Source organism: Barbatula barbatula, assembly GCF_947034865.1.
Source record: "Barbatula barbatula genome assembly, chromosome: 17".
NCBI lineage: Eukaryota > Metazoa > Chordata > Actinopteri > Cypriniformes > Nemacheilidae > Barbatula > Barbatula barbatula.
This window is the reverse complement of record NC_136780.1, coordinates 2,627,819-2,688,766: the sequence shown is the minus strand read 5'-3', so window position 1 is coordinate 2,688,766 and position 60,948 is coordinate 2,627,819. Positions and strand designations below refer to the sequence as shown.

Here is a 60,948-nt window from a genome sequence, read left to right as displayed (position 1 = left end):
CCAACAACAGTTTAACATTAAACTCTAACACCGAAATATCGCATATCCAAACCAAATGACTGTTTGGTTAAAATGCTTGAGGATTGAATGAATGACTTTTCTTAATATTAAAGAACCGAGACCACTGGGGTCTTTTGCGTAGCGGAAAGCATACAGGAGACTCAATTCAACGTCTCCATTCACTTTCTGTCTTATCTCGATTCTGTCCCGGAGAACGGAGAATGCTGTTTTGTTGAACGAATTATTGTTGTAATTACAAATTTCTGTGAAGGAGAAACAGCTGTTGGTCTCATGGAGATCACAAAGCCACTTGAGCTTCCTCTGTGCGTGTGAAATGAAAAGATGAAGACGCTGAGGTTGAGGTTAGACGATGCATGTCACCGACTTTCCATCATAAACACTCAGTCATCGCTGACACAGACGTGCTGTTTAAAGAATAAAACACGTAGATTGGGTTTGGCTGCCCTTGAAGGTAAAAATCTATAAAACCAATTATTCAATTGCACTGACATTGTTTGTGATATTTTGTATTTAAAAAGTTAAGTGATTAACAAAACTTCCCTGTTTTTCCCTTTGGTAACATCTTCAGGATGTCATCTAGAATCTGATCTCGTCTGAGTGAAGCGATTCAAACACCATGACTGATGAAAATGCATCTGGTGCTTATGAATATGACACTGATTATCCAGACGAGATCTGCGATAAAGAAGATGTGCTGAAGGTGGGATCCATTCTCATACCCGTCTTTTTCACACTAGTGGTTGTGTTGAGTTGTATCGGTAACATTCTGGTTCTCATCGTCCTGGCGCTTTACGAGAGCCTCAGATCCCTCACCAACGTCCTCATTCTCAACTTAGCTCTCTCAGATCTGCTCTTCACTTTTGGACTTCCGTTCTGGGCCTCATACTACATCTGGGGTTGGACGTTTGGAGACGTCGGCTGCAAAGCCGTGAAGTTTGTGTTCTACGCTGGATTTTATAGCAGCGTGTTGTTCTTAACTCTAATGACCGTTCAGCGTTATATGGCAGTGGTCCATCCTCTCTCGGACTGGGAGAGATGCAGAGGATTTTCAATCGCTCCCATCATCATCGTATGGATGCTGAGCGGAGCCGGCGCGCTGTTAGGGTCACATCGAAGCACAGTTATAAAAGAATCACCTACAAACACATATTGTGAATACGACAGCATTCAAGTGAAGCTTTGCATTGTTTATCTTCAAAACGGCATTTTCTTCATTGCATTTCTCATCATAGGCTTTAGCTATATAAACATGCGTCAGATGATGATCAATCTACAGACCAAAAGGAAACACAAGACCGTAAGACTAATATTCTATATTTCGTCAGTGTTTTTTATCGGTTGGGCTCCGTACAACATTGTTATGTTTCTAAGATCTTTGACTGATCTTGGTTTATACCCGTTTACAGATTGTAACGTAAGCATTAACCTGGAGTATGCGTTTTATGTTTGCAGACTGTTAGCTTTCTCACACTGTTGCATAAACCCGGCGTTTTATATTTTTGTAGATCGTAAGTTTCAGAATCATTCAAGAGAAATGCTGAAAAGAATTATTCGCTAAATCATGCGTGCTTTTCTCATTACTGTACACATGAACCTATCCAGAAATATGAATATGTTTATATATCAAAGGGTTGTATGGTAACTTGTAAGGTGCTGTGTGTATTTTTATGGAGGATCTTTTGACAAAAATGCAATGTAATATACATAACTATGTCTACATTAATATGTTTATAAAGACTTAATGAAGTTTTGGTTTTTTCATCTTAGAATGAGCTATTTCTATCAACATACACTGCGGGTACTCTTGCATGGAATTCGCCATGTTGTTTCTACAGTACCCCCAAACGGACAAAAAGAGCGCGTATCTTAAACGTACACCATGTTCTTCAGAATATCACAGTTTTGTTCAAACACTCTAAAAACAGCAAGGTAGTTTCAAGTTCAGATACTTTCTAGGTTAATTTAACCCAACCTTTAGGTTGAAATAATGGATTTGCTGAAACAGCCCTCAAACAAGCGCAATTCCCACCTACTGTACATTTACTGTAAAACAACCACATTGACTTTAGATGGAATATTCAAGCTATGCTTTTATGCTACAGCGGAAAATGCAAGTGTGCTCATTTTGAAACTGAGGAAAGTGAGATTTTCGTTCATGTGATCAATGTCTTTCTATGTGGTCTCTGTGGACGGATGCATGACATCACTGACCTACATAAACAGGAAAACAGATGTTAAAACCAATTTACATTTCAGGTAACAAAGTATGCAACGTTTTGAATAAAAATAATATTATAAACCCAGTTACAGAGAGTTGTGGAAGTACTAACTGGCAACTAGAATGTGTCATAAGTCCCTTCATTGTGAAAGTGACGCTTTCATTTCAGTTTATTTGTATGTGCGTATTAGGAAAAGAGGAATGCATGATGCATTAATAATACAAAACAGACACACCTCATTCTTAAAGGTGTGCCAAGAGTTTTATCTCTGGAAAAAGACCAAATTCAGTTTATGATATTTAATCAACATGTTTAATCATTTAACAACCTAATAGCTAAATTAGTTACATTTAAGGAATTTAAAGAATAAATACACAATAATGTATATTATACTTTTTCTAGATTTTATTTGTTAACATACATTACTCAGCATTAAACAATACTTAATACTTATTAATCTTTAAACTACTGCAACATTAAACCAATGTAAAGTTGTATTAATTGAGCACAATGACGTGCTATTTCATTGTATTACCTAAAGTATATTGAGTGTTTTACCTAACATTGACAAAAAGACTGATAAAAGCTCGAATGGCTCATGCATTAATAATAAAACCTGTAAAAATGTATTCATTAAAAAAGGAGACGTCGGTTGCAAAGCCGTAAAGTTTGTGTTCTACGCTGGATGGCAGCATGTTGTTCTTAATTCTAATGACCGTTCAGCGAAACATGGCAGTGGTTCATCCTCTGTCTGACCGGGAGAGATGCAGAGGCTGTTCAATAGCTCCCATCATCACCTTATGGATGCTGAGCGCAGCTACTGCACAGCCAGGCTTTTTTCATAGGCTGGACTCCACATAACATGCTCATGAGAACTCTAATGGAATATTATTTAATTACAGCAAACCGTAATATTTCAATTAATCTTGACTACATGTTTTATGAAAGCCGAACGCTGGCTTTCTCACATTGCTGTTTAAATCCAGTGCTTTATGTTCTTGTGGCTGAAAAAATTCTCAATCATTTAAGTGCAATTCGGGAAAAAGTATTATGTTAAAACACAAGAAAGCAAATCCAGGGCTCAGTTAAAAGAAACAAATTAAGCTACTAACCCCAAACAGGAAGGAATTCATTTTGAAGCACTTTTATATGTTTCTAAACAACATTTTTTATTGCCTTTTATCAACTGTACATGCAACAGAGATCATCTTGGATCGGTAATATTTGCAGTGGTCCTCAGAGCTGTCGACTGGATGACTACTACATGTTAAAAGAGCTTGTAAATAAACCATCAGACTTCTTCATCTTCAACCACCGATGTCTTATCAAAAACGTTGTGCTGATGCAAACCCTCATCACACCGCAAAATTGTGTGTAACTTTAGTTTATGCAGCTGAAACCAATTACACGATGTTTTATGACAAAACTGACCATTAATTATACAGACTGGAACAAAAACATACTCAAACACATGTTGTTTACAAGATCAATCCGTTAAGGTACCGTTTCCTATCTAGGATACTTGGTATTCACACAGAGTGTTATATCATCTTTTGGAATCTCTGTATTTTACTGAATAAAGACAGCAGCATCAATAGGGCTACAGACAGTGTTTGTTGAAAGGTGGATTTCCACAAAACAAAAACAAAGTAAACAGATAAACTAACAAATCCTAAAACTTCATCGGGTAAGGCAAAGAAATGACAAAGGTAGTAGCAGCATTAAACATTCTGCTCATATTTATTATAAATAGAAAGCTTTCATTATTTGTATAGATTTCAAATGATTGGATTAGATTACATGGATTCTCCTGATGAAGTAGACATGTTCAAGTCTACGTTACAGACAGGCTCCCCTCGGACGGAAATCTGTGATTTAAGTTGCATTAACAGCACGGCTAGCAAACGACGAAACATGTCAATATCATGTCACCCCACGACATAAAAAATACAATTGTATTTTGTTTAAAGTAAATTACGCCTATTTAACAGACACGCTTTTTTTTGCACGACACATTTTTTTTATTCTCCTCATCAAATTGCATACGGATAGTTGTAGGGAATTAATATTATTTGAATGGTTAATGTTTAAATGAAAAGTACACATAGTAACTCAAATAGCACTCTAATATATAAATACTTTACACTTCAGATAACATTGCTACTTTTAAGGTGACATCATGCTTAATGTATTAAAGTAAGAAGAACTGGAGAGAAAAATATGTCTAGTTGTAACAAAATACACTTTGTAGATTGAGTCTTCAATTTTTTTATATTCAAAATATAACTTCTGTTGTTTTTCTATTTGGGTGACCTACAACCAGATATAATCTTGAGAGGTTCCAACTTCATGAGGGAAAAAGCATGTCATCTTTTTTAACACAGCAGGATGGGTCCAGGCTTGTCAAGACTGCAAAAAAGCTGTTTATGTTGGGGTGACATGAGACATCTTCGCAGCTTTGAAGCTGAATCTGTTCGAGCTTCAAAAAAAGGAAAGAAAATATGTTCTCTGCATTCTTGAACAATAATTACAAAACTAAGGAGAAACGTCCAGCCACTTGATCGCTGGCATAAATGAGTGCAAAACTAGGATTTGCCATAAATCTACACAAATGCAACCAACCAGCATATTCACATTCCTTAAGTTTAGCACTTCACAGGAACGAAACAATTCTTCAAGTATTGGATCCGACTTCACAGTCACCACAACAGAGGTGCCCCCCATGTGACAGTAGATCATTGGTTTAATCCATTTCTGGTTATTCGTCCTACGTTTGAGGAGAAAGGAGCTGAATCCATCAGATCTGTCCCATCTGTGAGGAGATGCTCTTCATTTCTCTTGTTGTGTAAACATCCAGTTTGCAGAACCCTATCTGCAATGAAAAAGGAATTGAAATCACAAAATGACTATGTAACAAGCATTAAAACAACACTTCGCGTGATGTCAATGGCCCCATGTAACCACAGATTTCACTTTTAATCAAACCAAACCGTGATTTAGGGAAGTGAAATAGATTAGCAGAATTGGTGGGAGAGAGATAGCAGCGACTTGAATGACTGCCTGTCTGAATGTACTGAAATCAAAGAGCGATCCACTAAGAAATAAAAACAAATGTCATCACACCCACAGACCTGGCAAGCAGATCCACCACACCAGAATCATCCAGCTATGTACAGCATATCTTTCAGATTTGTTTTTTCGTTTTCTGTGTGGGCTGATTAACGGACATGTCAGCGTCCCCTTGTGTCAGTTCCATTATGTACAGATCGTCTTCTCAATAAATAATACACTCAAAAATGTTTGAACACAGAAAATAAATGTGCTTTAAGCTTATTAGTCAATGTGTTTATATATTTCATACATTTTCATGAAAGCCACCCCGTGCTGCTCCACCACAATTCATCCAAATTCAAATGTATTAGGATTCCTTCACCATCACTTCTTTGTATTGTTGGGCTATACTGTGTAATGAGGCTTATGTGTTTTCCACAGGTCAGTAAAGAAGCTGAGATTTTGAAGTCAGACTCACCTGCTCTTTACTGTGTCGGGTTCTCCAGCTCAATCATACTGTGTGCGCTTCCATTCTCTGTGAAGGCCAAGAGGGGAACCTTCCTCTTCCCTTCCTCCATGTTTTCCATCTCCTCCCCGTCTCCATCTTGACGAGACAGTTTGGTCGCCATGGGAACCTCTATGACCTCCTCAAAGGCCTCTTTCTCTGGCGCAATACCATTTTCTCTAAGCTGGGCAGACAGAACTGTACTGTGGAGAGAAAAGTGCTACATTTATACATTTTGCATCCTTTATTTTGTGATATAACAGTTCTAATCATATGTCTAATTATAAAACTAAAGAAAAATATCTAATAATTACTAAACGATTTAGGGGGAAGACTGTGGACAAAAAAAACAAGCAATTGAGCTGGAAAACAATGGCAAACGACCAGCAGAGGGCAGTAAAGATACAGATCCTTTAAACATTTTTTCTACATTGCATGAAGTCCAAAGTCTATTTTAGTAGCCAACAGCATACGCATAATTGTGTTAAGCACAAAATAATGAGCACAAACACTTTTTTGTTACTAATGACACCATAAAACCACCAGCTGTGATGTTGGGGAGTGAACCAAGAATCATAAAATGGTAAATGTTTAAACTATTTAAACTAAAGTTGTGTCGTAGCATGTGCATTGACCAATGGGCCACTACTCTTGACTTGTTTATGACGATGACTGATCCGGAAACAGAATCATTTAATTGGACTGACCTGTGACCTGCAGTGGGCAGTATGGGTGTGATGAAGCTGGGGCCTGTGTGTCCATTACTGTCATTGCGATCTGTCTCAGGAGTCTGGGGTATGGACACACTCACTGAGGGGCTACCCGACATTGAACTTGCTAAAAAAAGAGAATTAGAGGAAATGAATGCTGTCTGAATATTTTAAATACATCTAGAATTCATTCACAAATAAATTAAATCTACACCATTTCTCAAAAGACAATTCCTTTAAAGGTCCAAAGTGTAAAATGCAATATAATATACATCACTATGTCTTCAGATGTGTATAAAGACCTCACATAAGTGAGCATTATGTTTGTATTATCTTAGAATGAGCTATTTCGATCTACATTCACCGTGGGACCCCTTGCAAGGAATTCATCATGTTGTTTCTACAGTAGCCCTAAACGGACAAATTGCTCTACAGAACGCGTTTTGTAAATATGTTATCTCATTCGGCAAAAAAAATTAAACCTGACGGCATCTTAGTCCTGTGTCAGTTCAAAATCAGCTGCTCAATTTCAAAAAGCAGAACTCACTTGAATCCTGTCCTCCCTGCTGGCTGACGTCACCGTTTCTCTGAGGGGTTGTCTTCTTCAGGACAAATGAAAATGTGTTGGTGAGACAAACAAGCATCTTTATTAAAAGAACATTATTTCCAAGTATCAAATCTCACCTGATCAGATCGCCGTGTGCGTTTCATGATTTCCTCAAGGCGCTGTGACACACATGTCACAAACATCAACTAATACAGCAGCTTTCACAAAAATGATCTTTAATCAAAATGTATAATCCGAATGAACTGAAAAACCTTCTTTCTCTCGAGTCTCTCTGCCTCCTCTTTTTGAAAGTGCTTCTCTCTCTCCAGACGCAAGCGCTCAGTCTCCTCTCTCTGCCGAACCTCCTCCTCTTCTTTCTGTTTAATAAGAGAGATAGCCCCGTCCACGTTCTAGACTCATCATAATCATAATTATTATAAAACCGCTCTTTTAGTTGTTAATCTATATGCCGACGGACCTGGCTGTTGAGCCAAAGCTTAACTTTGACAATAGAAAAGTTTTTACTTCTTGTAAGGAATTACAAGAATAATACAGCATCAACTTTGTGTAAACATGACTTGGATAAGTGTGTGTTTTCGTGAATGAGATAAGTGCAGCGTATGTATGTGTAATGTTTTGTTTGTGTACCTGTTTCTGCAGGCGTTCAGCTTCCTCTCTCTCTTTTTGAGCCCTCTCCTCCTCTAAACGCTTCTCCTCCTCCTCCCGTCTCCTCCTCTCCTCTGCCTGCCGCTGCTCCTCCTCCTCTCTCTTCGCTCTCTCTTCTGCCTTCCTGCGGGCCATCTCCTCCCTGCTGCGCCTACACATACACACACACACACACACACACGTATGAGTACAGGACTAGAAGAGCGGCAACTCCTAGACTCTTAAAATATGCAACTAACAAAACAAAACGCCTCATTATCTCTAATTGCTAACAGCAGTGCTTGTGAAAACCTGTCCCACACCTTTCAGCCTCTTCCTGTTGTCTCCTTTCTTCCTCTTCTCGTTCTCTCTGCTCTCTGGCCTGCCGACGTTTCTCAGCCAGCAGGCGAGATGCCTCCTCTGGATCTGTGGTGCCTGCATAGGGTCGTACTGATGGAGGACTTCTGGCACTTTCTAAAAGGATTTATATAGGTTATTTTGGTTCAATCATGCTGACGAATTTATGACGTGCAGTATTACTCACCTGCGGAAGGTTCAGGTTTGGTCGCAGGAGTTTCTGGTTTAGTTTTGGGAGGGTCAGCCCTTGTCAACGTGTCCCCTTTTTTGCCCCCCTCTCCCTCTGGACTGACTCTCGGGCTCTCCGGTGTCACCCTGTTTGGCCTGAGGTTTCCCAGCGATAAGGAGGGGTTGCTAGCAGACAGATGCATTGATGCTGTTGGGGGTGGAGACCTGGACTTTTTAGGGTTAGGAGACTTTTGAGATGGTTTAGAAGTGGTGCTCCTGAAATGCAGACAAATAAAAACAACAGATGAGTAAAAAGTAGTTCAGAAACCTGCATGTTTATCTTTCCCCTAAGAAACTAAAATAATTACTGAAAACATACAGTTGACAGCAAGAATCATTCATTGAGGACTTATATTTCAGTCTGTCTCTCTCAAAAAGATTCACATCGCTTTTTACGTACCGGAATATTCACTGATGCTATTATTGATGTAAGGAGTTTTTTTGAAGTTGGGTATATTGTTACATAAAGACAAAGATTTGATGTCACATGAAACATGTCATTTATTCAATTTAATGTGTACAGAAGGTCTGTATATGTATACCTGTTGGGTGATGGATTGCTGCGGTTCCCGCCGGGTGAAGGAGCTCTCTTGGGCGTGAAGAGGCTCAGAGAGGTTGTGGGATATGACAAGTTACTCCATGACTTTCTGACGTTGTCCTTATCCTTTCTGTCGACCTGCATACAGAGATACAAGATAAGATATTGTAGGTAGAGACGTCATCTTACATTACCAGAGTATCGTTCCTCATCAATCACAATTATATTCAGAAACACAATGACAACACATGCAGACAGATGTCACATCAGACTTTTAGCAGAGGTTATATCCGAAGCAATTTACTCAAAAATACCTCAACCTTTAAAGTCTGGGTGAAGAGATTTCTGAGAACAGTTTCTAAACACATAATAGATGTTGGAAATGTATTGCTGAAACACATTACAAAGACACAGAAGTACGTAGTACTGAATTGTGGAGTTAAATCGTTTTTCACTCATTCTCTGTTTAGGATTTTTTGGGCGTGGCTAAAACGGGGGATCGATGACGCAATGGAGCGTCTGAGCATGAGCTCCCCTATCACTAGAGCGCCTAGCATCAGTAACGCTTTCAGGCTCTCTCACGCTATCACTCTGCCAAGCTAAACAAATCTCACACACCAAATAACAAGCAAACGGTAACGCAGACACAAATGGATGGATGGGAATAACACAGACGGAAGGAGGATCACTTTCCTTGGATTTTAACTGATGTAGATCACTCAGGGTCTGTTAAGGTCTAGCACGACATAAGCAGTAGGTTGGGTACAGCTGACAGCTGTAGTGTTGGCACCAGATTGGTGGAGGTTATTGGTTTAAGGCGTAAGTCCATAATGACATAAGCACCTCGGAACATCACATATAAACAACGGACTTTGCGTGTGTGGCCACAGGTTTGACTATACTTGGGAGGCCCAAATGTCAAAGTAAAGAAATTTAAAGTAATTAAATGCATAAATCCGGCTGTAAGAAAAATCCATAAAAGGAAGGAAGAAGACGGGAACCGGCAAACATAAAACAACTTTTAATAAATAAATGTAAACTTAAATAGACAGCCGGCAGCCCCCTCACGGTCGACTGCCGGCGACACACACAAACCATAACTCAAAGCCAGGCCTGGTCCTCTCTCACTGACGGTCCGGTCAACTCAACGTGCACACAAGCACAACCACACAAATACATTCGTACATGATACATTAACAAAACCGATTATTTGGACATATATGTAATGTTTTACCTGGATTATCTGGGTGGTCCTTCTGCGAGTGTCTAAAGCAACATTTGCTCTGGTTGGTTTCTCAAAATTAAGGCTTGTTCTGATTGGTCGCTCGGTGCTGCGTGACTGGAGGGACTTGAAGGACGTTGCGCTCATTGGGTGACAGGAGGCTGAGCGAGGACAAATGGGGGTCACTGTACACCAGTCAAGTTTAACCAACCGACCAAGAAGTATTGCATCAATTATTCAATTTGGAAATAAGCAGCGATAGGAAGGGAGGGAGGTGTTGAAAAGGGTTAAAAGGTGAAAATGAGTAACATAAAAAATTTGGAAGGAGAAGAGAAAGAAAGAAAGTGTATTAGTGTCAAAGAACTAGTAAGAAATCTGGCAACTTCATCACTGAAGTGAGAACAAGCTACAACAAAGGCTATGTTTCAAATTTTATTTGAAACATAGCCTTACTGTATAAACGTTTAGGGCTGTATTGTCCTAAAGAATTTGAGTGTGCAATAAAAAATATCTTCAAGTTTGCAACTTTAAATTTACGCGCGCTCACAGGCTCCCAGTTTTTTTGCACCAGAAATACATTCATAGTCATTTTCAAGTTCAATACCTCAGTGCATTTACAGTACAGTAAAAGCATATCATCTAATAATAACCAACAGAATAACCCATCAGAAAACCCATAGTACCCATTGAAAAGAAACAGACAAGCCAGTTTCAGAGATTAGTTAGATTTGCATGCACACATACGGTTCACACATTTTTGTCAGATTAAGTGGGCAGTAACCAGGCAAAGCTTTAACAGTGGTTTCAAAGAGCTCTTTCTAAAATAAATGTTTTCTTTTATTACAGAGGCTTTGCCGAAACAAGCTTACACAGTTCAACATGTACAACCTTCTGTTCCTGCTCTTTCTCTGAACATTTGTTCATAAAGAAAACATCTGAACGTGTAATTCTTTCCGATACGGTTTCAAAATTACGTTTTGGTAAACTACAGTCAAGCTAACCTTCTGAAAAGGTAGTCTCAACTGTTTTGGTACTAACAGAAGACATATTTTTAATGTTTAGTCACAGACACAACTTCAGAATGCTTTCCTATGTAGAAAACTTTAATGAAAGCTCAAATATAATATAAGCTATAGATTTATTTCACTCAAAATAAAGTGTGTATTAATGCACTGTGTGATACCTGCATCACCAGACAAAGACATGGCGCTACGACTCCTGGCCAGATACGAGTGTGTTGGTGTCTGAAGTCGATTGACCATCGAATTCTCCCATGGGGTCAGAGGCAAGCGACGTAAACCTGAACACAGACAAACGCGCACACACACACACACACACATTAGTCTCTTTTATATTAATAATGTCACTAATAAGATTTGAAAATATCCAAAGAAAGAGTAAAAATAAGACATCACATGCATCTTTCCACAGCATGTTCATCACAAACATCATCTGACATATATTCTAGCTGTTTATCAAAATTTGCCAAGATTAGTAATGTTAACTAGTCAAAGAAAAGCAGGGTTAGTTAACAGCATTAGTTAAAGACAACCTGACAACATGCATAAATCCCATTATAAATTCTATAATGTGACATATTTCCAATAGAAAAAACATCACGAAACACTAGTATTCATTGTCTTCGACACCAACTTTGTTGTCTTTAACAAAAATCATTTCCACATGCGGTAGAAAAAAACATGCAAGAACTAAACATGATGTTAAAATGGTCAAATAACAGCACAGCCGCCAATATGAATCAGGCAGCATGCACTCATCATTTCCCCACTAATGAAAATGCAAATATGCTAAATATATTTTCAAAGGCCAGTTCATACCAAGAACAATAACTATTTAAAATTTGGTGAATCTTTTATAATAACGGCATACAGAAGGGATATTCTTCACTTTCAGGGGGATCCCTTACAAAGAGTTTGTTTTTTAACAATAAAACATTGACATTCACATGTTTTTGTGGATCTTTATTGTTCTAGGTGTCTGAACAGGCCTTAAAGGAAAAGTTCACATCAAAATCTAAATTTTTAAATCAATATTTTTTCTAAATATTAAAAAATAAGTCCATTTTGATTTTGAGGTCAACTTTTCCTTTAAACCCCCACACATTGCAATAGCACAGACTATAACATGCCATACTTTAAATGCTCGAACAGATCATGTGACTTAAAGATATATGTAGTCAGGGCTCAAGATCTGGGAGACGTTTCAGTTCATTGAGCGTATAAGCTAGTGTCACTTATCTAACTTCTACCGCTAGGTGCAGCTAACTAATGCCACATAGATGAAGACCAGTTTTTCCCTTCAAACCTTTGTATCTGATGCTGATTTTAATGTAATGCTCTATGTGTAACTTCGTCACAGTCTGGAGCCCTGTGTGGCAACCACTAGAGGAGCTTAAGAAAGTTTCCTTAAATTCTTAAAAGTCCACCTGCTGATTTGTCCTGAGGGATCTTCACTCTGGAGATTTGGGATTTAGACAGGGTTTTTTTTAACAAGCAAGAAGATGACAGAGACGTCTGCTTCTGTAAGGCTTGGACCAACAACACAACAACACACACGTTACAAAACGTCACAGTCTGAAGTAGTTTATGGATAGGCTGATCTTGACTGCTAATCTTTATTGAATTATGTAAGTGAATTTTAACGCAATATCAAAAATCTGTCTGGGAGCAAGAGGCAACATATAATTGTGTGAGCAAACTTTGACCCAACCACACAAAAAGAGTTTGAAAGTGCGTTTGTGTTTACCTCTATCTGCTGAATTCAGCAGCGTTGCTGAAGAGGAGGAGAGACGTTTGGAAATGACTGGGTCCATGTGTTTGGACAGATTCATGGTGGATACTGACCTTCTCTCCGCATCTACAAACACAAATACATTATTCAGCTCTGTATATCCAAAGAGAAGTGTTAGAGAGCATGGAATCGGGGAAACTCTTCTACTTTGTAATCATGTAGCCGTTAAAGGAGTGGTTGCTTATTTTTAGGTTAGTTTGGAGGAAAGTCTTCACATCGAATACTATTGCGTGACGAAACTTATCTGCTTAAAGATCAACATCTGCTTAACATCTGTGTGTCCCAGAACAGGTAGATACAATGACGTCCTAAAGCTCCAAAGACATACGTGATGTCTAACATCCCCAACAGCTACTATATTGTTATTTTAAAGGTGCCATATCTTGCAAAACAATGTTTTTGTTACTTGTTTTTAAATGCAAATTTAATGTACGTGAGTATTTAAACATTTAACACAATCTGTGAGTTTAGACAGCCATAGCAGATGTATATAAAGTAGTTTTAAAGATACAAAAAGTAAGGTTTAAGGCTGGCTCCTCTAAAATATAAAGCATAACCACACCCCATTTTTTACTAATACATGAGTTCTGAAAACAAATACTACATCTACAAGTCTTTCATCTAACATACTATTGGTTAAGTGATTCCATGTTTCCAAGTCTCCATTCATAACAGAAACGTGAAAACTGTTACAAGCTACGGACTGATGCTACGAGCTCTAGCTAAAGCTGTTAGTCTGCTCCTCTGCACTGAGCATCATATTCACATTTAGAGCGAAACTGCTGCTGACGCTCCACACTAAAAACACCATGATAGTGTTCCAGCCCAGATAGATCCAACGGTAAGAGAGCAGATATATCAAAACCTGATATTAAGAGAGTAAGAGAGAGCAGAAGAATCACACACAGAGAGAGAGAGAGAGAGAGAGAGAGAGAGAGAGAGAGACAGAGAGAAAGAGAGAGAAGTATTGATGGAGGAGAATGGAAAGGGGATGAGCAGTGAGCATGTGGATGATTCAGCAAACACAAGCAGAGAATAAACAGATATGCTGCAGTGCAAACACATCATTAAAAGACATTTACAAGGCCGCTCCCCCCACATGACTAATTCATACTGATCCAACATTCTGAAAATAAACTCAACATGTCTGATGGACCAGTACTACATTTTATTCTTGTTTATTGTGAATATCTGAGCAGACAAAAAAACTGATAATGATATATATGTATATATATATATATTCACAAATTGATTTTCACTGTATGTGTGTATTGAGATTTGTGGGAGTGTTTACCGCTATTGTGTGAGGTGCTTGCCGGGAGTGTTCCGCCCCAGCTCCAGCGGTTTGATTTCGGCCTGACTCTCTGACTCTTCTCCATGGTCCTCCTGATAACAGCTTCATACCGTACCTAAAACACACACGTGTACTAGACCGATCAGATAGTTTAAAAGGTCAAACAGGACAATATATGACGCCTACATGTGTGTAGAGCACCACAATTTCATTAATTTCAAATGTCTACAAAGGTGAATTTTCACATTCACAACAAACAACGATCAGTTTCCAAAGCGAATAAACCACAGCTAAAGTGTCCAATCGGGATGAAGGACTGTTTCATAACATTATACAAACAGGAACACAGTATAAAGATAAATATGGGGTCAACATAAAAAGGTAATGGTGTGCTCACCTGCTCCTCCTCTAGTCTCTGTCGACGTTTTTCCTCCACAGCGACCCGTCTCCTCTCCTCTCTTAGCCGCTGCTCCTCCAGCTTCTTTCTCCGCTCCTCCAACTGTTTCTCGTAAAACTGTCGTGCTCTCTCCTCTCGCTCCAGCCACTTCGAATCTCGTGCAGCTGAACACACAGAAAAAAACATTTAAGGGGTCAAATGCGATTCAATGGAAATTATGACAAATGGAAAGTATGAAAAAAAATTCATTGGAAAACTTTCTAAGGTGTAAATCTATTTTTATTGTTTAGTAGATCGTAGCAAAAGCAACACATGCCATGAGTTGGTTTCCCTGTGAACACATAAACCGATCCAAAATGTACAGGACCTCAAATTCACTGTGAGTCACTTTGCATAAAAGCATTTGGTAAATGCATATTGTTCCAGTGCTATGGGAACACATCTCATCCGATTCGAGGACCAGAACTATTGTTTAACAGTCTGTAAACAGGTAATGTCGCATTAAAATAAAATACAGTAATAACCAAATTACTCCTTCAATCTCTCTCTGGATTCTTGCTCTTACATAGAACTGGATGTCATGGTAATGACTTTGCCAACAGTTTACACAACTTCAGCTTGCCACAGCAACCTGCGCCATCAAGCTAGTCATGTGCTCGTGAAACAAATCGGATGAACAGACACAGACAAAGAGCAAAATAGGTAAAAGAAATACAAAAACAGGAAAGCCAAAGAAAGGCAGTGTAAGCCAGTGTTTAACATGGGGAAGGCGGCTTGTTCTGAAAGTGATTAGAGGTCAAAAGCCAAGCGCTAAAAAACTATGCACACCATTTACTCACACCAACAGCCCACAGGAATAACATGATGAATTTAGACAACATGTGATTCATACGAAATAAAAACTGTCATCTTGAACATATGCCATCTCCAACCTGTATGACTTCATATGTGGAACACAACAGGTAAATATCCACAGCCAACAAAGGAAAGATCGCCATGAGGGACCAGATGTTAGATTTTGGACAATGTAATCTCCGATCACAAGTCAGTACCGTATCGAAAGTCAAGCTAAAAAAAAGTTAAGAAAATGAATGTGTTTACCATTCTGTTTGTCCAGCTCCTCCCTTCTCTCACGAGCGAGTCTCTGTCTTTCCTCGTTCTTCAGCATCAGAGGTTCTGCACACACACGCGCTACATGAGCTCTACCTGTACAGGTGAAACGTATGTGTGTGTAAACATGTCAGTGGTTATTCGTGTGTTTTTGACCTGGTCTGGTAACAGTGTGGATCTCTGTGGGACTGCGAACAGTGTAGGTGTTCTGTCCTGAGGCAGATGACTCGGGTCGACTCCATGATGACTTGTCATCTGCTCTGAGGTGGTAGTCAGAGCCTAAATGACAGAAAGACAGCGAGGACACGATTATTCTGAGGAAAATCAGATGACAAAGAGAATATGTAAACTAAAAATGTGCAGCTGTCACTATTGATTATTCTCTGCATATTCTTTTGACAATACAAATGACTCAATGAGCAATAACAAACCAGTTTAAAAGAAATTATTTGTAATAGATAATATCAAAGCTTTTCAAAAGGTAGAAAAATATTGACTCCCAGTTGCCTCCCTGATGCTATACTGCGCATTCATAAAAGATGTTAACAAAGAATGTTCATTTACAAAAGAGAGCACTCTAGTTTAATATTCAATAAATGTGACAATGCTTAAGAGATTCTATATTTACACAGGTGTGAACAAAATGTTATTTGTAATCTCGATGCTGGTATAATCTGAATGTAACCACAATTTCAGTGCTATTTGACACTTCTTATTTGAAACTTACTTGACGTAAGATCTAGGGCTGTGTATTGGCAAGGGCCCCACGATACGATACATATCACGATAGATGGGTCCCGATACAATATATCACAATACATTCGATACGATACAAACGTTCGATTTATTGCAATAATTTGTTTTAAATAAATACAAATTAAGAGTGAGCTAAAAATACATGTTGGTGTGTACAATCTATGGTATTCTGGTATGTTCATCACATTATAGTGATAACTCTGCAGACACAAAAGATTCCATTCAATTTTATTAACAAAGCTATTTATAAGAGGTATTTGTCATCTTGCTTACACAGTGTTACTGAACAGCGAACATATAATGTTTAAAGTGCATATTTAGTCATTAAACATTTAAATGCAAATGCCACAAAAAACATATTTTTTTCAGAATGTTGTTAATAAAAAACAAAGAACATTCAAATCTATTCATAAAACTGAAATTGTCAGTATGACTCTCTTTTATATCCCACTCCACCAGTGCAGTTTTCAGTAACTCCGCAATGTTTATGCCAGTATGGCTCGTCTCATGCATTGCGAGTGTCTGTGGTTATGATGTAATCCTAACATACGATGCATTGCAAGTCAGGGTCACTCGCTCTACCGAGCTAAGGGATTTTTTTTCCTCTTCGTAAATCCCGGGTACTTCTACGTCTGTTATGTGCCTGCGAATCGGAATCACATAACACAGCCAGTGTTCACCATATGCACGAAGCCGGGGTTTTCAACCACAATGTCGCAAATCCTTACAAATAAAATACACCACCGACTCTGTTATTTTCTTTGCACGAGCTAAGATATACGGAAGCTTGTTGGTGATATTATATGAATGAATCTACTTTACGCCATTTGCTTTCTCGCACCCGCTTACTTTTGAGACGTTGTCCGTATGACAGCGAATCACAGCGACATCAACAGGAACGGAAAAAATGAATCATTTTGAATCCATTCAAAACATGACTTATTTAAGGTATCGATACTATAGGTTGGACTATCGATACACTATCGTGAAAAAAATTATCGCAATAGTTAGCTGTATCGATAATTTTGCACAGCCCTAGTAAGATCACACTCCCTCACACACACGCTTTTGAGAAGTGACTGTAAAGGAGATGTTAAATATTCTCCAGACAAACAATGTGTTGTAGCATGGGTAATTTGGAATAGTAACAAATGCTATTGTCAAATCGAACACTGCCAAAAATGCCAGGATATTTCGGCAGACATCTGCACATTTTAAACACTTGATTTTTTCACATTTTAGCATTGTTATAATAACAGCAGATCAATACGACTCATTGGATAAGTATTTATGTCTAGCCCATCGCCACACTGCCACGTGACATCATGTTTGCGCAATGTAGAGACAAAACAGAAATCAACTCAAACGTAGAGATTGTCTGCGATTTTACCCTTGAAAATGAGGATTGAGAGGGTTTGACGTTATAGCAATGGCATGTATTATGATGTCTCCCACAAACACGGGTCTTTTAAAGATCACGTCCCTTAATAGAGATGAGGAGGAGAGGAATAAACATGTGGGCAGATGCTGTGTCTAGACAAGACAGGAATGGATAAAAAAAATTCCAATCCATTTTAATGACCCAAAGACCATTTGAGCAAAAGTCATTGAGACTGGTGTCGGAAAATAATCTTACTCTAACAATACTTTAAATTGTCTAGCGATTATTTGAACAACATTGAATACCAGTGCATGTATATGTGCTTCTGTGGCCTCTAAGGAGAAACGACCATTCTTGCTCTAGATTTCTGCTCTTTTTTCCAGGACAATGTTGCTCTAGATATATCCCTGGATCAAACTCTGCCTGACCCATTTGAACAGGTGCCAAAAACTCTGGATATCACTTTTCTAAGATAAACAATAGGCAATGTTTCAATTGGTTACTGAGCGCAATTTCCGAAATGATAACATGGTAGCATACGGGATGAAGGTTTTTATTGTATTTTTACCAGCCCTTCAAAGAAAAGACACTCACACATAGACCTTTTTATTTCAGTAATACAATCTAACCTGGACTTTTCAGTCCTACACAGAGTTATTAAAACAAAGCGTTCACGTTCATCAATCCCTGAGAGAATGTAAAGGCTTAAAATGGGTCTGTGTGTGTGCTTCGCAGGTTTAGCTCATTATTTGATGGTGAGGGAGCCACAGTCGCATTTAACCCACAAATTGGAAAGCACAAGTATTAAAAGCACAGAGACAAGTTAGATCACATTTATTTAGCTTTGTTCCTCCGCTGAGTCTGCTGGTCAACAAAACATATAACTTTGCCAAAACAAACAGATTGGTGTTTACGCTTGCTTCTGTAAACACCACTACATATCCACATTTCACATCAGGATCAGTGTGCTCACTTCCGGTTTCATCTTTTTTGCATCAAAACATTAAAAAAAGCCAGAGAGGAGTGCTATTATAAAAACAATACTAAAACATTATCTTAACTTCCACACCACAAATGAATTAGCTATTCCTCAACGTTGTCGAATTCTTGTTTTGAAACCTTTTATAACGTTCAAAAGGCAAATATGCTTTGTCAAAAAATCCAAAGCCAGCTGATGTCTTCGCTATCTAAACAAACCACTCGGCCATTGTTGCTATGATCCTATGACATGACACCCGCGGGGCGGGTTTGTGTAAGCACCTGATTTTGCTTTACTGTTGCTCAGTACTAAAGCCACATTGGCAAGACATTTATTTAAAAGCCCAAGGGTACAAATACAAGCAAAGCTCGGAATGCAGTCAACATCAGATAGTCAACGATACAAACATATACAAACAAAGTGTGAAACTAATACCAGCTAAATACAGGTTCTTGTATTAGGAGTTTTGTCAACCAGCAGTTATGGTAACTTTTTGTTAAATATTGGTAAAAATTCAAGTTGTTGGAAATCTTTAAGGATTTTAAGGAGACTGACAGGCCCGGGTCAACATTTCACTGCATAGTAAACACTGGAAGTGTCAATACTCTGCCTGCAATCATTGTTTGTTTTCAACCACAAGAGGGTAAGAAACAATTACGTCATTCCCATGTTTGGGTGAACTACTCAAATTTTCACGCGTTTTTAAACTTTTACTCCATAAGTTTTGCCTCTATATTACCATCTCTGTTTGAAACATATAATTGCAGGTTACAGTACACACTAATGTTTATGTAGCCGTTAAAGCAAAATTGCATAAAATCAGACATTTCCCAATAAATCGTACCAGACAGCGCAAATTGTAAATTTTCTTTTTTATTATGCGTTTATTGTAGAGAATCGTGGTAAGGTAAGGAGTTTTCAACACAGATTTATGAACTTGGACAAAAACTAATTTTGGTTTATTTTGAAATCCAGAAAGTTCACTGCTTTATAATTAACTAAGTATGATCAACTTCCATAGTTTTGATTTCATAAAAATAAAGCACAAAAACTGTAATTGCTAGCGTTTGATTGTTAAACTTGTGATACTTGGAAACAAGCCACTTCAAGCAAACTGTAGTCTTGGGGGGAACTTTTCCTTTTTCTCTCTATTTCGGCACTAAACATACAATGGCACAAGCTCTCAAACTAAGCATGAACCTGCTTAGCTTACTAATCTGCGTCCTGAATGTTGGACTGGGTTACTTTTTAATACCCACACAACCACACTAACAGGAACAGTCCTCATAAGCAAACAACATTCATTTAACTCGACCAGAGTAGCTACACAACAGGCCGAAAACGTGACAATATGCAGTCATTTATTTGCTAACCATACTTGCAAAAATAATATCATTTTTTAAAACACACTCAGATGGGCAATAAGAATGTCGGGCTTCATTCTGGATATTTTTGTAGGGGTTTGATACAGAAGATAATATATATATACATACGAGAGAGAGAAAGAGAGAGAGAGAGAGAGAGAGAAACTCCAAATTAGGATTTCTGCACCACAAATCATATTATCTTAAAAACATGTGCCAAATGTGTTGAATGGGGTAATGTTATGTACAGTAGGATTTCAGAATGTGCATCTCTGCACGATTTGTAGGTTAAAATAGGGAGGAAGCAGATCAGTAACAGTATGCTGCTTTGGATGATGTTAAATCCAATTTCAAGGGCAAATGTGAAATGTCAAAGTTGAGTACTGCGTCAGCGTCGCTCACCCTCAAGATTCCACTTTTGTGTGCAAAACATGCAAAAGTTTAACAAAATCTATGAATATTACCACCCCCTGGAGTAAACACATCTTTAATCCCACAAACATCCATACTGTTAGAAACGCAGCTTCCGTTTGACTTATGGTAAATTCAACATTTAAGCATTTAAGCCACTGATTCGTTCAAATAGATTTTAACAATTCGTACAAACTTCACCCACCAATCTTACCTTGACTTTCACTCATATTTTTGGGGAATCTTGGATTTCACACCTCTTGCCTACATTTCCAAGTACGCGATCCCTCCTCAATGTGCCAATCCACAAACTCACAGTCCACACAAGTTAACATCCATTACAAGATCAGGATAATGTGTTTGCTCTTTCATTGGCAAAGACATTAATGTCTGGTTGTTTCCAACAGGAGAGACTCTTAGCCCACCCCTTTCAATCTGAGTGAGAATGATCAAAAGGATACAGTATTTCCCACAGTCAATCTCTTTACACATAAGATTATAAATCCAAACCGTGTGTGTGATTGTGGTGTGTGTAGTACAGTAGAAATGCAGGCGAAGAAGATTAAACTCGGAATAGAGAGAGATCAGCGATTAAAGTACAACTCTCCACATGGCACCGGGATGTGTGTGCGACTGTGTGTTTCTGCTGGTGTGTATTAGGGCGGAGAGTCTCCGAAATCGGAGCGGCTTAACGGAGGCTAATGCTAAGCTTACGGAGAGAGAGGGCTTTATCCTCAACATCCAGTCCCAGGCAAATCAGAAAGGACACGTCTGAACTCTATATGTTTGTGCAGGGCGTGTATGACAACACTAGCAGTGTTGTTTAAAACCACCAATCAGAGGGCTTTCAGTCAGCAATGACTCATCAAAACAATGGGAAATGAGCAGCGAGCAATTCAGTTTCTCTCAAGTACAGCAGGATGAAAGTAAATACACGAAACGTTATCTGCTTATCAAGACATCTAATCTATTTCACACGAACTCGTTCTGTTTGGACTGATAAATAACACATAATGAGAGACAACAACTTTCCCTAGACCAATGAGCAGCGTTTAGACATTTAGTGCACCGTCTGGATTTACTGCCCTGCCTCCCCGGCAAACCAACAGTGCATGTTAATCCATTGAGTATCCTGGGAATTGTACAAGAAAGAATCTGAGTGCAGAGTTAAGGCACGCTCACATACAGTGCTTTCTTATGTTCAATCGGTGTCATTCTTACATACACGTGTGCTAGGAGGACATGTTAAGGCGTTACAATGTGTCTCGCACAACATTCGACCTTAAGACACCATATCAAGTTCAATATTTTTGCTAAGCAAATTCACATCTTTGAACAAGTACACATACCTCAATCAATACACCCGGGGTGGAACAAGCATATTTACAAATCAATAAAACACTGAACTGGAACTGAAAGGGATGGTTCACTCAAAAATTGAAATGTCGTCATCAAAACCTGTATATAATAGATATTTTGAAAAACGTCCCATTGGTTTTGTGCTCCATACAATAGTCAACAGGGGTCAAAATATACTTTCTTTTGTTCCACAGAAGTCGGTTATACAGTAAACTGACGAAAGAATCTGTGCAAATGCAATTCGTGGAATTAGTACAAGTGAAACAGTTGTGTTTTAAGTTTTTGACTCTCTCCTGCATAGTATTATGTCCCAAATCTGTGCAAAAAAAGTAAAAGTGATAGTGAGACCTTATTTATAAACAACAAGAATTTCTTTGCAAAGCCCCTTTTCAGAAACCAAATATATAATAATGTATAATTATTATCTAACCTTAAAAAACGGTATACTTTACATGCTAATATAACATGCGCACATCCTTTAGCTTTAGTGTAAATGCTTTAGCTTCGGAGCAACAGGAGCGTTCGTATTCATATCCACCTCTGTGTGTTGAGCCACCCAGACATCTAACAGAACTGCTGTACTGTTTGCTTTCCAGTTCTATGTGGTCATGTGACCCACCCACAGTCCTGGCCATCCTGTCCAACTTGTCAGTCATCTGCCATTACAGTAGAGACGATGGGTTGGGTAAAATGGCCACACCCAACAACAAAAGAGAGCAAAGATCCTTTCCTGCTCTAGCAAAGTGGAGCTGAAACACCATATACTCAAAAAATATATTATTTTCAACCCAGCACTGGCTCCAAAAGGGTGTTAGGTTGTTAAACAACATGTTTGGTTGTTTTAACCCATGGTTGGGTCAAATATTAACCTTTTCTGGGTTAATTTGACCCAACTGAGTTTGTCTATTTTTGTTCCAATGCTGGGTTACAAATAAAAATTTGCATAGCATGCAAACAATAGCATGCATTACTGTGTTTCTATAAGATTTGAGTTGTGCATTAAGCTTTTTCAACATATTCAAATATGAATAAATGAGAAAGTTTGTATTATAGGTGTTGTTGGGCACAGTTTCTTTTAGCTTTGATGCTGGTCTTTAAACAGTCTCGTGGAAATATTTCATGCAGTCACGAAGGTACAAGGTCATAAAAACTGCCTGAGTTCAAGATAGTAATGTTACTTAAAATAGATTTTAATGAAGTAGGCCACAGCACATCACATTGCTGTGAGTCTAAACTCGGTCAACTCACTTCATAACAATATCACAAACACAGGTAATGCCATACTTATATGCTCGAAACCAGCTCAGACCAAAAAGACAACAGCAACACACTTCAACAACCAAAGCATGAATAAAATTAACGTTTGCACTTTATTTTACAATACATGTACCTACTTACATTGTACTTACCTAAGAAAGTACTAGGTAGTATATGGTAACTACTTGGTATAAGTTTAAGTTTAGGGGTGGGTTCAGGGTAAGTACAAAGTTATTACCCAGTTATTATATTTACTGTAATACGTACACAGCATACACATTGGAAACAAGACTGTAAAATAAAGTGCTACCAAACGCTAGATCTTTAACAGGCCAAGTATTAGGTTAGTGTCTTAAAACCCCAGAGAGATTTAAATCTCTCTCGCACTTCCTGTTTCTGACCTCCTGCGTACCTCCGCCTCTCCTCGGTCTTTTGCGGCTCAGCTGACCCTCCTCTTCCTCAGCGATGGTGGAGAGGGATGGGATAGCTGACCTGCAGGCCCCCCTCCTCATCCTGAGGGGGGCCGGCATGCTCCCTTCTCCTCTTTTAGTAACCTTTGTGGCTAACAGCTAGCATCCTGCTCATCTCATCACCTGAATGCTCTCAGAGAGAGAGGACAGACGACACAGGAACAGTAAGAGCGACAGACGGAGCTAAAAGACACAGCAGATTGAAAGGAAAGAGATTTGAAGTTTAAAGCTCAGATGTGCCGAGATGAGCCCAAACTCCCTCCAGTCCAGCCAGGCTTTACTGAAGAAGCCAAGCTCCTGTAATCCACAGAAACACACAGTGCACTTCCTCCTTAAGCCTGAAAGAGAGACTGCTGCTCCAGTTGCTGATGCTGTCACTGACTCTCTTAAGGTCTGCCCTACTCTTCCTCTCTCTCTCTCTCTCTCTCACACACACTAGCATGTACGCACACACAGTGCTGACAGGCCTTCATAGAGGAATCCCACATTAAAGACAGTCTGATAAATGCCCACACCCAGTCCTCCAATGCACAGTCAATGAAATAGTCTCTCTCTCTGTCACACACGCATACCTGCACACACAGTCCTTCTTTCCTACTGAAATATTCAGTATGAAACAGCAAGGTGAGTGGCATGCCAGCAAATAAACAGAAACCATGACATCAACGGAACACAGAGAGTGGGGTCGGAGAAATAAGACCCTCAGCACAGAGAATGCGAGCGACACAGCCCCTCCTTTAATGCAAAATGCAGTACTTTACAGAGACAGTCATCTCACCAAAGCCATTTCAAGTTAGTAAGCAAATTCACTCCCACTCACAATACCTCACAAGTGCATAATAAGGTACTTGTACAAAAGCACTTATGCTTCGAAGCATATACACAAAATAATTGTAAAATTATATACTGATGTATTACCCAGGCGGTTTAAAGTTGCAATGTGGAGATTTTAGTGGCATCTATTGGTGAGGTTGCCAATTGCAACCAACAGCTCATTCTACCCCTCCCTTTCAAAGCACTGTCATCACATCTTTTCTTCTTTGCCAAAAAAGATAACGTATTGACGTTTGTCCGTTTAGGGCTACTGTAGAAACAGCATGGCGAATTCCATGTAAGGGGACATGCGGTGTATGACTGATGTCTATATAGCTCGTTTTAAGGAAATAAAAATATAACGCTTCATTATGTGAATTCTTTATATTGCATTTCTTTCGATAGATCCTCCAAAATTACACAGTGTATCTTTAAGATAACCTGATATTTTGCTATTTTTTACATCATCAGCATCCCTGAAGTCAGAGGATGTGAACACGTGTCTTTGTGATCTAAAAGGTGGTCTCAACCATCACTGTCAGAGTGTTTTTGGACAATTCTCTCTGAATGAGAACCACAGGCTTGTAGTTACACCAACAATATGACCTACTGTACACTTTACCAAAAACTATCATCTATACACACAAACACACAATGCTGACACACAATAATGAATGACTCTTATCGGATCCCCACCACCCAATAACACACATAAAAACACTAATTAATAAATAAACAAGAGAAGATTATATCAACCGTAACTCCTTCACTGACTGCAATCCACATACAAATATAAGATCTTTGTTTATGCACAAAGTCCCATACAGTACATCGTTAATTCCATATATAATTTTTACAGTCTAACAACGCGGTCTTTATATGCATTGAATTACTACAGACTGAAATTTGTAATTGTTGTTATCCTCAAAAGGAAAGATCACTGAAAGTGTGTCAGCGTGTAATGCCATGATCTAAATGCTTCATGCCACAGAAATTCTCCACAATCATATTCTAAAGATAACTGAACATACGTTTGTGTGTTTATGAGCAGACTAATATTAATTTGACTCAGTACGTGCAAGAACACACACAAACACACTTGAACGTTGTACCTTCTGTCACACATTTCTAACTTCACAGAAGCAAAATTACAGGAAATCGATCTTTGCCCCTGCAGGACAGGGAATATCAGTTACCTTACACGTTAAACAGTCACGGTAATGTTGTTGTTACCCTTATCTTTTTCCTATTCTATTCACCAAGAACACAAACTAGTCTGGTATAGGCAACAGTTAACAAATGCATTACGTTACGAACTAGTTTCACTATAGCGAAGACAGCATAACCCGACTAACATCTACTGTGGCAGACGTTTAGTCACTATAATTAAGAATAAAACGGTGATATAAGTGGCTAATAAGAAAGGTATGAAGATAAATGTCACCGAATGACAGTGATTCACAAACCTGCGTTTATCTATCAAACAAAACACAAAAAGGCAGGATAACGACGAAGAATTCCGGCTTCACAAGACTATGTATCTACCTGCACAAATAAAACAACACGAACGCAATAGGAACCATTAAACAAATCACGTCAGATAAGCAGGAGCAGCACGGCTGGGAATCGATTCCGAAAAGAATAGATTCCTCGATTCCAAGGCGTCGGGAGTCGATTCCAAAGGTTGGAAACGACTCCATGAATCGACTCCTCTTTAAGAGCCTTCGTAAGCACAAGCCCCCCCCCCCCCCCCCCCCCTTCGCTGGTTTCATCTGTCATATCAGTTACTTTACTTAAATAGTTCTGACTTCAGAAAAAACGTATAGATGAAGTCTATAGATTGGCTTTCCTGTAGCATTGCGTTAACAGATACCTATGTATAAATGTATAGGATAATGCAATGTAAGTCGCTTTGGATAGCGTCTCCCAAATGCATACATTTAAGTCTAGAGCTGTGGAATCGCGATGCTGAAAATATTCTGCATTGATGGATAAAAGCAAAAGGTTTGTTTGCACACAATATACAGATATAATATATAAATCCACACATTTAACAAATCATATTATTGTAAAACCGACCGTCCTCTCTTTCTCTCAACCGATGAGCTCAGTGTGCGCGTGCATGTATAAAGCACAGTCTCGTAACATATGTTAACATATTAACATATTGAACATATTTCTGTTTAAAAATATGAACATATTGAACATATTTCTGTTTAAACATATTAACATATTGAACATATTTCTGTTTAAACATATTAACATATTGAACATATTTCTGTTTAAACATATTAACATATTGAACATATTTCTGTTTAAACATATTAACATATTTAACATGTTAAATATGTTATGTAAGAGATAGTAGACAGCACTATTATAGCACATGTCGGCATTATAGCACTTGCATTATACATTAAATGGGAAAACGAGAAAATGCAGCAAGAATAAAACGTGCGAGTAGACTATATTAGAAAGTAAAGAAAAAAAAGAGTTAGCTCTCTAGAGATTAACACTCACAGTATTCTTTATAAATACTCAGATGTTTAATACCAAATGTAATCTGTAGTAAAACTGGGAATCGATTCTTTCGTTTTCAAAACCAGGAATTGGACTCGGAATCGATGGCGAACACGGACGCGCGCAAAACAGGTGTCTGAGGGAAAACTGCTTCAACGCCATTTAACCGAATCTAAACAAATTGAACACAGTCAAAGTCACATAAACCCACAAAGTAAAAGGGTTGTCATCCTAAAAGACCTCTAAAAATCCGCTGGCAGTCCTTTGGTTCGGCGTTGAGGCTTATTTACCGAATTAATCCCTTTCCCACAGACCGGCTCGAGCTGCCTGTGGTGTGAAGTGTTTTATTCCGTGACAACTTTAACGGATCTGTTTTTCGAGTCATGTTAAATTTGACAGATGGATTTAAGAAGCGTAATAGGGATTTGCACGAACTAAACGCAAAATAAACAAACTCTTACCTTGGCTGAAACTCAGACAGGCGTCGCTTCCATCTCGCTCCGCCATTTCACCGACGTCACATGAGAGGATTAGACAGGACGCGCTTAGTACAAAACTAGGGAGTGCGCGCCTCTAGCGGACAGGTGCAGAATAATAGACGGATGGATGGATGGATAGATAGATAGATAGACAGACAGACAGACAGACAGACAGACAGACAGACAGACAGACAGACAGACAGAGAGAGAGAGACAGAGAGAGAGAGACAGAGAGAGAGAGAGAGACCGAGAGAGAGAGAGAGAGAGAGAGAGAGAGACCGAGACCGAGAGAGAGAGAGAGAGAGAGAGAGAGAGAGACCGACAGAGAGAGAGAGAGAGAGAGAGAGAGAGAGAGAGAGAGAGAGAGGGAGACAGAGAGAGAGAGAGAAAGAGAGAGATAGAGAGATAGAGAGAGAGATAGACATAGAGACAGATAGAGAGATAGACATAGAGACAGACAGACAGACAGACAGACAGACAGACAGATAGACAGATAGACAGACAGACAGACGGACGGACGGACGGACGGACGGACAGACAGACAGATAGAAAGATAGGAGGGTTGTTTCCCATGTAATAATATGACATATCCAGAAGATGGCACCAAAACACTTCCAGCATATTAAAGCATGTAATTGGTAGAACCCATTGGCTGTGCTTTTTAGGACTAAATGCTTAAAAATCTCAAAATACATTCTTGGTAAGAGCCTTTAAGGTCACTTAAAAAACGTTGTGCTTTAATTTTTTTTGAGGAGATCTAATCGGATTCTTAGTTGTTGCAAATATTGGGTTGATGCAAATAATTCCTCAACAAAAATAAATCTTACAGTGTTTTGACTTAAGTAAAAGAATGCAAACAGACAGATGGACAGATGGAACCACCATGTTAAAAACAAACAAACGTGCGTATGTTGTGTGCTGAGCCGGATGTTATTCTTAGGAGTCTTAACCCTTAAGCAGAATGTAGGTTAAACACAGGACAGTCTACCATAACTGACCTATATCACACAAAAATGGATTAAATATCCTAACAACAAAATACTTCTAAGAATTTTTTGGGGGTGGTTTTAATATAAAATGTGGTGACTGAAATATCCCTGGATAACCTCAGTCTGCTTTAATCCACCAGCCATCATTCCTTTCTGTTGATCAATCCATCATCCTTGGCTGCTCACATACATCCCACATATAAATTAAGAAGTATTAAGAAGTCTCTCATACTCTTTCTAGAACTGCGCTGGTGTTTTGGGATAGAGCCATCTCATTAGTGGGATTTTCATCATGTTACATAAGCACTGAACATGTTCTAACCCCCCAATCGAATCCCACCCTGCTCCGCTCAGCTGCCATTTATGACACAGCTCTGTATGATGTCACATCAGCAGATGTTTTTGGCATACCTGTTCTTTTTTATGTAGTGCCTTTATGCAGCCTTTATGCAAAGTTGCTTTGCTACTATACTCCACCTGCATGTGCATTGTGCTGAGGAAAAACACTAGAAACCATAGCAGAAATTCTAATGGATTTAACGTTCATAATGGGAATTGCAATGGTTTAAATGGCATCAACAGCTGATGAATGGCATTTGTAAAAAAACATAGGCATGATCCTTGTATTGAATGTATTGAATTGCTCAATTTATTTACTTAACTTTATTATGGAATGCATTCTTTGTAGTGCACTTAATTGTGTAATGCATTCTTTGTAGTGCATTTCAGTACAAACCGTATAAAAACTGAAACAGTCCATATGATTATCAATAATTTCAATGGTAAACATAAACAAAATGAGAGAAAGAGAGAAATAGAGGGAGACAGAGACATAGAGACAGATAGAGAGATAGACATAGAGACAGAGAGAGAGAGAGAGAGAGAGAAGGAGAGAGAGACAGAGAGAGAGAGAGAGAGAGAGAGAGAGAGAGAGAGAGAGAGAGGATAGACATAGAGACAGATAGAGAGATAGACATAGAGACAGATAGAGAGATAGAAATAGAGACAGATAGAGAGATAGACAGACAGACAACATTGGCATGATCCTTCGTAATAATGTATTGAATTGCTCAATTTATTTACTTAACTTTATTATGTAATGCATTCTTTTTAGTGCACTTAATTATGTAATGCATTCTTTGAAGTGCATTTCAGTACAAACCGTATAAAAACTATGAAACAGTCCATATGATTATCAATAATTGCAATGGTAAACATAAACAAAATACCACGGTATAACCCCTTGTTTATATCATTGGACAACGGTTCTTCTTCTGTCCAATGGGCGCGGAGGGAATCCCAGATCACCAATACCTGCGCGATCTGGCGCGCTCTGCGTTAACACGAACGCGCACATTGGCTTGCCAGCCCCCTCCCACGCGCCGACTGTCCTTTAAATGCTCGCGATGTGCTTTAAATAGCAGGTGCTCGAACCCGTCTCCCTTAGACGCGCATCATCAATATCATCCTCATCACCGCCGCAATGTCCACCGCAAGCGCCGAGACGACCGCGCAGCTGCCCCCGGTGGCGGGTCGGGTGTTCTTTCAGCCCGGTGGCGGCTGCGCCGGGTCCGGTCCGCTGCAGCGAGATGAACCGGTGCCGAAGAAGCAAGGCAAAGTGACCGTGAAGTACGACCGCAAGGAGCTGCGCAAGAGACTCATTCTGGAGGAATGGATTATTGAACAGCTGAGCGAACTGTACGACTGCGAGGTAAGACCTTGTAACCTTGAACACCCGGATACCTCAATTTTGATTACATTTCTAAATATTATTGCTGTGGGAAACAATAGAAATGTGAATGGGTTTCATTGGGAATAGCAGTATATGAACCATCCGTTTACCATTAAAACCACTGCAAAATTCCTTTATGTTGTGTGTTTAGTGTCTTCTTTTCTTATGGTTACACTATCGTGTTCTTTTGGTTACCATCGTCCACATTGGTTTCCATTAAAATCAATACAATTGCTATTATAACCATAAAGTCCATTAGAATTTCTCTGAGGGTTTCTGTTGTTTCTTTATAATAATTTTCATTATACGCTAAATCCTGGATTGTGCCTTTACCTTAAATGTATATATTAAAAAACACAATAGCCATAGCAAAAATATCACACACATCAGTATCAGATATACCATTTCTATATCCAGAGGGTCTTTGTTCAGGCCAGGCACATCGGTCATATTTATAAGATTGCGCTTTTAGTGGTCTGAACCTGGCCTCAGGGTCACCATCATACATCTTTAACCTTAAGGTTGATGAATGGTGGTCTCCTTTGTGTGACCTACATTTGGTTTCCCAAACAGGGCTTGGACACGGGCGCCGCGGTTAGGAACCCTTTTCTATCGATCTTCATTTAAAGATGATGTCTTTTTGCTGTTCCGTGAGGCGTTTTATTGCTCTGGCTCTTTTGTTCTGTATCTATCTGTCTCTCCCAGTATTTCTGTTCTGCAGCTGCGTTCGCGTATTTTCTGCTGATGCTGTGTCGACCCTAGAGAGATGAGAACGAGGAAAAACTTGTGCACTTGTGAAGCGGAATAACATGAGCTTATTAAAACGACTTGGTGGGCTTTCTAAATTCTGAACGAACAGATAATTGATATGTGTGTGACGTTAAAGACGTGTTTGAAATTGAAGTCAATGGAAAAAGAACCATGTTGGTATTGCATGTCGTCTTCCATCTAAGTAAATATGAGCGTACGGTGAATGAACCTTTAACACAGTCTCTCTGGACTTGCGTTTTGCCCAATCAGCCTTTACCACCCGAGCATCACATATGTGCCTGGTGATAGGAATCTGATGGACACCGTAGTCAAAGTCATTCTGTATGATGAAAAGCGAGTGAGAGAGAAGCGAGGATTTGCGTTAGAATAGAAGTGTTTTATACACTTTTTCACATCTAACGTCTAAGGCATTTGATGTTTGAGACACTGACTTTCAGACTCTCAGACATTTGGTTTTTATTTAACACCCAGCTAATTTCTACCCCAATGAAATCATGTGCCCAATCATCTTTTGGAATTGAATATGCTCAATTGAAATACTCTTTACAAATCAAGTTTTATAATCTAGGTTAGTCAGATTAACACCAAGTCTTGTAAACCGATGTTTACCCAGGTGTGTTTTAATGACCTGTCACCATTAGACCAGAAAACAGGAGAAAGTCACACGTAGCCAATAAGTGTTGCTAAATTGGCCCTCATCAAGCTGTTAACAATTTATAGCCGGTTAAAGGAATGTTTCACCCAAAACGTTTGTCATGAATTACTCATCCTCTAGTTGTTCCAAACCGGTTTCAATTTCTTTGTTTCGTTGAAGAACGTTAGCAACTGACATTCTACCAAATATCTTTCTTGATGTTGAACAGAACAAAGAAATTCATACAGATTTGGAACAACTTGAGGGTGAGTAATCCATGACAGAAATTTTATATTTGGGTGAACTATCCCTTTAAGGACTTAAATATAAACTGCAAGGTCCTGTATTGGAGCCAGCTGGGACAATAAACGGCAATATGTGAGATAAATACATTTCACTAATGCAATTAAACATTTAATAAAAATCCTTTTAGTGATGAAGATATTGCATTTTGTCCAGTTGAGTTAGAAAAACCAATGCAGCTCTTAACGTTTTGATTTTCTAAATGCAATTCCGTGGTGTTCTCAGTTTTTAGTCCTTACTAATAAATGTGCTTGACAGCATATTTCCCAGGTTTGTGTGGAAGCAGACAGCTGCTGATTGGATTTGCTAACATCACCATTCTGAGACGGGTTTAATGTGAGGTGAAGTTGAGTTTAAGAACGAGTAGGTCAGACTGGGATTATGTGCTTCTGATAGAGTACAACTACATTCTGCATTTTCCAAACTCAAGTATCAATGTAATATTAATTGTGTATCTCTTAACATGTTATGATTAGCTTTGTTATAAAATTATAGGCTGTGAGTCACTAAACTAAACTCTTACCCCCGCCAATAAACTTTAGCGAAACCACAACGTGGATTAGACAAACTTGTCGGTCATGAAGCAGCAGAGTATTTTACCTAAAAGAAAAAAGATGAGAAGTGTGGAACAAACAAGGATGTTTGGAGGTTAATAGGGAACATCACATGACCAAACCGGAAAGCGGTCTTGTTACATCGGCTCTTTTGGAACATGAAATAACGGCAATATCTATAGTTAATTTTTTCTAGCCCAATCTGCTAATCCATCTTTCTGTGTCCATTTTTAGCATTTTATTCTACAAGACTGTCATTTATTTTTCAAATATCAATCTGCATGTATTGTGTACATAATCTCATATTTTGTATCTAAGTAAAACCGCTCTATAGGCAACAAAAGACCTTAGTTTCTGCATGGGACGTTCTGTGAGCAGAGCATTGTGGGAGGAAACATAAAAAAGTAGAAGAGAAGATAATAGAAAGGAGGAGAAAAATAGGTTAGCAGACAATAAAACAAGTCAATTTAATGGCATCAGACTACAAAGAGATTTTTGGCTTTGTGGAGAATTGAATCAATTTTTGCCTCGAGTAAAACAGCATGTCCCCTAATCCACACACAAATAAACCTTGAAGAGACGTGTGTGTGTTGTATTCTTTATGATGTTATTATATTTGTATATTTTCCTGTGCCAGAGCTCTGATGGATTGTGCCTGAGTTAAACCGGTCTGTCAGGAGTTTATTAGAGTATTGAATGTAAGAGAGGATGTCGAGTTAATGATGGAGACCTCAGAATCAATGATGGTCACAAACGGCTGCAGCAGCTGTTTCCAGAGGATTTGCTCTATTTTGGGTACAGTGCAGTAGTTTGCGAGCATGCAGATTTCCTCTCTCTCTTTCCTTCTGTGTGTGTGGTGAAAGCCGATCGCTGCTATGATGGGATGTAAAAGCTAATTACAATAAACGCTGTCATATAAAGAACACTGCTAGTCTAAAATGCGAGACGTTTTCTTCCGCAAGCAATAGTCTTGTTTTACATGATGTATCCGGGTCATGCTAGGACAAATGTGCTGTTTCTGCTAATGCATATTGAATAAATTGTATCAGCATTCGATTCATGTGACAGTCTTCAGCATCCTGATTAAATGTTGCATCACTAAGATAAAATTTTTTGATGAATGACAAACCACAAAACCATTGCATACCCTACAATTCCGAAATAAGAACAGAGATCTGCCCTTCACATTCTGCCCGCTAGATTTCTGCTAAAAATGCCCCTGTGTGCAGAAGATACCCACAACCCCCTCTCCTCTTCGTCTTCCTGTTCAAACTGGGGGGAGGGGGTCTTCTTTGAGGTTTAACGCTGCAGGGGTCTGCATCTCTATCACAGAAAATGCGTTTCAGTTTGACTGTTTGTATTGATGCTGCATATGTGTTTGCATTGTTTGTCCTTAAGGGTTTCTCGTATCTTAATGCATCCGTTCTAATCCTGACCGTAAATCATCAGTGACACACAGGCTATGCGTGCATATGGTATATTATGAGCACATATGTGCACCGTACAGTACAGTCTGCTGGAGAATGTGAGGTGCACACTGTGGATTGTGTGTGTGGGAGTGTGTTTTTATTGCCGACGGCGTTTTGTGTACACTTTCTAGCAAGACGTTTCTGTCTCTTGACCGATATTCTGACGTGAATCCTAGTGATCTGACCTGTCTGCCATGAGAGAGAGAGCGAGAGACAGACAGACTGAGAGAGACAGATCCGTTTCCTTTGTGTTTGCCGATGAAACGCCAGTCGACTGCACAATGAGTCACGCTGCACAAACGGGTGAAATGAAGGTGACTGGTTAAAGGGTTGAAAGATCTCTGTCAGACACACACACACACACACACACACTGCAGGGCATTTAATTCACAACAGAGGGACATTATTTACCTCCGCAAGCACATTTGCACAGCTGGAACATGAATACTGTGTTAAAATGATAATTGCTTCATGATGAAATTTTGGTTTTATGCAAATTAAATTCACAATGTGAAACCGACAGACAAGCTATATGTAGGCATCATCATTCATGTCTGTTGCTCGAATGATAATTGATGACATCTGCGGGTTTATTTTGGCTCTGTGTGAAATGATAGCGATGCTTACCTTATCAGATACCACCAAAACCCGTCAGACGGTTCAGAATGTAAGCTGTGTATTGTGTAAATAAAAAGAAAAGTCTATAAAAAATTGAGCAATGTTGTATATTAAATTGATTAGCTCTTCATAATTTGTGTATATCATCTACAGTCTTAAATGATCATTTCTGTCTGCGTGCATCAGTGTACAGTAAACGCAGCCATGATGAAGTGGTGTGAGGTCTCTGATAGTCTCTCTGTCGTTATCTTGATGGATGATTGATCAGGGATGTCTTTTCGGTTAGCTTGACTGATCGACTCAACGTATAGCTTTATTGGGTTTAGTATTTTTGGCTGGTTTCGTTTTTAGCCTGTTTTGGGATGCCTGGGGCAACACATTTACTCAAAAGGAGTTATCAGAGTATTCAATCTTTTAGTTGTGAATGTATTAGCATATCTAGACAAGGAAACCAGACTATATTTTAACAAACCGATGTAATTTGTTTCAAAAGTCCAGGCTAATGTCTCCGTAGGAGTCTGTTTGTGTGATATAGTAGATTTAGTGTGCTAATACTTATCATTCTAAAGACAGTTTACAAGGACAGGCATGAATATGTCTGGAATGACATGATATAATTGTTGACCTGACAATTACATCATTAAATGTACATATTTTTTCGTTTGCCAGACACTTTTACCCAAACCCACTTACAACATTTTGTCAATATAAACACTTTGTTTGTTTTTGACAGAATTTGATGAAGAATATTCAAGCTTATACTACTATTCCTTGTTGGCTGATTGATCTTGGCAAGTCAGAGCACCGTTTAATTAGTTTTTGAGATCTCTTCTGAAACTCAAGATTACAAGAATCTCATTTGAGGAAATGTGCTATTTACTCCATCTAACATTAACAACTGAGATATTAAAGATATCTTTATATATTACTCCTACGGGCGCTTGGACACACCCAGCCTGATTGAGACACTCGGCAGGCTTTGATTTCATTATGTTGTGGCTGAAAATCCATCACTGTCAGCAGACCATATTTTCAATAAAATCACAAGAGATCAAAATTCATTATTTTCTGTTTCTTCCTCACTTTATGAAACCGAGTTTTGAGCCACCCACACTTTTAGCACACAATCACACACACACTTATCCTTATTAACTCTGCAGAAAGGTTCTAATCATTTTTGACATGCTTCTCTTTAAGTCTCAATCTCAAAATCCCTTTCTCTCCTGAAAGGAAGTGCTGTTTATTAAACTGATACTTGGTGTTTCTAGGCTTTTGTTATAGTCACACAATATCACACACCTTCACATTCTAGGCATCCTGGCTTGAGTGAGGACATGTTCACTTTAAGACAGTCAAATCTGATCTGCTGTTGGTTGAGAAAGCCTAAAACGGGTGCAGAAGGTCTGCAATGTATATAGTATTAACTGTCCTTAATATTATTATGATGTACTTTATTCTATTATATTGTAGGTTTAGTTGGCCGTGGCAGCTCTGCTGTAACCACCGTGGCTATGTAAGACTGCCTGACCCGTTTAACTAATGCATACAATGTGTGAACTGATCTGGTATAATGCTTTGTGTGTATTGTACCACATCCACAACCCGTCAACGGAATAGACCCTTTCATAATTATGTGCATGGACAATGGGGATGAGCATATTATAATATTTCATTGCTCTAACTCTCATTTATCAAACAAGTCATTCCAAAGCCATTGCTACATGGAAAATACCCCACTTTCTCTTTCACCTTTAAAGAGGGGAGTGTATTTTTAGATCTGTGGCTGTCATCGCAGTGGTACAGTTCTTTGATAAATGACCGTACAGATTAACCTCAATATAACCTTAGAGGTTTTACTGAAGCTAGAAACACAAGTGTCTCGCTTTCTGTAAATCCTGTTATTAAAAAACGAACTGATAAATAATTAAATATTCATCTGCTTTTACATGAATCCATACAGTAAGTAAGGACATCTGCACTGAAGATACAATATAATTGAAGAACAGTTTCGAGGTGGCTCTTTTACAGCTCATGAGACTTTAATCTGAGACATAATTGATAAGTAAAATACATTTTTTATATACGACTGTAAAGCCAAGATGACCTTGGAAAAACTGTGTTCCCATTGAGATCTCTGGTTTGTAATTTATAGATTTGGAAAAATCTGAGCACAATTGACATTGACTATTTGCATATGAAAAATGTGATTACTATAAATATAGTAGTGTAGTATAATTAATATTTATTATAAAATAATCTTTAATGTTTTATTTTGAGACTTCAAAATCTCGCTCTTCTATAGGCACATTCACGGTTTGATGTCCCTCCACAAAATGTGTGTGATCTCTGTTTCTACAGGAAGAAGAAATGCCAGAGGTGGAGATAGACATCGATGACCTGCTGGAGGTCAACAGTGAAGATGAGAGAGCCGTAAAGCTGCAGGTAAACCCTGATGTTTATCAATTATTTTATGATTCTGTAAATGTTTAAGTGTTATCTGACATTTTTATCTGTTTTTTTTTTCAGGGATCGCTGTCGGATTGCTTCAAACCAACTGATGTAAGTTAATATACAGTCAACATATACTGTAGCTATGGTCCATCTGTATATGTCTTGCACACACGTGACTAACCAAATGAGATAATGACATACATTTATTAACCATCCACATAATTTTCAAACAGTCTTACAATTTCAGATATTTTATATATATATTTATATATAATTGGGACTTCATGTCCGTCTGTCTCACTCTCTCCCATTCTCACTTCCCCAGGAGTTTGTGCGTGAGCTGCTCGGTCGGATAAGAGGAATGAGAAAACTCAGCGCTCCTCAGAAGAAAAGCTTTTAAGTGCTTAAAAAATGCCTATGACAATCCAGCTACCTGGACTACATGTCCCACAATCCATCGCTCCGCCTCACAGCATACAACACGCTATGAGGCGCGTCACCCTCACAGACTCCATATCCCATGATGCATACAACAAAATTCAGTGTCAGCCATGTCTATATTTCCCAATAAGGTAATAAATCTTCGAGTTCAAAGTTAATCCACTAGGCAATCTAACACTTAAACTCAGAGAAAACATCTCAGTAGCATGATGTTTATAACCACAACCTCTCTATCGGTCTTATTACATGCTTTGTTTTCAGATACAGTATTACAGTACAGTACGAGGTACTCCCGTGTTTTTGAGACCACAGGAAAAGGCAAAGCTGCTTTCTATATTATTAGTTTTTTTACTACCAGTCACAGTTTGACTTGCATAAAAAAATATGCTATTAACGGCACTAGGGGCCTACATTCATCAAACTTAGTCTACTTGGACTTTTTCGCTAATCTTGCATCAAAAGTAATTTCTTTGACTTTCATTTGCTTTCTTTTCCCCGCACTAAACATGAGCGGAGCATGATGGGATATGTAGTCTTCATTAAGGGCCAGGATGAAATATATGGTGCACATTGTTTGTCATGTTTAGTTATAATTTATCGGTCAGAGTACATATCAGTCATTCATATAACCATCACATTTGTTTTGTTGTACGCGTTGATTCTTTTAAGATTCCTTCAAGAAGAAAACAATATGCGGATAAATTAACTGTACTTTCATAAACTGGATTTATTATTGTTAAAAACAGACTGCATACACAAAAGGCTATGTTCAGAATGGAATACTTGCATACTACCTAGTGCGCAGTATACTGTTAGTGCATATACGTTTTATAATGTTTTAAAGATGCATGCAGAAATGGGTTAAACGCACTGCATTGTGGGATACAGTGTACCATGCAGTCATCTATACTGTTTATTTGACAGAAAATGTGCATACTGTAAAAGTATGCTTGTGTGCTCTTTTAAAAATAGCCTCAAATTAGATTCAAGAAGACACCAAGGGCTGCTTGACGATTTATGGGTCTGTTTTGAACAGATGTACTGTAATGATCATTTGTGATCATGACTCGAATCATTTTTGAAACCGTGTAAAACATTACAATCTGGGCTTTCAATCGCTGTCCTCGGGCTGCCAAAGAATCGAGAACAGTTGAATATAACCTCATTATGAAATGCTAACAGTGAACACATGTATATTCTGTTACAATATTCAGAGCATTTTATCTTGTCATTGGTGTCATACTCGTGGGTCAATTTTGTGTCTAATGGTCTTAATCGAATTACAAGGAATCCAGGAGAAACTACGGTGCTGTTTAAACTATTTTGATCCTCTACAGCGTGGACGGACGATGTGATTCGCAAAAACCGAGACCGGGCCCTAATACTCTTTAAGAGACTTCTGTCTTATTCAATAGGGTGACAGATCTCTTGAAAGTAAAGCAGTGGTCACCATCTGCCCTGATCACAGCTTCTCAGAACTGGTGTGGATTAAGGAGATTGCCTGTCCGTAGGCTTTGACCCTTCTCACGGACGATAACATTCAGGTTTTAGGCTGATCTTTTTATTTATTTATTGTTTATAAAACGTTAGCGACGTGTACAGAAGTTTTATTTATGCATGATAGGAAGGTTTTGGATCGCTTAAGCGATTATTTTTTTTATACATTGAGTAATACTCTTATTCAAATTAAATTCACAACTTTTCATAATTTTTATTGACCGTAAATATGCGTTTTGAGTGTTTTTATCGTTTCTTTTTTTAAATGTATTTAAAGTGTTGTCTTTTGTGCTATCTACTTAAATAATAAAAGTCTTGACTGTTAAAGTATTTTTTTGTGTATTTGTCTCTAATCCACACACACACTTGTAAAAAATATGGTTCTTCAAAGAACATTTGGCTGAATGGTTCTTCTGTGGAATCCAACCTTTTAAGCACCTTTATTTTTACGAGTGTATGGCATGAAATGACAGTTGAAAACCAATTCGCATTCAATTACTGAATGTAATTTTCATCTTTAAAAATGATGAATCCACTTTTCTGCTACAGTTAATGCTCCATGTACATCCTGAGCACAGGCATCTTTTAAAGCGCTTTGTTGTTTTAAGATAATTCTCTGTCCATCTTCCATGTAAGTAATGACACCAGCTTTGGTTTCATGGCCACGGCTACCAAATGTGGCGCTTTGGTTAAATCCAAAACACAAAATCATTGTGATAACCATAGCCCACATATAAATCCATACGGGTAGCTGACAAATAAAACCGTAAATGTGTCCTGTGCTGTGAAAAATAATGAAGATACATCTCTCGTATGCTATTTTACGTTATAAATACAATTTCAATCCTATAAAATAAAACAGTATCACTTTGTTTTCTAACGTCTTGCAATGCACACCATGGGACACATGTAGGGTATATTTGTCAACAACCCATATGTAAACAAAAATGACAATACATCGCAGATATACATTAGAAACGCAAGTATAATATTCTATGGCGCTGCTGTCCCTTTAAATGATATGACCCACTTTCCACAGGCGCGTTCATGGAGGCATAATTGAGACTGCGAGGTGCACGCGCGGAGAATGTTTAATGACAGCCGTTCTCTCACTCTGGCCCGCAGCACAAAACCTGACTGCATTCTCTCTATGTGCAACACAATCCATTCAAATGCCATTTAGCTCAATCAACAATCTAGATTTGAAAGGGTATTAGTGTTTCCTGGAAGTAACTGAGCCATCAGGTATAATTTGAATTTCATAAGAGTTGTTGTCGTCCATTTTAGCATCATTTTAAGAATGTGATATGAGCTGTCAACAGTAGACAGAGGATAGATCATTCCCCTAAAGCACTGGGCACTATACTCATCACTTGTCCTTTTTTTTGCCCACAGACGTCTTCAGTTTTCTCATGTTATCCCCGCTCCATCTTTCATTCCCTCCATGTCTCTCGCTTAATTGTTCTTCATATCTATCATGCCAGGTTTATACGTGCATGTGCCAGAGGAAAGGAAAGATGCTGGTTTAGCATCTGCCACCAGACGTGCAATCGGGAGTTTCTCATGCGAAGAAGATTTAACAACCACATGCAGCGTGATGTCAAATATTCATTCCCCGAAACCTTTACAAAGGAAAGCCTTCATTCATTCATAGGCTCATTCATTCATCAGAACAGCCTAAAAGTTCCATGCATCCTGAGTAAGGCACCTATATATAATGAATGAGCTGCTTTCATTCCTGCGGAGAGATGCAGGCAGTACAGCACACACACAGAGAGAGAGAGAGAGAGAGAGAGAGAGAGAGAGAGAGAGAGAGAGAGAGAGAGACACTCCTTCATTGTGATCAATTTAAAGTGAGAGAAACACTTTCACAAAATGTCAAAGCTCATGCCAGAGTTTCATAGGTCTTCAGAAACAAATGCAAATGTTAGGAGAAGCGACACACACATCGTCTGCATTCAGCTGCACACCCTCAGAAACAAACTACGTACAAATATTCTCATGTTCCCACTGAATTCTCATGTTTCTGCCTAAAATTTACATTTGATATAGATATTTTTATTTTATAAATTTTATTTTAATTCCATTTACTTAGCACCATTGTTTTTATTTTACTCTAATGTTTGTACTTATTGTATATGTCTTCTGTTATATGTTCAATCAATGCTTTGCCAATATTGTAAGAACATGCAATCATGCCAATAAAGTAATTGAGAGAGAAGGAGAGGGAGAGGGAGAGGAGAGGGAGAGGGAGAGGAGAGGGAGAGGAGAGGGAGAGGAGAGGGAGAGGAGAGGGAGAGGAGAGGGAGAGAGAGAGGGAGAGGGAGAGGGAGAGGGAGAGGGAGAGGGAGAGGGAGAGGGAGAGGAGAGGGAGAGGGAGAGGAGAGGGAGAGGGAGAGGAGAGGGAGAGGAGAGGGAGAGCGAGGTGGTAATTTAACAAGTGAGTCTAATATTAAATCTCCAGAACATAAATTGCCCGGAAAGAGCATTGTCAGAGGACCATATCTTTTTACCATTATTTTTTTTGACCATTTCAAGATTCAAGCGATCATATTTCACTGTCGTAGAAATTTCGAGATCACCATAGAATTATGCCAACCAAGATTAATAACCATAACATAATAACCAAAACATGTTTTCCAAATTTTTGACATAAGACATGAATTGATAGTATATGTTGGATTGAGGAAATAAACATTAAAAAAATTTCAGACAATTCTGCTTTTCATTCTAATTCGATGATTTTTTTTCTTTTTGCGATTTCCCTGTCAGTGTTTAATACTGTAGATTTGAGCAGTGAACCATGTCTGTTTATATCAGTTAATATTTAACTGACCAGCGTTGACCCAGATCTGAAACCCTCTGTTACACACACATGCACACTTCTATCACGTGACAGAGCCGTCTACATGTTCACGGTACATAATTGATTTCTTTCACTCCAGTAAACACAGTCTGTGTATCGTCTCTAGAGACATTTAAGTACTGGAATACCTCTACTGTGATGAGAGTCACGACAACAACTGCAGTGCGTGTTCTCTTTCTAACCATCAAGACAGCTTTCACTCCCATCAGCATCATCCTTAGAAAAAGAGCATGGTTTTATATAGTAAAAGTCTATTTTGTTTAAATTGTGGTAGCTAGTAAAACAATGGTACATTTGTGAATACTGTGGTTTTACTAGAACTACGTTAAGGTTACTGTAGGAAAACCATGATCATTTTTGTAAGGACACATATGTGCACATTTTACTGTTGAAGTTACATCAGATGTCTTTCTAGTATTTGTTTTTACTGTTGCATTACACATTTTAGCAGCATATTAGACATTTATGAATAAAGTTTTAATTTACAGAAATCAAATCTGTGGCCTTGCTTTTTTCAACCAATGTCAGTGGGTTCGGTCCGGTTGTACAGTGTTATGATGGGATGGAAAGGCATGAAATGGTTGTAAAGTGGAAGTGTAACGCTGAAATCGGTCTGGTCATAAATTTGTCTGCCTTTCAACCAGGACACGCGTGTTATAATCAGATTGAAATGAGATCTGCGAACCACCACGAGTGATGAGTTCATGGTAAAGATCAAGAAATGGTTCAAAATGATCACAAAGAAAATTGTTTGTTGTAAAGAAGACCATGCGGCTTTAACTCTAGACACCGATGTGATTCACATGGGTCAGATGTGCAACTGTGAAGCAGGTAAACAACTCAACTCGATAAACAACAAAGGACTTAAACATAATGTAAGCCTTTGTGTGGAAGTTCAATTCCAGACAGAGATACCACCATCTGCATGTTTTCATGTCTATGTGGATAATATCGTACAGTGACACAGATGGGTTTTTTCCATGATCAAAACAAATGACCAGAACATCATCTAGTGAGTAGCCACAACATTACCTTTGTATGACCTTCAAATGACCATTAATAATATATCAGAAAATGAATTCATCAAGTGTTGATGTCAGTAATCAGAGAAGTGTTCTATTCTTCATAGGGAAACTGTCTCACTATGATATCCGCAAATACCATATTCATTTTGCACTGTAAGGAGATCTTATGAAAAACATTTTTATCTGCTGTTATGCTTGAGATTATGAACACCGAGTTCGTCAATATGAACTCTTAATTATATGGAGATTTAGAGAGATACAGGGATATAATAATTATTAAATGTCATAGCGTTTGTGCGGTGTCTGGCATATCTTGCATACAAAATCAACAGTTTAAAGCTCCGTCTAAAGAGAAAGAGTAAAGAAAACACTTCTCACATTTATTTATTTCATTAAACTTAATTACTTTTGCAAAATCATTGAAAACCTATTCAATCTGTGAAGTGCATTTTACTTGCTATAAATGTCACATACTCTATATTTTTATAAAGAATCTAAGGTTTGTTAAAGTTCAACACTAGAGCACAATGAGACTTGTTGAATGCCTTCAACAAACACACATATATTCAATGTTTCCCCAAAACCTTCTGTGAACACACATACACTCACAAAAGTTACATTCTCTATTGAAAATAGTCATTATTTGCTTTATCACGTTTATGAATGAGCCTCACAGTGACAAACCCGAGCAAACCTCCCAGTCCTCTTTCATAAAATCGCAGTAAAGAAAATCTGCAAATAAAGTTTTGTTTAATTGTAGAAAGACATAAAGTTCTCTGTTAGGTTTTAGGCATGGGTCAGGTTATAGTATTTATAGGTGTATAAGACAATATAAAGCTCTGGAAAGTCCTCATTTGTACACGCGTGCGTATGTGTTTGTTTAAACATTAACTGCAGCCATAAGACCCTCCCCGTCATTCAAATTTAAGAGTCAAACTCCTCCAGATGACTCACTTTAGTCATGGCGTTGTTTTCCTCTCTCACACCAGTATTCGTGGCGGTTTTGTGCATGATTGTCGGTTTTATCTTCAAGAACTCCCAGAAGAAAGAGGAGCGCAGATCAAAGGAAAAGCGTTCAGACGAGGGGAAGCTGAGACCATGGGTGGACGAGGATCTGCAGGACGATACAGAAATCAACAGTAAAGACAACGGTACTGTTCATTCCCTCTATATACTCACAACTGTAACATATTACAGACATAACCCTCAAAATTGACATACCTCTTCTTACTGTGCATCTATTGTCCAGTCCAGATTAAAATCTGTGTGTGTGTGTGTATACTGTATAAATACATAACAAATAAAATGAATCAAAACAGGTTTTACATCATTATACTGCTTTTAGATTATGCTTTAATAATTCCTAAGTTATTTGTTTTATAATGTTCGAATAAATAAGATTTTATCAAATTACAGTATATTAAAAACATATTGACACCGCCCCAAACACTTGGAAAATCGTACATTTAACAAAAGCATACATCATAAAGATACATCAGGATTTAAAGAAACGCAAAACAACAGAACAAAATGAACTGCTGAGTCTCAGGTGGCTTGAAAACCATTACATTCTTCTGCAATTCCGAAAATCTGGTTTATTTTATGCAGTTTATTGCACAAAAGCTATCTAGCTTCAAGTCAGAACAGGAGTTTTAAGTTTGCTCTTTAGAAAACCAAATTCAACACTTTTGTTATTCTGTAAAGATGACTTTGATACTCAAGAATGTAGTGATGCAGAACTCTTGAAGAGAAGATCTGCTTTTCAAAGTCAAGGTTAAAGGTTGCTGTGGCAATGTACAACAAAGTTCTCCCAAAAGAAAGTATGTTGCAACGTCTGTGTATTCCAGGCCAGTTTCAGCAAAGCTCCATGGGCTGGCATTGTGACAACAACCATTTTTTATTAGAGGAGACTCACGTCATACATTCTTCACTTTTAAAATGCTTTGTTGATGTCGGACTAAAAAATTGTTGTTTTGTTGAATTACTGAGTTTATATCTGTGAGCAGAGGATGACAATGAATTGCTCGAGACTGAAGATGATGAGAATCTACTTCATATCCCGTACACCCCACACCAATACTCTGCTTCTGAAATGCTTGAACGCTCCGAGAAGTTTTACTCTCTAATGAATCTCAGACGCTCCGTCCGGTTCATCAGTCCTGAGCCGGTGCCCAGAGAAGTCATCAATAATGTCATAAGTACTGCAGGTATAATGCAAATGGAGTCAACATTACTTTGATACAAACACTGACTTTCTAATGATCTGGAAGACGGTTTTCTTATTGAATTGCCTTTAATAAACACCCCCACTTACCTCATTTCCATGAATCATTCAGTACATGCATTTGTGTGGATGTGTGTGTGTGTGTAGGCACTGCTCCCAGTGGCGCTCACACTGAGCCCTGGACGTTTGTAGTGGTGTCTGATGCAGATGTCAAACACAAGATCAGAGAGATTGTTGAGGAAGAAGAGGAGATCAACTACAAACAGAGGATGGGAGACAAGTGGGTCCATGACCTGAAGAGACTTAGGTTAGCTAAATGTGTGCATCTCCAATACTGCTGTGATGCTGACGCCCCCTGGTGCTTATTGTCATTGTCGCATCTCGGCCCCTTGGTCTTATTAATAAAATACGTTTCACATAAATGTACGAATGTTTATGAATAATCAAAATTGACATTCAATTATTAAAAATGTACTTAGTTTCAACAATGATGACACCATTGATTAACCTTGTGAATGATTCTATCATAGGACTTACTGGGTGAAGGAGTATTTGGACATCGCTCCATATCTGATTCTAATATTTAAGCAGATCTATGGAGTCCATCCCAATGGCAAGAAGAAAACTCACTATTACAATGAAATCAGTGTGTCTATTGCATGTGGCATCCTATTGGCTGCTCTGCAGGTAAGTGTCTTTTAAGTCATACAGTACATCACTACCATTGTTATCTGTATTGTTTACTCGTTTATACTGTGTTGGATGTTAGAATGTTGGACTGGTCACGGTGACAACAACTCCACTAAACTGCGGCCCCCAGCTCAGGGACCTCCTCCAACGACCAGCCAATGAGAAGCTTTTAATGTTGCTGCCTGTTGGCTATCCCGCATCTGACGCTACTGTGCCGGACCTCAAACGCAAGGATATTAATGATATCATGGTCGATGTATAGATGTTTTTGAATGGAAAATGTTGTAATTGAAATGAATGTTTGAAACTTCACAAATAGGATCATGATAAATTTTAACACTATGTGCATGGTAGTTTTAAGTATTATTTACAGAATTTTGTAGGGCATGTATTGATTTTCTAGGAGATGGCACACTGCATCTTCCTTACGTCCATTTGACGTCTGTATTTACATCGGCAAGACATAGTTGCTCATGTGCAATACGCCTCGGAGATCTGCAAAAGATCTGGACAGCTGGAAAACATCTGCTGTGTAAAAACATCTGCTAAACATCTTAGAAAGAGCAGTTTTACAAAAATTCCAAACATCTTATAGATGTCGATGTGACGTCTGACAGCTGACGTTTCCGAGACGTATTGCAGCTGAGCAGACTGTGTCTGCAGATGTGAGTGCAGACATCAAATAGACATAAGGCCATCAGGCTTTTCGATCTCGACTATGAAATCATTAAATGAACAATATTTTATTTATATTTTCTATATACTTATACACATACATTAACACACAAGAGAACAAGTTTGCGTGGAATTAAATGGGCTTCATAATCTTTCCCTAATGTTGTGAATGAATGCACTCTTCCCAGAACTGATCTTATTCTACTGTAACATTATGCTTATGGTTTCCTTTAAATATCTACATTTAAAGAACGCATCTTGCATGCGTGTTAATACCATCACATCCTATTAATATTCAATTCAATTTTATTTATATAGCGCTTTTCACACTTTGCATTGTTCCAAAGCAGCTTTACAGGGGAAAAAAGAAAAAGAAAAAAAACCCAAAAAAGGGTAAAACACGCTACATGGTGTTTTATATAATAAATTTAATTATTCTAGTAAATAATATCTAACGTCAGCATCTCCTGGTGGTTTATTTGGCATATTTAATATCTAATAATAGCTTATATTAATTTATTATAAATCGTTTTGCCAACGGAGCGCTACGACTTTTATCTTGAATTTCCGCTTTTAATTTGAAAGTGCGTTTTTAGGTAACCTTCTAAAAGCTTGACGTACAGACGTTGACCCAGTACCGGAAGTTCTCTCTCTGTTGACAGATAGTTGACTTTCTGTCGATTATCAAACTTATTAATATAAGCCCTTACGTTAAAACCCCTATTTGTTATTAAATATGTAATACATCGCAACAGTTTATATAAGATTCCTTCTATGCATCGCGGTCTTTAATACCGGCTGTGAATCTGACAGTGGTTTTGGTGACTCGCACTATCTTCGCTAACGACTAAAGAGTCCAGAGATGTCGTGCACGCTGGATAAGGTGTTGGGCGACGCGCGCACGCTGTTGGACCGGCTGAAGGAACACGACACGGCCGCGGAGACGCTGATCGAGCAGTCGAGCGGTCTCAACCAGAAGATCCACAACATGAAGGTGGTGGGAAACTCTCTCCCTGACAAGGCATGATATCAGATCTTATACTCACACCCTTAACATGGCCCACATGACCTCTAAGAGTATGCAGAGGGGATTTGTGCTAGTGCACTTGCAATATGAACCATCACTGGTTTATAATTAATGGTTCTGATATAACCTGCTGAACCAGAGGATGTGGGTTCAAACCTCAGATAGGTGGATACGGAGTTGTCACCATGATGCCCTCGTTCAAACCGCCAGGGTTGAATCCTTACATTCACGTTTTCAACACTTTGAACAACTTTCAGTGTATTCAATCTTTAAAAATTTGATCAGAATGTGTGGAATGGTACCCATGACCTTTGCGTCGGCCATTGACTTACAGAGACATCAATAGAACTACTAACTGAATAACCTAAAGTGCATTCATGTTTTTGCTGCGTTTAGTACATCGAGGAAGGCATGCAGTATCAGGAGATGTCTAGATATAAACCCCATGTTCTTCTGAACCAAGAAAACACCCAAATCAAAGATCTCCAGCAGGAGAACCGAGGCAAGACTTATTTTCTGTCATTCTGAACAGTAGAAGTCATTCTAAACTGCAGTGAGGTCAATATTTACATCAAATCCCTCTACACAGAACTATGGCTCTCACTGGAGGAACATCAGTACACTCTGGAGTTAATCATGGGCCGATACCGGAAACAGATGCTTCAGATGATGATGGAGAAGAAGGAGCTGGACACCAAACCTGTGCTCAGCCTTCACCAGCAGCATGCTAAGGTTGAAACTTGATTTAAATAACATCAAAAATATAATGTTTGTAAAAATGGAACAGATTGCTTGGCCAAATTGTTGGTAGGTGACTTGCTTTTTTTCATGTATGTTGGATATATAACATCATCCAAATAAAACATTTGGCAATTTCTTTTAAAGCTTTACTTTTTTTCAGGAGGTTCAAAGCCAGCTGGAACGAATCTTTGAAATGGGTCAAGTTATGCGTCAAGCTGTACAGATGGATGACCAACACTATTGCTCTGTTAAAGAGAGGCTGGCACAGCTTGAAGTAATGCATTTATTTATCTGACCGTTGCCCGAATTAGTGATGCGGTTCTTAAACAGTTGACGATTTCTATTTTATATGAATTGTGTTTAATCTGTTAAACTGTGTTTGTTTTTACTTTTGACAGATTGAAAACAAGGAGCTTAAGGGTCTCTTGTCGATTAGTAACACTTCTGTGAGACCACGTAGAGATGAAAAACCCCACTGAGACTGCAAACCCAATACCCAGAGAAACAGAGACTGGAGTCCTAATAGAAGAAATTTGACTTATTTTATATGTCTCCAGTTGAATGTGGTTTGTATATTTCTTGTGTGTGTGTGTGTTCTGAATCTGTTTCCAACATTGGTTTAGCTGCCTGTTGCCCAGAGGTGTACTGTTTAATGTTTATTGTGGATATTTAAGTTTGTTCAGGAAAGATATTCCACTACTTGAATGTGGCTTTTAGACAATTGATATCAGGCAAATGTGCATTACAGGTAGCTGCTGCCTCGATTTCTGTCCACAGTTACTTTAATTTTACAATTAAATGATTTTAATTTGACATTTCGATTTTTATCTCATGGTGATTTGTAGTCTTTAGCAGATTTGTAGATAGTTTTGGTGACAAAATAACTATGTTTTGGATAGAGCATCTTTTATGTACAGTATAGATATGTTCTCTGTATATACGAAAATACTGTTGACAAACTTACTTTCAGTATAGTACGAAAGTGAAATTCTTTAGCAGTATTTTATCTTTAAAGAATGTGATGTGGTTATCTTGTATGTCCTGTGACAGATAACATGCCTGCAGTCCGGTGACCAGAATACTCTTATGGTCCCCTCTCTTAATGTTCGCCAGTCGTGTTATTGTAAACTGTTGTCATTTCATCTCAGGAAATCAATCACGTGCATCACATTTGTTGTTTTTTATGAATAAATATGTAAAGAAAATATCAATATTAAAGCAGAGTTTAAATTGCATTATAGGTTGACAATATTACGACTACACAAAATCAAGGTTTTTTAGCGCATAATTGGTAGTCATGAAATTATGTTAGTGCCTTTATAAGTATTACTACATAATATATAAATGTTTTTTTATCTTTTTGTTTAAATAATGCAGAAATGGTTGGTATTTTAACTTCCAAACATTTTACAGTAAATTACATTCACTTATTAGACACTTTTATCTTAGAAACTGAGGAGCGCGCATCAGTCTTTTCATATGAATAAAAGTACTAATGTGAGTTTAATAGTTTAAATGATATTTGTATTGGTTAAAAGGGTCTCTACTGGCAATACCAACATAAATCTATTATCCCAGTGGAACAAACACAGACATAAAGGATCAAATAGTAAACAGCTGATGGGTCATGATGGCATTCGTATTTCCGCCCGTACACCAGGTGGCGCTGTCATCAATTCTACGTGCTATTCCACTGCCGGTGAAGAACTGTATGACAGCAGCACACTACAGCCTTCAGAGCAAAGTCATTCGCACGATTGTTGCGGTCTTCTGTCTTAAACATCATGTCTGAGAAAGTGCTCGGCCAGAAATGGGATCGCTGTCTCGCAGACTGCGCTGTTAAATTCGGTAAAATCTTTTTCATTCGCTGACATTAATCTATGTAGGGCGCTCAGGTCACGCATGACGCGCACACTGACTGTGTCTCAAAACACAGTGCGCTAACTAACTAAACAACATCAGCGGCACACTAAAGATCGCAGAATACGTGCTGTGTTGTTTGGTACTATTATAACACCGTTATTTTTAACACTTACTGTATTCAAGATCAAGTTTATTTGTCATGCACAAGATGTCGGTGACTAGTACACACGCGCACAAAAACATTACCAAGCAAACATATTACTATTGTGTTTGCAATAAATGATGGATTAATTCTATTTTGTGATGTAATGTTTTTATTTTCTCCTGTAGGCACTGGACTGGGTGTGGGGATAGTGTTGTCAGTTGTGTTTTTCAAGCGTAAGTATTTCACACATTTACGTGTGTGTGTGTGTGTGTGTGTGTGTTAGTGACAGCATTATATCGCAGTGACATTTTGTACATCAGTGGTTCTCAGACTTTTCAAGTATCTCCCATGAAATCAGACGTTTCAAGTGCCACCTACTCAACTCTTTAGAAGTCCAAATTCAACAGTATTATTTTGTGTCATTGTTGGTTAGTCTAACAAATATATAAATACAAGTTGACAATCTCTTCGCCCATAGTGACTCACCTGCTTCAGGCTTGAACTGATGCACTTTGGAAATAAGTAGCGCTGTTTTTTTTTGTTGTGTCCATGCTCAAGAAGTTTAATCTCTTTGGGCTCGTTCTTCAAAGTCACATGTTTTGTGGTCCAAAGTGGTCGCAGATGTGGCTTCATGATTGGCCTGTGACATCACAGTACCCCGAGAGCGATTCGAAACCATACTCGCGGTACTTTGATCCGTTTGCCCAGCATAAATCAAACGCCTAAATTATCACAAGAATATTTCTTAATATATATGATATTATATATAAGTGTGTACATTTATGATACATCAATTGAGTTTTATACCCATTAATTGTCAATATTCAACAATTAATTTGTCAAATCAGGGACGAATACAATTATGGATTTTATTTTATACTCATTTATCTTCACCTTCAAATAACACCAATCCTTATCTTAACACAAACGTGTTTTCTTTTCTTAACATTTGACGTTTGCTAATCTTTTTTGTACAGTAATTATCATATATCAAATATCTATTATATCTTATGACAAACTGCCTATAATGTTTTAAATTGGAGAGTATTTGTATGATCAAAATAATATTCAAAACTATTAATGCAAATGATGACCAGCATCTACAATTATACACTTTTCACATAAATCTATGCTAATGAGCTGTTTTTCCACTTTTCCTGCAGGTCGGACTTTACCCATCACTTTCTGCACAGGACTTGGTCTTGGCATGGCATATTCCAACTGCCAGAATGACTTAAGATCACATTATGTGCTGCACAGTAACATTGCTAAGGTTTGTAGAAACCCAAGACATAAAGTCTTGTTTTTACACACTGTTAGGGTCCTTTTGCCTGTCTGTTAATTCGTATCTATAAATGTTTGTTAAATATCTTAGATATTGCTGTTCTCTCTCTTTCAGGAGCAGTAGCATCACACCGGGATTCTTTCGCCTGCTTTGCTATGATTCTCATTCTAAGACTGGCTGGTTTCTATATAATATCCATGTTCTTCATCAAGTGTTATTTAATAAAATGTTAAAAGAGTTTTGAAAATAAACAATTATTTGAATGATTTGTTATAACATTATAGTGCAAACGATGACTCCACATATTCCCTTCTTTATTGTGAAACAAGCGTTCCGTAAGCTGTTGAAGCGTGCATGTTCATTACAACTTCAATGATGGCAGCCCACGCCGTCATCTGGCTTTTGATCTAAAAGCCAAACTAGCGCACTTGCTTTTTGTTTCAAACTCAAAAACTCAAAGCTCGCAATGTTGGCATGGTGACCATTTTCCCCAGTGAAGTACAAGCATGTTTTTTTTACTCGGGTGTCCTTTGCTATAATTGCACTCATTTTTGTACTGTTGCTGTTAAAAGGTAAAAGCGAGAATGTTGGCCAAACATTTTAAAATGTTACATTCATGACTGGATATGGGAATTAAAATGTTCCTTTAGTAAGGATTCAACAGAAGGTTGCTAGCATTGTGGCTTTAACGCAGATGACCGTGCGAACATAAATGTATCATTTATTGCTTCTATTAAAGATTTACACAATTATATAGTCGTCTTGAAATTGAATTTTATTAATATATCGTTTTACACAATGTGCATTGTTCCAAAGCAGCTTTACAGGGGGAAATAGAAACCGTAAAACACAAAAAAAGGTAAAACACAGTACATGGTGTTAATATAAAAGTTTATTTAGCATATTTGCATTAAGTGAATGCTTTGCTGAAAAGATGTTTCTTTAATCTAGATTTAAATTGGGCGAGTGTGTCTGATCCTCGAATAGCGTCGGGAAGGCAACATATGAGAAAGCTCGACCCCCTTTGGTGGATTTAGTTATTCTAGGTGTTACAAAACGTCCAGAGTTTTGAGATCTTAGATAGCGTGATGGGTTGTAGTGTGATAGAAGCTCTGTTAGGTAGGTGATAGGGGCTTTAAGAAATAAACAAAGCAACACAAAACCTTTTTTCGTAATGTTCTCTACGTGTAATGAGTTCCAAAACAGCATGGATATTATTTACCAAGTTATAGAATTTCGGTTCCACCTTCTTTTACTCTCCATGTACCTATAGTGTACTAGCCTTAGAAAGTACTTGGTAGTATAATGTGTAAGTTTCGGGGGTTAGTGCCTAGTTATTATATTTACTGTATTGCGTATACAATATGTACATGGGAAACAGAACTGTAAAATAAAGTGCTATCACAATTACTATAAAAAAGGATGACAAGACAGGTATGCATTTACAGCGGCAGGCTATTGAGGCTGTAAAATGACTGGGAAAAAAACAGACAGAACTGCATGTACAAAAGGGCTTTGAAGGTTGACCTTAGGATGAAAAATTTTAAATTGTGCTTCCTACACACAAAATAGAAAAAAAGAATGAAGGTGACACACATAATTACATTTCTCCATTCAGTCTAGCAATTACAAGTCAACATATTTTACATATGGCCTCAGAAATTAACATAAGCCCTTCGGTTTGATGTTAATTGGCTTCTTTAATGACCTCCGAATAATGATTGGCTGTGAATGTGCATAAAGTTGCACTAAGAGCGCAATCCTCAGACACGCTTAATGCCTGGTTGCTGAGCGAGGATATGGCAGGCACCCTGAAGTGGACGATACAGGGATTAGGAGGACGCGGAGAACAGCCAAGACACCAATACGGTTACCTCTAGCCTAGTGCACTCGTGCGCTCACTTTCACTCAATGACAGCCACACAATTACCGCAATCAAAAAAGCACAGCTCATCAAAATGCATGGAAGGCAAACAGAAATCCACCTCAATGGACCCAGATAAGTTTGGTTTTAATTCCCTCGTCTAAAAATATCTTTACATAGCCTCGCTCTTGCAGCGCTCCCTCTCTTCCTCTCGTACCGAAGCCCACCTCTTTGCTGCCCTCCCCCAAAGAGTGTCATCGTGACACGTAGCTTTGAAATACTCTGACAAGCTCAGAATTGCTCATAGTGGTGCTAAGCTTAGAAGAGTCCAGACTATTGACAAGGATACGTGTCATTTTATCGCTCCGCTCATCTTGCGTTAACAAATGGACTGATGGCAGCTGAATATCATCAATGCACTGTGAATGAGGCACACCGTGGCGATGAAATAAACCTTGCTGGAAAAGATTACTGTAAACGGGACGAAATCAAATTTTCAGTCACCCGAAGGAGTTTCAAGAGGGGTGACCCTCAGATCAACTATTGACACCGTCCCTCTCTCCATGTACTTGAAAAGTGCCGGATGTGTGTTTGCTCCATTGAGACCGGAGGAAGCGCACACAGTTCAGTTCAACACTCCGACGATGGGTGGCTCACCTCTCCCTCGAGTGGAAGCTGCATCAGGTGTGAATCACAGGAACGACAGCAGCACTATTGGCGAGGTCTGGAGCATCAGCGGCAGCGGTCCGTGGCTCCTCGCAGTCATGCTGTTCCTCATAATTCTGGTGACTGCTTGTGGGAACATTTTGTTGATTGCCTTGGTGTTTGCACACCGGTCACTACGCTGCACTTCCAACTGCTTCCTGGTGTCCCTCTTCTTGTCAGACTTGATGGTGGCTCTGGTGGTGATGCCCCCCGCCATGCTCAACGTGCTGTGTGGGACCTGGGTGCTGGCGCCAGGCTTTTGCCCCGTCTGGCTTTGTTTCGACGTGATGTGCTGCAGTGCTTCCATCCTCAACTTGTGCGTCATCAGTCTGGATCGCTACCTCCTCATCATCTCTCCGCTTCGATACAAACAGCACATGACCCCGCCCCGCGCCTTGCTGCTTGTGGGTGGGGCCTGGGGCTTGGCGGCCCTCACTTCCTTCCTGCCAATCAAGATGGACTGGCACAGCTTGGGTCGAGCACAGGACCTTTCCGAACACGATTCCGCCAATGGCACGGTCCTGAGGTCCAGCTCCTTCTACCCCTCCTCGTACTTCCAGCTTTCCACTTCGGGAACGCCATCCACGCAGTGTCGTCTCCGGGTGACTCTTCCCTTTGCCCTCGTGGCGACCTTTCTCACTTTCTTCCTGCCGTCCACGGCCATCTGTTTCACATACTGCCGAATCCTACTGGCGGCCAGAAGACAAGCGAGGCAGGTGGAGGCTCTTACTCACCCTCAGTACCCGCACCACTTACCCGACGAACCATCTCTGAACCATCACGCTGTCCAGGACGGAGACGACTACAGTCACCCGGATCCACCCGTGCTGCGGCATGCCCCGGTGAGATGCAGTGATCTGTTGGTAGAAACAGAATTGTTGCAAATAATGTGAGATTTTGCTGCATGCATGCGTGTGAGTTTTCCTCAAACTTGCGTTATGACCCAAAAGTGAAGGCTGCTTGATAACCAGCACACGGCGTGTAAAAATCCCCAGTGCCTTGACAAACTGAAAAGAAAGGTGAGGTGAAAAAAGTAGCTGAATAGGAAAGATTCGATTTTGAAGGATGGAACAGAAAGTAATGAGATCAGATGAGGGTGTTAGGAGTGCAATAAGCCATTCGAACATGAAGGAGGCGGGGGGGGCAGAACTATTCAGTAGAATAGAAAAGACCTTTTGAAGTACTGCGACTGTCAAGAGCTTTCATTTCGAGAGAGGGAAAGACAAATAATTACTCCAGGCCAAGGTACCGCTACTAGCCTCATCACGGCGGCAAATCGCAGTTAAATCTCTCTGAATGTTTCTGTCTCTTTCCATCAGTTGTCGGTGAACAGCGAGCGCAGACTGGCGCACAGGCAAAGAAAGAGAGCTTTGAAAGCCAGCCTTACCCTGGGAGTGCTCTTGGGTCTCTTCTTCAGCGCCTGGCTCCCGTTTTTTATCACCAACATGGCACAGGTCAGTCTACGAAACATTAGAAATCATAGCCTCACCATGACCTTCACAAAGCACTCTTCCATTTCAGTTCATTGTAATGAAAACAGAAAACGAATTACTTAGTGCCACTCTCAAGCTTTCGACAAACCCATCTTCCATCTGTGTCCTTAAAATTTCGAGCTTCTGGGCAAGGCTCTCTCTAGCCCTCCTTCACACACAATATGGTGTGTGAATAGCACTCCATATCTCTTTTTCCTACTCTCCCTTTTCAGAATTCGTGACATCCCAACCTCCGAGCAACTAGACATCTCTGACCTTTCCGCCCTCGTCTCACATGCTCTCTTTATTGATGTCCTGATCTAAAACCTTTTCTCCTGTGCATCCAGGCCGTGTGCGAGTGCGTGCCGGCCTCCCTCTTCGACGCCATCACCTGGTTGGGCTACTGTAACAGCACCATGAACCCCATTATATACCCTCTGTTCATGAGGGACTTCAAGAGGGCGCTGGCGCGACTTTTACCCTGTTGCTCTTCCTCTCACGTGCCCCGCAGGCCGTCGCCACCACTTTCCCTTTCTCTACGCAACTCAGGGGATCCGCATCTGCCTTCGGAAACCCCGTCTCTCGTATCTGACCCTCCACAGCTGCCCGCCACGGCTACGGACGCTGTTAATCTTCTGGATGCAGAACAGGCCGGGATCGACCTGCCTCTGCTGCTGCCTAACCAGGTCGATACGCTGGACGATTGATGTGACGCCATGAGATTATTTTTTTGTCTGACAATTATAGACTTATCAACAAAAATGTGTTAAAACATAACGTGCTAAAAAAATCAATGGGACAAGTGTTAAGATTTTATGGACCGTACTCAAAAACGGAGACTGTACCGCAGATGATGAAGACCGTACCGTATAAAAGAGATTCAACACTCCTCCTGCTTCATTCATTACCATAACAACCAAAACAACAGATGCAGAAAGCAGACGAGAGCGAAAGAAATCTCACTAATACCTCACACAATGTCAAGTGGGTTGTCTGTGGATTTGTAATTCATGTCTTAATTAAACAACAAACAATTCCTTATGACAGGGTAACAGTACAGAGTTTTCACAGTAGTTAATCACAAAAAAATGACATCTTTACGAGCTTAAAATTTTATATTAATTAGAGGTCAAATTTAATAAATAAACAATTTTAGATTTTTTTAATTGCATTTCAGTTGCATTTACAAAGAACTTGTCTTGTTTTTTTCTAGTTGGTAAACCTTGTTCTTAAAAATTTATTTTGAGATTTTCAAACAGCGTTTATATTAGCAGTGTCACAATATAAATATGATATTACTACTAGCCATGATTATATTAATACCACGCATGGTAATATATTGTAAATTATTCAGCACCCATTTCAATTTTTGCCTTGACAGCCACAATGGTTACATACTCTCCTTACATTTTAATAAGCTTTGGTTAATCCAGTGGCCTAAAAAAACAACTAAATTAAAGACGAATTTGACTGGCAGCTGTATTTTTATTTTTAAAAGCACTTAAATTAATTTGCAAAAACAGAGAACTACGTTTTAAAAAATATTCAATGTTTTTTATTGTGCATCCCAAGTCATATCAGTCAAACTGCAGTTAGGTTGTTTTGATTAAGTAGTAATAACTAAAAAAAACAAAAAACTAACTAAAACAATAAAATATGATGCACGATTTTAAAATACTTTTAAAATAATAGTTCCGTTTTCACTTCATAGATTTTGCACTAATATGGTTTTGATGAATCTTTTTGCCATGATAACCTCATAGTCTCACCAATAACTCTTCTGATCTCAGTAGTAGCAAAAAACAAATCTCACGAACGTTTTGCACATCAAGGTTTACCATCTAGACACATCCTGTATTCTGTGAGAATATTGGAATGGTCATGACGTCATTGTTCTTGGCTCAGGTTTGCATGCAGGTTTGCCATTGGCTTATTGGTCCTGTGCTTCACTGTGTGATTGTTGGCTTGTGTTTGAGCGTTGTGTAGTCCACGGTGTGTCGTTCCAGTCCCAGGACGTGTGCTTACAGTCTGTGTCACTGTCTGTGCCCCTTGTGCTCTGGTGTATTTGTTCAAAACGATCCTCGGCTCCCACGGCGCACGTTAAGCGATCGATCCTCTGACAGGGGTCGGAGACGTCACAGTCATTGAGAGAGTCTAGTAAGTCTGATATATCAGGAATATCCCAACCACTATCAGGGTCGGTGCTCTTGCCCCGTTTTTCTCCAGTGTGGTTTATGCTTTCACTTAAACTGGTCTCCGTTGAGTCTCTGTTGAATCTATTTGAAGTATTAATAGATGGCTCCTTTTTGACTTCATCCGGGACAGACCCCGGTGTGTCTGGCTGAGTTAAATTAACCAGCTGTGATTGGCCGATCCTGGCTCCTGCTTCTTCTCTAGTGGGAACACCCACTGCCACGAGGATTGTGTCCATCTGACGCATGTAGTCCAGATGTCCTTTCACCTAGGAGCATGTCAGATGTTTTTTTAGTGATCAGAGCAATAATACTGCTTTTACCATACTTTTTTTTCAATGTTTTCACATTTTATACTGGCTTATGTGTTGTTCTGGGTAATTTATAAGATTGTAATGATACAATACATGATACTGGCTTTACAATATGATACTATCATGATATTCTGAACAACTTAAATGCAAATTCAAGATTCCAGTGTGTAATATTTTGGGGGATCTATTGACATAAATGCAATGTAATATAGATAACTATGTCTTCGGAGATGTATAAAGACCTTACCTAAAAAAGCATTATGTTTTTATTACCTTAGAATGAGCTATTTCTATCTACATAGACCGCTGGTCCAATAAAGTAGCCCCTAAACAGACAAAATGCTCTACAGAAAGCGTTTTGTAAATACGTAATCTCCTTCTGCAAAGAATCGAAAACGCAACGACATCTTTTTCTTTTGAAAGCAGAGCTTCGAACGGGAGGGGCGGAGTGAGCCGTTGGTTGTAATTCACAATGTCACCACTAAATGCTGCAAAATGATCACATTGCTCCTTTAAATAGAATAAAACTGAAATAACAGATTGATCTCCAACATTAACAATTTTTGTTGTACATACAACTTGTTGAAGATTTGGCAATATTTAAGGCTTAACTGAATCTTATATACGTTAATGAATAATAACTAAATAGTTCTGTTACGGAGTACTGACTAACATAAAGTAAAGAATTAAACAAAGCCAAGCCCAAAAAGATAACTTCTTAAACCATTATTATCACACAAAAAAAGTCATGTGTTGGCAGCTCAACCAATAAACAGACGGTTTAATCATATAGCTTCTCATTACAATTGTATTGCAAAGTATCCTTACACCCCTAGTAACTTCCAATGAATTGTAATGAATGGATCACTTCAAGTTGAAATGTCTCTATCTTACATATTCAAGTTGCCAAAAATCATACTTTTTTTTGCTTTAATTTCCATATGCGCACCCATAAGTGCTGGAACTCAATATAAATGATCGTACTGGCACCGTAATTATAATAATTACAGTCTTTTATGGGTGACAATTTAACAATGCCCTTTGTATTCATGAAGGCATAAATGTATTTTTCTACACAAGTAACTTAACAGACTTCCGAGGGAAATTAAACTTTGATTCGGTGATGATCTGACGTCACGATATGGCGAGGAAAATATGCAAATGCACTGCATTGATACCGAGAATGAAATAAGATTCTCATGTACTTACCACAGAGGACAGATCCACGTTAATTATTTTACGGCCGTGTGATTTGATTGGCTGGAGGCCGGCGACACACAACTGGACGGATGAACTTCTGTACAGATATCCAAGAAGCCAGTCCCCTCTAAACAAATAAAAATACAACAATGATGATGATTATTTTCATTGCAGTTATTTATCAAATTAAAATTATTTAGAAATTAAATTGAGAAATTATGCTTTAACAAGCAAAAACAGTCCTCTTATGGGTAAGTGCCTTCAAATATATGTCACTTATTCAAAGACTACTCAATTCCACAAAGAATGCACATTTTTATCATATAAATAATTGTTCTTCAACAGTTATCACAGCAGCAAACAATCTTATAGAAACCCTAATAAATATACCAAAGTAACCAAAATAATTCTAAAGGTATTTTATGGGCCCAATCCAAGTCTGACCTGCAATATCCGTTGACAATCTTGCCAGCCACGACCTTGGACAGCCGCCGCCAAACTTTCTCCGAACCATCCACAGGAGCTCCCAGCAGCACCACATCTTCCACCACACCTTCACAACCTGCCCGATAATAAGAGACAAACCGTCCTTCAAACGGCATCTGGTTCTCATTTACAGCCTCTCACATTTCTTTCTTTACACAGACAGAGCGAGAAGCCTGAGATTCAGCACAGCTCTCATTGTGACACTTCTTAGGGAATGAGCTGTTAAAGACAAAAGAATATGGCATGATCTTGGCAAGCTCAATGAAATGAAAGAGGACCTGGATCATTAGCGAGCTCCTCCAGGCAGAAGTAGATGACACGCGCTCCGAGACTAAACCCAATCAGACTGACGGGTCGCTTTCCCTGTGACAAGAAAAGTTCAAATGCATTTTAATAAGTCATTGAAACCGTATCAAAGTCAAATTTGGAGTTTTTATGACCTGCTGTCTGCTCCGCAGAACCTGGGCGAGATGTTTCCCCACGGCTGCCGAGCGGCTCAGGCAAACACTCCAGGGGTTGTCGATCACGCTGGCTACAGCCAGCAGAGATGCAGGCCATGTAAGAGCCGTCAATATGCCTGAGAAAGTAGAACCAGACCAACAGCAATATGGTTGAGCTGGCTATTAAAACAATGTGCGACAATAATGTTTATTTTTATTGTATCAATACATTTAATGTTCATTCACTTTCAAATCTTGATGATGCTGGGATTAAACGCAAAAACTCTGAGGCACAAAAGAGGTCTCGAAAGAAATTAAATCACATTCTTTTATTTAAATTATTATTAAAAAGAGTTGCTTAACTTTCAGGAAAATACTGATTATCAATCTCAGGATTTAAAAGAATAATATAAATTCAAATATGGCTAATCGTCAATCAATTTTGTATTATTGTTTTGCTAAATAAGCTAAAAGAATAATTAATTTTCTCTGAATAATTTTTCTTTCAATACAGAGGAATGGTTATTATACTGTAGTTTTTTTATTTGATTTAGTTTTATTAATATTGTATTTAATTATTTATTTTTAGATTTCATGTTAATTGTAGCTAAGGTTTTGGAATATGCTTTTGTCATTTTATTTTGCTATATAAGATTAATACATTTTATATTTTAGTATTTTTTTAGATTTGTTTATTATTATAATTTTAGTGCTTTAAACTTATTTCAATTATGAAGCATTTACATTTTTCGTTTAGTTTTTTAACCCAATCATTTTAGACCAATATTTTATTTCAGTGAACAGATCATAAACTAAAATAACCTTGTTTAG

The 60,948-nt window shown here is 38.7% G+C and overlaps 8 protein-coding genes across 20 annotated transcripts in view; 6 read left to right on the top strand and 2 right to left on the bottom strand.

Annotated features, from left to right (window-relative positions):
* Positions 1-372: 372 nt before the first annotated feature.
* LOC306906570 (chemokine XC receptor 1-like) lies at positions 373-1,780 on the top strand. Its single transcript, XM_079478099.1, has 2 exons — positions 373-472; positions 590-1,780. Exon 2 carries the CDS (start codon positions 638-640, stop codon positions 1,577-1,579), a length of 942 nt encoding a protein of 313 aa, XP_079334225.1. The 5' UTR covers positions 373-472; positions 590-637; the 3' UTR covers positions 1,580-1,780.
* A 1,600-nt stretch (positions 1,781-3,380) lies between these two features.
* map7b (microtubule-associated protein 7b) lies at positions 3,381-27,484 on the bottom strand (the record flags this gene model as incomplete). 12 transcript variants are annotated; one of them, XM_079478079.1, is made up of 19 exons in its annotated part: positions 3,381-5,112; positions 5,770-5,999; positions 6,504-6,633; positions 7,054-7,108; positions 7,191-7,232; positions 7,326-7,430; positions 7,702-7,870; positions 8,022-8,172; positions 8,243-8,499; positions 8,826-8,959; positions 10,056-10,228; positions 11,227-11,343; positions 12,810-12,920; positions 13,621-13,719; positions 14,149-14,263; positions 14,546-14,709; positions 15,647-15,721; positions 15,812-15,934; positions 23,575-23,972. In XM_079478079.1, the coding sequence occupies 18 exons, from the start codon at positions 23,690-23,692 to the stop codon at positions 5,777-5,779; spliced, it is 2,361 nt and encodes a 786-aa protein (XP_079334205.1). In that variant the 3' UTR covers positions 3,381-5,112; positions 5,770-5,776. The 12 variants fall into 12 exon arrangements, with proteins under 12 accessions (XP_079334205.1, XP_079334210.1, XP_079334211.1 ...); XM_079478084.1 differs by lacking the exon at positions 23,575-23,972 and adding an exon at positions 27,427-27,482 and having other exon boundaries at positions 3,388-5,112; XM_079478085.1 differs by lacking the exon at positions 23,575-23,972 and adding an exon at positions 27,427-27,482 and having other exon boundaries at positions 3,388-5,112; positions 10,056-10,204.
* A 2,333-nt stretch (positions 27,485-29,817) lies between these two features.
* On the top strand, positions 29,818-39,232 carry ppp1r14c (protein phosphatase 1, regulatory (inhibitor) subunit 14C). Its single transcript, XM_079478104.1, has 4 exons — positions 29,818-30,144; positions 36,873-36,956; positions 37,041-37,073; positions 37,291-39,232. The coding sequence occupies exons 1-4, from the start codon at positions 29,917-29,919 to the stop codon at positions 37,363-37,365; spliced, it is 420 nt and encodes a 139-aa protein (XP_079334230.1). The 5' UTR covers positions 29,818-29,916; the 3' UTR covers positions 37,366-39,232.
* Positions 39,233-43,721: 4,489 nt separating this feature from the next.
* On the top strand, positions 43,722-46,842 carry iyd (iodotyrosine deiodinase). Its single transcript, XM_079478102.1, has 5 exons — positions 43,722-43,945; positions 44,801-45,001; positions 45,166-45,325; positions 45,549-45,705; positions 45,788-46,842. The coding sequence occupies exons 1-5, from the start codon at positions 43,756-43,758 to the stop codon at positions 45,968-45,970; spliced, it is 891 nt and encodes a 296-aa protein (XP_079334228.1). The 5' UTR covers positions 43,722-43,755; the 3' UTR covers positions 45,971-46,842.
* A 155-nt stretch (positions 46,843-46,997) lies between these two features.
* On the top strand, positions 46,998-48,829 carry sike1 (suppressor of IKBKE 1). The gene is given in 6 exon segments (XM_079478103.1): positions 46,998-47,404; positions 47,807-47,912; positions 48,000-48,142; positions 48,312-48,425; positions 48,550-48,602; positions 48,604-48,829. Coding segments are annotated over 6 exon segments (660 nt in total). The 5' UTR covers positions 46,998-47,245; the 3' UTR covers positions 48,689-48,829.
* Positions 48,830-49,773: 944 nt separating this feature from the next.
* micos10 (mitochondrial contact site and cristae organizing system subunit 10) lies at positions 49,774-52,195 on the top strand. Its single transcript, XM_079478105.1, has 4 exons — positions 49,774-49,999; positions 50,345-50,392; positions 51,323-51,432; positions 51,559-52,195. The coding sequence occupies exons 1-4, from the start codon at positions 49,936-49,938 to the stop codon at positions 51,565-51,567; spliced, it is 231 nt and encodes a 76-aa protein (XP_079334231.1). The 5' UTR covers positions 49,774-49,935; the 3' UTR covers positions 51,568-52,195.
* Positions 52,196-53,773: 1,578 nt separating this feature from the next.
* htr6 (5-hydroxytryptamine (serotonin) receptor 6) lies at positions 53,774-56,192 on the top strand (the record flags this gene model as incomplete). The annotated part of the gene is made up of 3 exons (XM_079478097.1): positions 53,774-54,855; positions 55,333-55,467; positions 55,833-56,192. Exons 1-3 carry the CDS (start codon positions 53,872-53,874, stop codon positions 56,190-56,192), a joined length of 1,479 nt encoding a protein of 492 aa, XP_079334223.1. The 5' UTR covers positions 53,774-53,871.
* Positions 56,193-56,466: 274 nt separating this feature from the next.
* Positions 56,467-60,948, bottom strand: part of tmco4 (transmembrane and coiled-coil domains 4) — a 10,043-nt gene continuing 5,561 nt past the window's right edge. For both annotated transcript variants that reach the window (XM_079478096.1, XM_079478095.1), the window contains exons 10-14: positions 60,118-60,254; positions 59,956-60,040; positions 59,636-59,753; positions 59,201-59,318; positions 56,467-57,946 (exon numbers count right to left, since the gene is read on the bottom strand). In XM_079478096.1, the coding sequence (XP_079334222.1) occupies positions 57,416-57,946; positions 59,201-59,318; positions 59,636-59,753; positions 59,956-60,040; positions 60,118-60,254 (989 nt within the window). In that variant the 3' untranslated portion in view covers positions 56,467-57,415. The remainder of the gene's footprint in view (positions 57,947-59,200; positions 59,319-59,635; positions 59,754-59,955; positions 60,041-60,117; positions 60,255-60,948) is intronic.

Bases quoted from the DNA above. Each gene is read 5' to 3' on its own strand.
- LOC306906570 (XM_079478099.1), top strand. From the start codon at position 638: ATGACTGATGAAAATGCATCTGGTGCTTATGAATATGACACTGATTAT.
- ppp1r14c (XM_079478104.1), top strand. From the start codon at position 29,917: ATGTCCACCGCAAGCGCCGAGACGACCGCGCAGCTGCCCCCGGTGGCG. The intron at 30,145-36,872 runs GTAAGACCTTGT...CTGTTTCTACAG, and splicing joins GCGAACTGTACGACTGCGAG to GAAGAAGAAATGCCAGAGGT. The intron at 36,957-37,040 runs GTAAACCCTGAT...TTTTTTTTTCAG, and splicing joins AGAGAGCCGTAAAGCTGCAG to GGATCGCTGTCGGATTGCTT.
- iyd (XM_079478102.1), top strand. From the start codon at position 43,756: ATGGCGTTGTTTTCCTCTCTCACACCAGTATTCGTGGCGGTTTTGTGC. The intron at 45,002-45,165 runs GTATAATGCAAA...GTGTGTGTGTAG, and splicing joins TAATGTCATAAGTACTGCAG to GCACTGCTCCCAGTGGCGCT. The intron at 45,326-45,548 runs GTTAGCTAAATG...ATTCTATCATAG, and splicing joins CATGACCTGAAGAGACTTAG to GACTTACTGGGTGAAGGAGT.
- micos10 (XM_079478105.1), top strand. From the start codon at position 49,936: ATGTCTGAGAAAGTGCTCGGCCAGAAATGGGATCGCTGTCTCGCAGAC. The intron at 50,000-50,344 runs GTAAAATCTTTT...TTTCTCCTGTAG, and splicing joins AGACTGCGCTGTTAAATTCG to GCACTGGACTGGGTGTGGGG. The intron at 50,393-51,322 runs GTAAGTATTTCA...CTTTTCCTGCAG, and splicing joins GTCAGTTGTGTTTTTCAAGC to GTCGGACTTTACCCATCACT.